This window comes from Leptopilina boulardi, unplaced genomic scaffold (genome assembly GCF_019393585.1).
Source record: "Leptopilina boulardi isolate dan_hultmark-lab unplaced genomic scaffold, ZJU_Lbou_2.1 LbouV2_292, whole genome shotgun sequence".
Classification (NCBI taxonomy): domain Eukaryota; kingdom Metazoa; phylum Arthropoda; class Insecta; order Hymenoptera; family Figitidae; genus Leptopilina; species Leptopilina boulardi.
In genome coordinates this window covers 1738138-1810226 of record NW_026137854.1, presented here as the reverse complement: position 1 = coordinate 1810226, position 72089 = coordinate 1738138, and the positions used below count along the sequence as shown (strand labels likewise).

The 72089-nt window shown below is 28.6% G+C and overlaps 3 protein-coding genes across 3 annotated transcripts; 1 reads left to right on the top strand and 2 right to left on the bottom strand.

Moving 5' to 3' along the window:
- Positions 1-27281: 27281 nt before the first annotated feature.
- Positions 27282-28025, bottom strand: LOC127282286 (tigger transposable element-derived protein 6-like). Its single transcript, XM_051306458.1, has one exon. It carries the CDS (start codon positions 28023-28025, stop codon positions 27282-27284), a length of 744 nt encoding a protein of 247 aa, XP_051162415.1.
- Positions 28026-32863: 4838 nt separating this feature from the next.
- On the bottom strand, positions 32864-33431 carry LOC127282285 (tigger transposable element-derived protein 4-like). The gene is made up of 2 exons (XM_051306457.1): positions 33017-33431; positions 32864-32940 (listed from the first exon to the last, which is right to left on the bottom strand). The coding sequence occupies exons 1-2, from the start codon at positions 33429-33431 to the stop codon at positions 32864-32866; spliced, it is 492 nt and encodes a 163-aa protein (XP_051162414.1).
- Positions 33432-61636: 28205 nt separating this feature from the next.
- LOC127282294 (uncharacterized) lies at positions 61637-65530 on the top strand. Its single transcript, XM_051306465.1, has 6 exons — positions 61637-61910; positions 62452-62694; positions 62900-63093; positions 63965-64219; positions 64375-64510; positions 65321-65530. The coding sequence occupies exons 1-6, from the start codon at positions 61852-61854 to the stop codon at positions 65343-65345; spliced, it is 912 nt and encodes a 303-aa protein (XP_051162422.1). The 5' UTR covers positions 61637-61851; the 3' UTR covers positions 65346-65530.
- The last annotated feature ends 6559 nt before the right edge of the window (positions 65531-72089 follow it).

Sequence of the window (72089 nt, the reverse complement as noted above, 5' to 3'; positions counted from 1 at the left end):
CAGTCCTTTCGAAAGAATATTATTCAAATTTTTTGAAATTATCAGTCGCATCTCGCATCTTATGTCATCCTACTTTGGCTGTTACTCATGTGGATCAAGCTCGACAACTTTTAAGACAATTTTTCTCTAAATTACCTCAATTGTATGAAAACGACTTTCAAGTTATGAATTTTCATAATACCATACACTTGGCGGATGACGTTGAGAAAATGCAGGGCCCGTTGACAGCATACTCGGCTTTTCCTTTTGAAAACATGTTAGGGTTGATAAAAAAATTGATAAGGACACCAAGAAATCCGCTGCAACAAATTGTACGTCGATTGTCTGAAATAGGGACCTCTAATCTTGTAACAAAAATTCCAGAATTTAGTAATAGAGTTGAAAGCGGGAATAGAAGTATTCTTCATGTTGATTATACTAGAATCAATGTAAAATCGTTTCACATAAGTGTACATTTTCCAGACAATCTTGTCCAATTAACATCAGGTGACATCGTAAAAATTGAGAGAATTTTTTGCGATTCTGAGGATGAAAACAATGTTTTTATTGAGGGTCCAACAATTAAAAAGAAAAATTTGTTTGAAAAACCTATACCGTCGTGTGAATTGGGATTGTTTGTTCAAGAATCGGTACGAGATTCTTCAATCATTTACCCTATAAGTTTAATTGCAAGAAAAGCCTTTTGCATCACAATGAATGGAACAACTTATTTACTTAATTTGTTACACGAGTAAGGACTGAAATATTTTGTGGCATTCTGCTTTAATAATTTTTTATTTATTTCATTGATGTAACAATATTTTACATCATTTCTGACAAAACTTGTATAAAAAACATCTCTTGACCTAAATAAAAATCATTTAAATTAAAAAAGTTCAATTATTGAATTTCGACCAAAAAAAGTATTTTTTCAATTTAAAAAATTATTCTTTTTTTCATAAACGAATTTTAAAAAAATATTTCTTTTATTGCAAGAAAATATAGTTTTAAATAAAAAGTATTTTTGTTAAAAAAAGTAGAAAAAGCAAACAAGTTATCTTTAAGTGAACAATTTGTTCATAATTAATTACGATATTTTTTATATTCACTTAATATTTAAAAAATAATTTAAATATTAGATATTTGTATGCATTGAAAGTAAAAATATTTATATTAATTTTAATAATAGTAATAATTATGAACAATAAATTTTTATATAATTTTATTTTAAATAATATTAAAACTAGATATAGATCAATTGCTTAAGTTCAAATTTATTAATTTTACGTTCGGTTTACTAATTGATGATAATTTATAGTTACGAGACAATGTTTACAATATTTGTTATTATTACTCAATTATTATTGATTTATTAATATTTTCAAACTAATACGAAGTTTGATTTAACCGCGCAAATGGTGAACGGAAGCGCAAGATTTCATTGAGATGCGCAAACGCGAACGCCATGTTGTTCATTATTGTGTGCCGGATTGCCAGTTGATACTCGTCGAACTAACAACTTTCGAACCTCGTGTATTCAAGACAGCTCGCCTTCAGTTTCTGCATGTTAGTTCCTCGTTTTAAAGTTCATTAAAACCAAAAGAAGAGAAATATATTTTAATCGTCAGTATCTCCGTTCAAATTTGTGTGAAATTTCAAGTTTGATCGATACGAGAATGAATCCATATCGATCTAACAAGACTGCGTCGGCAGACGAGGTAATGTACATAATTATTTATTATACTAGCATTCGATTATTTTGTTTTTAGTGACTATTGTAATAACATATGATGTAATATTCGTCGTCTTCTATTCATCCTTGTTTTCTTTTACCTCTTCTTTCTTATCTTTACTTGTATCTTACTTATTAGGTTGTATTTATTTCGCCGGTGAAAGAAAAACATGGAAATGTTGATAATGCACAGGGCAAAATAAACACAGCCTATTTATTATTGTATAACTTCTCAAATATGTCTGTTTATTAAGATCGTCAAGAAATACCTTGAGAAAAAATTTGTGGTTATCGAATTTACGGATGAACTGTATGACGATGGAAAAAAATGGTCGAATTAGTACCAAGTACATGGATTAATATTGATACAGAGCCTTATTCTTGCTTTTATCCCAAAAGAATCGGAAAAAAATTGATAGCAATGATTCAAAACTTGAGTGAACCAATTGAGACTTGGCAAACATACCCTGTAAAAATTTTGCAAGGAGCAGATAATTTTTTTTAATTTCCTTCTTTCATTTTGTCACAAGTATAACAAATTTTTTTTAGCATTTCTAGAAATTTTATATTATTTCGGTAATTTTGATAAAATTCCCTGTATTTTATCTAATTTTCCCAATTTTCCAGACCCGCAGCATCCCTGTCATATTAAATTAAAGCTTCCTATAGAATTGCTTTACTTTATACAACAAGATATGAATTTTTTTCTTTTTCATCACTTTTTATTTACTTATAATCGAAAAATTATTCCTAAAACTTTTTTCAGATGATTATGAGCAGGGCAAAAGGCGACTAAGTCGAGCATGTATAACTGCTAACGTAGAAAGCACTGCCGCTGAGGAAAGTGAAGCGGGATCTATTAGCAACAATGATGAAACTGAAAGTGAAGACTCTCAAGGTGAAGTTGACGAAGACTCAGATGAAATACACAACTCTAAAAACGGCGAGACTTCAGATGAAACTGAAAGCTCCTTTGACGGAAATAATAATAATTTAGAAAACCTACAAGGATCACGCAAACGAAATATTGGCGAGTTTTTAAAAGAAGTTTATTAACTTTTATATTTATGATTTACATTACATACAATAATTTATAAACATTTGTTGATTTTTTCAGTAAAATGTATAAAAATTTAAAAATTTTTGTGGAACGTTTATTATTTTTATTTAAAAAATTTCAAAAATGCAAAATTGATAATTATTATTTTTTCAGATTCCGACAAAAATAATTCAGAATTAGCTGCTTCAAAGAAGCAAAAAACCGTGGAACGCGATTCTGGAAATTCAGAAAAATGCGGTTCATCATCAGGACCACGCAAACGAAATATTGGCGAGTTTTTAAAAGAAGTTTATTAACTTTTATATTTATGATTTACATTACATAAAATAATTTATAAACATTTGTTGATTTTTTCAGTAAAATGTATAAAAATTTAAAAATTTTTGTGGAACGTTTATTATTTTTATTTAAAAAATTTCAAAAATGCAAAATTGATAATTATTATTTTTTCAGATTCCGACAAAAATAATTCAGAATTAGCTGCTTCAAAGAAGCAAAAAACCGTGGAACGCGATTCTGGAAATTTAGAAAACTGCGGTTCATCATCAGGATCAAACGACGGTATTGTTATACAAATTAAACTTTTATTTTAATTTAATTCTAATTTCTATTGGAAAAATGTCAACTGATGTTTAATCTGATTTATTTAAATTAAAATTCATTATTACTAATTGAATAAATTTCAAATCTAACCCACTTTAACTTTAATTGATTCAAATTTCACTGCAAAATTCAATATTTATATTGCTTAATTTTTTGAATTCTATATTTCTTTCAGGCATTGCTTCAATTGTAACGGAAGTCAAGTCTTTAAGAGTAGAAATAAACGATTTGAGAGGCAATTTTACCTATTCGATTCAACGAGAGTGCAAAAAAACGAGAGCCAGCATTAAATACGATTTTGAAAAAAAAATTAAAGCCTTAGCATTAGATTTTTCTAATCAAGGGATTGAGACGGCTGCAGGAAATATGGAGAATGCGAAAACAGTTTTAAACACCCCTCTACCGATTTCTGATATCGATACTTTTCTTTCATTCGATACAACTGTAAGAGAAGAAGCAAAAACCGCGGCTTTAGTAAGTATAATTTAAAGTTAAAATCAATACTCTGAGCGGGCACGGATCGTTTAGTTCAAATAAATTATTTAAATTAAATGAGCTGTACTAGGGTGTCTACTAATCCTAGAAATATCCTGAAATCTTAATTTTTTTCCTAGTAATTTTTAAGTTTTCAACTATTTGATGATGTTTTAAATTACTCATATGTTAAGTTAAATAATAAATAAAATAAAATAATAAAGAAACGTTTTTATGTTTTCAGAGAACTGTTATGCAAATTTTAATTCGAGGAACAAAAGATTCGAAGGATGCAATCAGAAGTTGTTTGCCATATTTCATTTCAAAAGCAGTGCAAATTGAGTATACAGGAAGCGGCCGTGTCACGAAAAATGGAGGGAAAAGAAATTTTAGTGAAACATACATATATAAATGTATGGCTGAAATTATTGGTGCCAAATTTGCAACATCTCAAGCCGTGGTGCTTACCGACACGGGTAAATGGCTATCCGGCGCGGGAGATCGAGAAGGTGGAAAAAAAGAGCGGTCAAATAAAACATAGTTAAATTTGTAAAAAATGTAACTTAACTTTAATAAGCTCATTGTAAGCTCCTTATTGTACCTTCAAAAAGATAAAAAAAATAAAACGTATTTTACTTAATTTTTTCGTATTTTTATTATTTTAATTAACTATTAAAAATTAATAATTTATTTCATTGAAAATAATTGAGCCGATATTGTCCCATTATTAGTCGCCAAGATCGAGCCATTAATGTCTGCCAAGATTCGGCTGCCGAATGTCAGCCAACACTTAAAAACTAACATTCGACCTAGAATCGGCACCAATAATTTCTTTCTTTAATAATTTCTTTCAAGTATTATTATCCCTTAATACAGTAATATACTTAAAGAAACGTTTTTCTTAAACCTTTCGTAGAAACTATGCTGTCCCCATTTACCCTAAATTAAAAATTTTTTTTAAATCTTACTGTAAATAAGGACAGTCAGTTTCATGCGTTTAAAGCTTATCTAAATTTATTTCTGCTGCATAAAATTAATCCTGGGAATGTAAATAACAACTTAAAAAAATATAAACCAGCAAACATTACCTTTTAAAGGAAGCAACTTACGTAATTTGTGAAAAATAGGGATTTTGTCCCCATTTACCCCAACTGACCCAAACTTTAAACTGCATACGAATTAATGTTAAAATTCATTTGTACTTGTAAATGCAGCTTATATACAGTTTCAATGTATGCATTCAGTTTGTGGGCACCTCAAACCGCCCCAAAAAAATAACGAAAAAGTTTTTTTCTATATGTAAAGAATAACCAAAAAAATTATGTAAAATATAACTAAAAAAATTATGTAAAAAATAACTAAAAAAATTATGTAAAAAATAACGTTAAGAAAAAACAAAAAAAAATTCAATGTACAAAATAACAAATTGAAAAAAAAAATTTTTTCATTTACAAAAAAGTTAAAATTTACAAAAAATAAAAACAATATTAAAAAAATATAATGTAAAAAATAACAATTTTTATGTTTTGTACAATATAACTTTTTTATGAAAATTCTTGTGTAGTTTTGATACCGACTCATCACATTGTTAATTTGACAACATATTCGTGACTAGTGACCCCAAAAAGCCTTTAGAACGGTGTAGAGTTAATTTGTACGTACTTTAAATTTGTTCGAGTGTTAAAAACTTAGATGGGCCAAACTTGCTACACTCCTTTATTTTTAATCAATAAATATATAATGCTGCATCGTCAAAATTAAAAGAATGGTTATATTCAGTTGTATACAAATCCAAATAGTAGAAAACTTTTAATGAAATAAGTATAATATTCATTTTTTACATGAGAATAAAAACTCACTATAATAAAATAAATATAATTTCCTAATAAATGTTACTCATTCTGAAATTTTTCACAGTGCTTTGAGGAACTTTTTAAATGTCTCGAAGGGTAACAAGAAATCTAGCAGCCATATGCAAAATAGTATCATATTGATTTATAGGAATATTATCCCCGTCATTCTCTGTAATTAAAAATTTATGATTAGAACTAGAAAATAAAATATTAATATACTAAAAGATATTTACCAAAAAAGTCTGGAAGTCTGTTATGTTGTTCTTCATTATTTTGAGGGAGATCACCAAAGTTTTCTCGTAAAAATTATCCAACTATATTTTCATCTCTAATCTCTATTTCTAATTTAAAAATTACGTTTTAATTATGTCACTAAATTTCATTTCTCGAACTATAAGTTGGAGGTAATGATAATATAATATATGTGAAAAATTAAAAAGTAACTCACCAAACACGTCATTTCTCTCATTATTATCCGGAATCTCATCATTGTTAATATTAAATTCATCTACTTGTTCTTGATGATTTCTATACAAATATTTACGGAAAGAATGACAATTTTCTGTGTCATTCCACATCCACTTTTATTACATGTCACAGAAAAATTTGGATTCAGTCGATGACATTGTATGTAATGTTTAGTAAATTGCACTTCTACTTCTGTGCTAAAAAATCACATTGAACAATTTAATTGGCGAATGTTTTCCATTTTATCATGTTCTTGACATTTTGAGGTTATAAAAATATAATTTGATTATATAGAATCTCCAGCTTATATTTTTCTTAAAAAGTGACCTCTTAGAATTTTAATGAATTTATTTAATAAACTTTAAAAAGGTATGTTTTTGTAAACTGATTTTATTCTCCGAAATAATTTGCAAAATATAAATGCTTCGAAGGATTTATCACAAAGTGAAAAAAAATTGTGTTTTTTTTGACGGTTTCTTGAATACAGTTGACATGGAGAATTATGAGTGCTCGAATTTAAAATAAAATATGGATTTAAATACTTTGCAGGATTTTCCTCACGAATCTTAAAATTTACCATCAACATCAACTACAATTCAGCAGGATGAAGTTCCAGAAACAGATTCAACGATTGGAACTCAAAAGCTACTTTCAAGATTCAAACCTAAGCAACTGAAAAATTTATACAAGGTAAATTTTTTTAGTTTTATATACTATCTATAATTTTCATCATTTGATTATCAGAATTAACTAAATAAATTTTAAATGATTATTTAAAATCTTCAATATTCCGTAAATTTATATTAGTTTTTATATTATAATAGTAAAAATGGTCTTTCTTAAAATAAATTGAAATTATAACATCTTTTATAAATAAAGATATTTGACAATTTTAAAATTATTCTATACAAATTAATTCTTTTAAATTAAATTATTGTAAAAAATTCAATTACTTTATAAAAAATTGTTTTCAAAAAAATTCCCTGTTTTCACTAACTTATCCCTGACTTTAAAAAATTGTATTTCGATCAAATAAAATTTATTTTGATACAATTAAATAATTTACTTGTCTATTATCCACTAAATACATATGTATTTAAACCAAATAAATAATGTTTCATAAAAAATAAAATATTTAAATGGAATAAATAAACTAATTTGGGACGCATAAATATTCTCTACATTTAACTTATAAGAATTTTTGCGGTGTTGAATTTTAAATTATTAAATTTTCTATTTAGCAAAAATTTTATAAAACAGATTTTCTAGTATATTGAATTTCAATTTAACTGTATTTATGTAAAGAAAAATTGCACTAGCAAGGAACACTAGGTAGGTGTCCCCCTCCGATTTCGTTCATCTTGATATATGTTGTAGTACTCGAAAAACTAATTGACATGTATATTTTTTTATCGGCAATGGTGAACATTTAACGGGTGAAAGCCACCCCTAAAGTTTTTACGGAAATAACAAAATTTCACAATATAAAGAAAAATTCAATAAAATTAATTAAGTCAAATATGTAATAAACAATAATAATAAAGCAGTTTATTTATTTACCGATATTAAATTGTTAGTTTTAGTTAACAAATGATGATTTTTCGAAATAAACTTTCACGTTCAACGAGTTCGACTTTCTTACGAACACGTGGTCGCGAAAGAAAACCTGTCCCTATCGCAACCATGGTCGCAGATGTACACGAAAGATGTACGCAGAAGCGAATTTAATCTACTCGTTTAATACGCCAGAGCAACTAATTTAATGCTCCTGGCTGGCTCTCGGTGTAACCAGGCTCATAATTTCGTAAGTGTACAAATTTCACACTGACGTATACTCTCGTCAAAAACTACTATTTGCAAATCTTTATTATCCTTCCATAAGCTTTGAAGTTTTCGTAGATAATCGACTGATGCATGACCTATTCTTACATGCCAAAGCATTGCTTTGCTTGTTTTTACAGATTCCGTAAATGATTTAAACAAGATAAAATCATCTTCTAACAAATTAACAAATGGTACTTCATCCATATTTGTTATTTTTCTATTTGTTAAATTTGTCCGTTCACACAGTAAACCGAAACGGAACCCTTATGGTTTCACTCATGTCCGCCCACAAAATCATGTCCCCCCTCTAAAATCTAGCTATTTTAACCGATTGGGCTCAAACTTAGTATACCTTCGTATTTACACATATTTAATTGCACGTGTAGATTTTATGAAAATTATAGCTAACTCTTTTGAAATTGACTTAAATATTGCTTCGCAACAAGAACTCAAAAATCCTAAAAAAAGCTCAAAATTCCTTTTTATCTTAACTTTAACTACTTTAACATCTCAAACTTTGTACATACATATGTATATATTTACAAGCAAATTGAAAGAAAATTATATATAATAATAAACATAAATAATAATAAAAATTTTGGTGCACCGGTTGTACTGGTTAGTTAAAAAATTTTTGTACTTTAAAAACGGACATCAGTTATCCCGGTTTGGTGCAACTTATGTCCCATACAGTGCGTCTGATGTCCCTTACAGCGCTTCTGACGCGCCATATCAGGATAACAGTTGCCCGCAACCCATAGTACAACAGTTCTACCGTAGATTGCGCATCTGATGCACCAAAATTTTTTCCGTGTATAAACATTTAAATAATCGTGAAAGGAACCCTAGGTAAGCGAGTGTAACTCGCACTTGACCAATTGTTTAGATTGTCGTGAGTTATCATCACGAGTTGGTTTCGAATTAAAACTATTTCGTTTATTATTCTCTTTCGACTTAAAAGATCGTTTATTATTTGAAGGGAAACGATTATCGTACTTATTATTATTGTTCTTGTAGCGCTTTTCTCGACCAATATTTTTATTAAAATTTTTTCCTTTTGTAACCAATCGTTGAGGGCAATCCGCAGCCACGTGATTTAAAAACTGTCTACACTCTGTAACAAATTTCAAGTTCATAAAAATAGAAATAAGAAAAGATTTCTCCATAAATTATATATATTCAAAATAATAAGAATTTTATACAATAATTTAATTCAATTCAAAATGACTCGAGTCTATAATTAATAATCAGAGCTTCTCCCACTTCAACATTCACACCTATTCACATACAAAGTCAAAATAAAAATATAATTTAAGGAAGAGATCTGATAACAATTGAAACATTGATTATACACATAAGAAAAATACATAAAAAAGATATAAAATATCAAAATATATGTTACTTATCGCTCTTGGTTATGGGGATAATGGCTGTAGCTCGGCGTAGGCTAGCAGAAGAAAATTACCAGCAGCAATTGAGTTATGTCGACTTTTCGTCCTTTCAATCAGGTTGCTATCAATCTGTGCAGCAAACCTTTAAATATCGGCCTTCTTTCCACCGGAATTGCAAAGGATATCACGAAACTAAACCCTTGGATTCTCTGCCTCGCAACTTAACACGCCATCAGTGATTTTTCGCCCATAAACATCATAAGAATATAGCAAAAGCGCCATACTAAACACAATCAAATCGAATTGTAAATTAAACAAATAAATCAATACATTTATTCTTTTTTTAAAATTAAATGATGATTTACCAAAAAGTCTTCGGCGCGGAATTCCCCTCAATGAGTGAATATGATTCACGAGTGAATAAGCAAAGAGTCAAAAAGGATTCGCAATATATAATTCATAGAAAAAATCCCTCCAATAAACCTCCTCTCCGAGCCCACTCCTTAGCTTTTCGGAATGATCATTCGGTTGCCCGAAATTTGTCAAGTTCTCTATAAACGCAAGACGGGTAATCAGATTCAAGGCTTAGGGAATACTTTGCACATGAATATATGCCATAACTTCCTTACATTACCCCCCTTTCTTTTTGTTTTATTTATCCAAATTCACATGATTATAATCATATATAAAGAAAACGAAGAAAAACAACAATAAGCAATCATTGAATTCCGCAGACTATCCAATCATTTCAATTAACATAAAATATCGATAATTTAGTTATCTTCGTATTTATTTAACAATATAACATTGCAACCATATATGAATCCTTTTATTACAGAAATACTCATGAACGCCTTTACATACGCCATATAATATAACATTTAAAGAAGGATGCTACGATTCAACATTTTATTTTATTTATATATTTAGGGGAGAGTAGTCAGGGTTGGACAGTGGCTAGGGTTGAGCCATCGCGTTTTGATGGTTTATCACACTAGATCCATCTGTCTTTGTATCTAAGTATTTGTTAGCAATGTCAGCGAACTTTTCACATACGTTGTAATGAAGTGTGCGAACAATAAAGACGTATTATGCAAGTCAGTGCTGTACGCTCAACAAAAAACTTTTTTCTTGTTTCAAAAGAAGACAATTAAGTGCAGAAAAAATATGTCAAAGACAAAGTAACTTGACTAAAATTGGTCATTAAGATGTTATATGAAAATGTGGAACGTAATATGGTGTTTGGATAACGCGCTTATTTCTGTGTGTGATGTGACGCTAAACGATGCGTGAGTCAGGGTTGAGCCACCCAAAAATTTTGCAATTATGAAGGGTTCATGCAATGGAAATTCATTTATCGACTAAAAGAGGTGTCAAAAACTTCATTTTCATTGGAAACAAAAAAAACAAATTTTTAATATTTTTTTTTCACTTTTCAGACAAGCTTCGCGATACAAGCGAAAATCTGAAAATTACATAATAAGGGCTTTTTATTTTAATTTCGTGGTTCCTTTACACATTTCCAAGTGTATTTGAGCGCCATTTATTATTTGAAGGTCATTATTAATTATTTATCTGCATATTTCATTAATTTTCTACAGTGGCTCAACCCTGACTACCTAGTTCAACCCTGACTACTATTTTGTCATTTTTTTTAATTGACTATAACTCCAAAACTTTTGCTCAAATATTTTTACAAATGTTTAGCAAAAACATTACATTTAAGTAGATCTTTCGAACCATATGCGAGAAATCTCTAAATTCGGCCTACAGGGAAAGTTATAGAGAAAAGTTAAAACTATGTCCAACTCTGACTACACTCCCCTAATCATTTGGTATTTTATATTTTCTTCATAAACGATTTTCTTAATGAAAGACATTAGAAAATCGTAAATCAAACATTTTTTGGTCTGATTTTTCGAGATAAACTTGACTGACAGAACTTCCAGGATTTGACTCATTATGTATTGCGGACGCAATATTTCTAGGTTAGCAGCTTATACTTTAATTTGCAATCTTCGAAAAAAATATTTCTTTGAAAAAAAATTGCGCGTTTTTCGTCAAAAAAATGTCCACAACTTTTTCAAATTTTATTTTTTTCAATTTAAATGTCGGATTATGAAAGATCGTTGAAAAAAGTCTGTCATTCCGCTTCTTAAGAGGTTAATTAACTGTAAAATATACAAAACTTTTCTTTCTAATTAATAAATAATTTTTAAGACATGATTACTTATTCCGAATGCGATTTATTGAAATCACTATTGACACACATATAACTGACTCTTTTTTAAACCTTCACATATTTTAAATGTGCCCAGTTTTTGCACCTATCCTATGAGTATTTTTCTTTATTTTTTTACAGTAAAAAAAAGTTCTTCGGAAATGTTATATTTTTCTTTCTTATCTTTTTTTAAATATAATCTTCATTTTTGCATATGACATTCTAACAACTGGAAACAAAATCTCATTTAATTAAAAAAGTGAAAAATAACAATGTAGAACAATTACAATATATTCTGGCTTACGAAGATTTATATGACCATAATTATGATTGTCATATGAACAAGGCAGGTTACGGCAGACGATGTAAAATGAAGAAAGTTTTGTATGGTAAATCTGTAAAACGGAAGGTTGGTCATTTGGTTCTATTTTGATACCTAAAATCGGTACGATTTTAGTACTTCCTTTTTACAGTTAAGTAGTTATTCCTCGACCTGTAATTGAAGTATTCTTAAGTTGTTGCAAAACTTGCAACAAAAACAGGTCCTCTAAAAAAATCGTTGTTAAGGGGGAGTGACATCTTAAAAGTCTCTTTTGAACTTGTTTTTCATGAATTTTTTTTAAGTCACAGAAATAAAGTAAACAAAATTTGGTTTCGAGGACTTTATTTGTTAACTTTTTAAGTTTACTAAAATATATTTATTCTTAAAAAAATATCAATTCAACTTCACTTTTACTTTAACTTCACTTTTACTTTAACTTCACTTTTACTTTAACTTCACTTTTACTTTAACTTCACTTCTACTTCACTTTCACTTCACTTTTACTTCACTTTCACTTCACATTCACTTCACATTCACTTTTACTTCACTTTCACTTTCACTTCACTTTCACTTCACTTTCACTTCACTTTCACTTCACTTTCACTTCACTTTCACTTCACTTTCACTTCACTTTTACTTCACTTTTACTTTCACTTCATTCTGGTTTAAATGTGACTGTACTTACCTTTGTATTCTCTTCAAATTAAATTTCCTCATGCTTTTTTTACAAAAAGTAAATATTTTTAAAAATAATTGTAGTAAACATATTTTAGCGATTGGTAATAATATTTCAATGGTCTGCCAAATCAACTTCTGTGCTCTGTGGAAACGTTGCTCGTGTTTAAAGCAAATAAAGAACTTAAACATATTTTTATTTATTTACACTTTTGGGAAAATTTCAAAATAATATAAAGGTAAGTACAGTCACATTTAAACCAGAATGAAGTGAAAGTGAAGTGAAAGTAAAGTGAAGTTACAGAATAGCACCCCTGCAGGGCAAATCGGTGGGCAAGATTCCGGTTAGACCGTTCAATATAAAAGAAAAATTTAAATTTTTTCTGAATCTGTGATAGACTTAGTTTTAAAGTACGTAGGATATTTTAAAACTATTAATTTTTGTGGATTTGGCAGCTATTTGAAGGAAAAAGTCGAATTTTAGGGCAAGATTTTTTCAAAAAATCTATTCCAAAAAAAAAACCAATAAAATATCCGTTACGTAATCTAAAGCATTAGTAAATGAAGATCAAAAAAACCTTGACCCAAGTCAATCCGATCAAAACTGTTCGATCTAAACTGACCACCGTTTTGAAAAATGTCATTTCGAAAAAAACGCATTTAAAGTTTTGACATGAAAACTTATAAAAAAAATGAAATCAATGTTAATGTGCGATGCTTGCACCGTATAATTGGCCTTCTACATTAATATTGGCTTTATCTTCAGCCTTTCGAGCGGCTGTGAGCGTTAAAGAAAGCAATTGTTATCACGGTAAAAGACAAAATTGCCGATAGCGCTATCAAGCACTCGAAGTGCTCTTGGACTCTTTCTGCAGATTTCGATTGAGGCCAAATTGATTTGATTGATTTTCAATCATCTCCAATATTACTGCTAAAATTTTGAATGTCCAACGTAAATGACAATAAAAAATTAACTGTTTTGTTGATTAAGTTGACCAAAAAGAAAAAAGAAAACTCGACTTGCCTTTTTTTGTGATATGGTTTTTAGATGTAATATAGATCCCGGCGAAGCTGACTCTGAATATTTAAGAATTTTATTTAATCTTTTAAGACCAGGATACGAGCCATCAAAATCAAAAAAAAAATCTTCAGTCCTTTTAGATAAAGCTTTTGAAGAAACCCAGAATCAAAAACTCAACTTTAAGAAATAAATCTAGATTTTATTTGTCAATTTTGTACAGCACAATGATTCGTAAGCTGTCTTAGGCATTTTAAGACTTTAATTTAAATAGATTAATAAAAATACATTCGTTAGGGCAAAAATGAGAAAAGACCATGGTATTAATATATTATAGATAAGATAATATAGATGTCCAAATGTAAAAACTTCCGCCTTGATAGTAAGGTTACATGTAAAGGTTGTAGTATGTTTAAATTTAATGGCTCTTGTAAACTTACATGTAAAGGTTTCCAATGCGCACAAAAACTTGCAGGAATACTTGCCGTGCAAGTTGTGAAGAGATTGCATCCTTTGCAAGATTGCATTGCAAACATGCAGCAAAATGTCCGATAACGGCAAGGTAATTATGAAAGCTTGACACGGTGCGCCTGAACTATATTTGAATCAAAAGTCTTTGTACAAGAAAATTTCTTCTTGATTTTGAATCAGTAGTGTTCCCTGATTAAAGAAATATAAAAAATAAAAAAATCCGCGGAGGGCTTTTCGAGAAAAATGACTTTAAATATTTCCACTCTCTAAATTTAAATTAGCGAAAATTTCACTGTTTGAATCAGCGAATAAAGTTTTCACTGCAAATCAGCGGTTACAGCTAATAAAATAGCGAATCACGAATCGGCGAACGTCGGTCATTTTCGTCGGAAGATAAATTTATTTTAAAATGGAGTATTCCGCTGATTGAAATAGTTGTTAGTCGCTGATTCGCAGCTGCATACTTATAGCTTTTTCAATCAGCGACTATTCGCTGCCAATCAGCGGATTTTAGCTGATTCAAATTTAGAGAGCATATACGTAATGTATAGAGAAATTCAAATAAATATTATTGATATATCGAATCTTCCCATTCTCACTGCGCAAAAAATAATCTAAAATGTAAGAAAATAAGATTTTATTTTTTGAAATAATTATAATTATTTCGATTAATTGAATTGATTTAATTAATTGAATTAATGAATTCAAACATGTAAGCTATTATATCTATTAACAGAACTCAAAAGGTTTTCAGAGTAATCTGGATGATTTTTAGAAACTTTGTTTTTTTCTCAGGTAGTCTAGAAATCAAAATGTTTTAGTTTTTATATTTTTTTAATCAGGGAACACTACACTGAGAAAAAAGCACTATTGATTCAATAGTGCCGATGCTATTGAAATCAATTTTTTTGAAACAATAACATATTTTTTGAATCAAATTAAAATATATTAAAATAGAACAATTCATGATTTTAAACTAAAAGCCTAATGTTTTCTATAGAAACATTTTTAGTAGTTGGGATGAAAGTAGAATTTATTTTATCATAGAAACATTATTTAATTTCAAATAAATGTACTCATTTATTAAATAAAAAAGTTATTGTATTAAAAAATAGTGTTTTTAATTTGTATAAAAGTATATTTGAAACAATACAAGTTGCTTTCGATTCAATAGCACATGCTGTTGTTATAATAAACGACATATTCACATACAATCAAATGCAGATGCTATAAAATTGACAGTATACGTAGTTGAATCATAGAACCATTTATTCAATTATGTGGAATTAGAAATTTTTGTACTAAAATGCATTCTTTAACTAGAAATCACATTCCTACGATTTATTTTAATATAAATTAGATTTTTTAAAAATTAATTTTTAATTAGTAAATAATATTTAAGAATTCAATATTTTAATAATAACCTTTTTTGAGCTTTTACTTCTTCAATAATATGTTACAATATTATTTTGATGATTTTTTTTAAGTATTAGGTATGTTCATTTAGAAAACTATAATTCAAAAATTTCAAACAAGGAGCTGTAAATTCCCCACTTTTGTTTAATATTTATATTAGTGACATTTTAAAAAGATATGGAATAAATATAGAAGAACATAAAAAAGGGATTGGTTTTGCAGACGACATTGTCATTTACGTCATAAAAAAAATCCGGCAGCCCCCTACGGGGGCGGCCACATTCTCATCACGCGCTTCGCGCGTAGGAGCTCGCTTCGCTCGCATAATTGAGCGCGCCTCGGGGCGCGCGTAGAACGATCGTCCCGCTTCGCGGTCCGATATTGATGCGCGCTTCGCGCGCATTTTCTTACGTTGCGCTACACGCTCCGTTTGTCTTTTACAATTAAATAACCTATTATCATTAATTACTTTTTATCTAAATTGTATAGTTCCAAGATTCATGAATTTCATTTAAAACTTGTATTAATTATTCTATCAGAAAGTACTTGAATGACCCAAGAATCAGTTTGGTAGAATGAGATTTTGTAGTAGTTTCAGATTTTTTAGTTCATTTAACTAAATATTGAAGTGATACCTGTAATAGAAAGAAATTTTTTTTATTAATTTTATTAAAAAGAGTAAATTTAATTACACGCTGAGTTTAAATAAGTACAAAAGTAGTTACTTTAAGGTGGAAGCTTTATGTAAATGACCTGTTTTGTATAATTTATTAGGAAGAACTAGTATTTTATATTAAAATGCGCTGAATTAAATTATACAAATAGGTAAGGTTTAAAGGTATTAGAATAAATTTTTTATCGAGAAAAAAAAGGGCGGCACTGCAGCTGTTCAGACTTAGTTCGTTAATTTTGCGCCGTTGATTGGCCAGTTCTTTGTAATTAACGAAATCAACAAACGCAGATTATTTATTAAAATAAGTTATTCCTCTTCAAATTAATTTCTATTGAGTAAACGAATAAATTAATTGAAAATTTTAAAAAAATAACTTTATAGTAAATCAATTTTTAAAGCAACAACAAAATTTAATTTTATAGGAGGTATCGCCCTTTTTTTTAATTCCTAAAAAATTTGTGTACAATGGATGTAAGTGAAATTTTTTAAACATTTAATTTTCTTAAAGTACTTTGACTTTAAGGATAACATTCTCATCACGGCACTCGCGTTTCACGCTCGAAAATTAGAAAAAAGCGATAGCAAAACTTGCAGATTTAGAGGAATTATTAAAGAAAATTCAAAATAGCATAAATCTAATCTTAAAGAGAAAAAAAATTCTTGATAATGCTGTTATCATGTCGAAATTTTTGGGGTGCATGAGGCCAATGGTGTTTGCCAATATTGCACCATTATAATAACATTAATCTAAATTTTCTTCATTAAAATACCAATCTTTTATTTACGACGTGCACAATATTAAACAAAAAAGGTTCAAAAAAATAGTTATATCGATATACACCTTCACTTTACATACAATATAACTGAGCTAGCTATGATAGTTAAAATGTTGTACATAGAATTTTAATCCGAAAATTTTGATATATTTTAACGAAATTTGGATAATTTTATTGTTTTTTTGACGAAATCACCTGGCCATCGAACTCAGGCGACATTTTGGTACACTTAAGGTGTATACCAAATTTGAAGTCGATTCATTAAAATTTGTTCGAGTTATCGTCGGACCAAATTTTATCTACAGACATACATACAGACAGACATTTTTTTAAGACCCATTTTTTCGGCATCAGAAAGTCTCAAAACGTCGAGATTTACTAAAATTAGAGAATGCTCAAAATCGCCCAAATGTAATACCTTCTCATTATGATGAGAATGTAAAAATAAATTTTTATTAAAAATTTAAAAAAAAACAAAAAATTCGGTTTTTTATGAGTAAGTTACTTTAATTTATGTTAATTTAAGGTGGTTTAAAGAGAAATAATACATAGTTGCTCATATTTTCTCAAAATAAAGTAATTTTGCCCTGCATTTTACCCATTTTTCATCCGTTTTTGTCATTTTTTGTCTTTTTTTAAAAAAGTGGTATAACTTTTTTGTTTTAATCGCTATTAAAAATTGTCAAAAGAAAAAAGTGTTTATTTTTAGTCGTAATTTTCGAAAAAAAAATTGAAAAAATTTTTTTTTTGAAAAATGCGAATTTTAGAACTTTTTAAAAACTAAAAATTTGAATTATTTTGTTGTTTTTCAACAAAATCATTTGGCCAACGAACTCAGGCGAGATTTTGGTACACTTAAGGTGTATACCAAATTTGAAGTCGATTCATTAAAATTTGTTCGAGTTATCGTCGGACCAAATTTTGTCTACAGACATACATACAGACAGACATTTTTTTAAGACCCATTTTTTCGGCATCAGAAAGTCTCAAAACGTCGAGATTTACTAAAATTAGAGAATGCTCAAAATCGCCCAAATGTAATACCTTCTCATTATGATGAGAATGTAAAAACATTAATAGAAGCACAAGATGAACTGGAAAAAACCTTTAAAAATATTAGTAACTTTTTTTGTACATGGAAACTAAAATGTAATAATGATTAATGTGAGACAATCCTTTGTAGACCATTGTTATCAAAATTAAGTAAAAAATTCAGAAGAGTTTGGAAAAATTTTTAAATAAAGGCAAACGAGGAACAGAATGGCGAAATTATACACAAAAGGTGCGTCAACCCTGTTGAAAATTCCTATGTGAGAACACATATGGGATCCCATCCAGGATCTCTTGTGAGTTCTTATGTGGGTTCCCATACAGGTTCACACATAAGATCCTGTATGAAAAGGTTCCTGGGATGAACTTGCGTGAGATCAAGCGCACGATCTTATGTCTCTGTAAAAGCAATAACACAGGATCCCATGAGGTTTCCTGTGTAGGTTCCTATATGAACAACACGATAAATAGAAACACACATGGGATCTTATCCGAGATCTTGTATGAGTTCTTACATAGGTTCTCACATATAAGAAGATTAATAGCAGCTTAATAAGATTTTATATAATGCTTTTATATATATGCTATTAATCTTCTTATATGTGAGAACCTATGTAAGAACTCATACAAGATCTCGGATAAGATCCCATGTGTGTTCCTATTTATCGTGTTGTTCATATAGGAACCTACACAGGAAACCTCATGGGATCCTGTGTTATTGCTTTTACAGAGACATAAGATCGTGCGCTTGATCTCACGCAAGTTCATCCCAGGAACCTTTTCATACAGGATCTTATGTGTGAACCTGTATGGAAACCCACATAAGAACTCACAAGAGATCCTGGATGTGATCCCATATGTGTTCTCACATAGGAATTTTCAACAGGGAAGTACCTAGGAGTATATATAGACGATCGGCTAAAATTTAATACACACATAAAAATAACATTGGAAAAAGCAAAAAACGCGTTTTTTAATTATAAACATCTATTCTATTCCTCGAAATTAAATTCAAGGGTTAAAATCATATGTTACTTAGTATTAATAAGGCCCATACTAACGTATGGTTGCCAAATTTGGTTTGGCATTTCGCCATCTGTCATGGAAAAAATAAGAATATTTGAGAGAAATTGTTTAAGGGCATGTCTAGGGTTATACAGGGATCCTGAAACAGGCTTCGAGAAACACATATCCAACAGGAAACTTTATGATATTGCAAAAATCCCCAGAATTGACGATTTTGTTGTGGGCCTTATAAGAAACCATATTATAAGATCCACAAAAAATGTCAATAACCCCATAATATCAGAACCTTTCATGAAGGATGATGAGGAACTAAAGAGGCTGATTGATTCGGGAAACCTGGCACCTGAGACATTTGTCTATTTGGACAAAAAAAAATATATCTTAGATAATAATAACGTCCCTATCATATACCATATATATAGACATTCACAAAACAGAAATATACAATATAATGCAGTAGACATTCAAAATAATCAAAATATAAAAATTAAATATTCAATGGCTGCCTCGACAAGGGAGAGAGACAAAAAAAAAGTATTTTGCTCATCATTGTTGGTGGCTGCGTGAGCCAGATTAAATAGAAGAAAGATCGATAAAGGGAAAAGAAGGTTTGTCAGAAAATATAATCTAAGGTCAGATGATAACAATCTGTGAAGACATGCATGGGTGTATGTTAGTATCTATTTGACTCGTCTTTATAGAAAAAGAGGAGGGAATGATAAACTTGCACGGTAGTCGACATGTACATGTGATTCGCAAGAATGTAAAAATGTGATTATTTGAGATTCAAATATAAATTGTACAAATGATGGAAAACCTATTCATTTTCTTTTTCTTTTTTATACCACGACAAATGTATATGACTAGTTTTTTAATATCCGACCTCGGTATTTTTCTAGACAAAAATGTAAAAAAAATTGAATAAAGTAAAAAATCAAATGATTATATGATTATATTAAATAGTATGGATGTGTATATTAAATAAATAAAACAAAGATATGCGGAGTCGACGAGTACAGGCCAAAGCGGCCCGATCGATAACATATTATAAGAAAAAGTACACAACGTTGTTATTTCATTTATTCACGTTAGAATTATCAAATGTATATTATTGTTAAAAAAAAAATAAATGAAAATAAAAAAAAAAAAGCAAACCCGGGTTCGATTCCCCGTCCGTACAAAATTTTTTTCTAAAATGTACTGTGTTAGGTTTTCGAAATATGTGACAAGTGTTATAAAGTTCGACTCTAACAAGTAACACTACCCAAGTGCCAATCGCCGATTGACTTGAGTCTTTGCGCATTTTTTAGAAGAGCTAAAAATATTTGATACGTACATTTTTATATCGGCAATGAAGATGTTTTAAGGGTTGAAAACAGGGGTTGAAAAGTCATATTTTGAGTGGCAAAATATACATATCATGATCATTAAAGAAAGTTTAATTAAAATCATTATTTCATTATTTAAAAAATGTTTCACACTTCTTTCTTGATTTCCTAAAAGATACTGCTCGGTAGAAATTACCGTTATAAACCTTTTTGAATGGGGTGAGTGAAACCTTTAACCCTTTAAGAACCAAATATACAAAATTTTTGCATGATTTCACAACCAATTTTTCAAAGTGATTTTAATCGCTTGAAACTTGTTACTCGGGGGTTTTCGGAGACGCTGATTACGAATTCGATGTCAGTTTTTCAACATTCAAAATGTCGGATCCAATATGGCGGAAGACATTTTGAAAATCAACTGCAATTTGATTGAAACTTGTTACTCGGGGGTTTTCGGGGTCGCTGATTACGAATTCGATGTCAGTTTTTCAAAATTCAAAATGGCGGATCCAATATGGCGGAAGACATTTTGAAAATCAACTGCAATTTAATTGAAACTTGTTACTCGGGGGTTTTCGGGGTCGCTAATTACAAATCCGATGCCAGTTTTCCAAAATTTTGAAAATTCAAAATGGCGGATTGTTTTTTACTGTCTTGATTCACGTTTGTCATAATCTGTTCAGTACTGTCACTGTCTTTGTCGTTGAAGGCGATTGACTGTCAATTGTTTTCAACATTGCGTTGTTTCTGTGTCGTCTGCCATATTGGATCCGCCATTTTGAATTTTGAAAAACAGACATCGAATTCGTAATCAGCGACCCCGAAAACCCCCGAGTAACAAGTTTCAAGCGATTAAAATCACTTTGAAAAATTGGTTGTGAAATCATGCAAAAATTTTGTATATTTGGTTCTTAAAGGGTTAAAGGTTCCACTCACCCCATTCAAAAAGGTTTATAACGGTAATTTCTACCGAGCAGTATCTTTTAGGAAATCAAGAAAGAAGTGTCAAACATTTTTTAAATAATGAAATAATTATTTTAATTAAACTTTCTTTAATGATCATGATATGTATATTTTGCCACTCAAAATATGACTTTTCAACCCCTGTTTTCAACCCTTAAAACATCTTCATTGCCGATATAAAAATGTACGTATCAAATATTTTTAGCTCCTCTAAAAAATGCGCAAAGACTCAAGTCAATCGGCGATTGGCACTTGGGTAGTGTTACTTGTAAGTTAAGAATTCGAAGTGTGTGTGATTTGTGAAAATGTATAGAAAAGAGTAAATTTAAAGATATGTTCTTGATATGAACATTAGGAAACATGAATTGTTTGGTAAATAATTTTTTCAAAAACATTAATTATTATTAGCATAATACTATTGACTTAAAGTAAAATAGAAATTAATTCAATAAAATCTGTAATATCACACTGAGAAAAATGTTTAGTATCATCTACCAAAGTTTGGTTCTCTCTACCAAATTTTTTATTTGATATATGTGCAACTAATCCGTTTGGTTCGGGCTACTAAATTTTTTCGTTGAATCATTTTGTTCGGTCTACCAAATTTTTTGTTTTGCACAACTAACTTATTGTTTTTAAGCAAACAAAAAATTTAGTTAAATGAAAATTTTTTTTGTTTTCTCAACCAACTTATTTGTTTGTTTCACCCTTTTCTCTTTATATAACCTACCTATGCCTACTTAAATTAATTTCTATCGCGGAAAAAACCTAACACTGCTGGGGCTCGAACCCTCAGACTACGCAACGCTAGTCGAGAACGCTGACCACTACTCTACGAATCCTACTAACAATTTGAGATTAAATCATTTTCACAATGTATAAAAGCTGGAAAAAAATTTTCGTTCTTGTAACAAGTTTTATTTATTTATTTTCACTACACAAACTTTTTTTTTTAAAAAAAGTCTGAAAAACATAAAAACTTCAACACTGAAACTTCACGACGCGAACGACATATGGTTAATGTTAACATCCCGTGAATGGGAAGCGACGCCATATTTACGAGAAGAGCGCGTGCGCAATACAGCATGTCAGCTATTTAGTACTGGGAACCAAACTATTTAGTTCGTAAACATGAAAGCTTCAAATATATTTTTTGGTAGAGCCAACTAAACTTCCCGATTTATTGCCACTTTCTATTCTGTTGTGACAACCATATTTTAGTAACGCCAACTAAAAAAGCTCAACTAAATTATTTTCTTATTATTACGAAATTATTTTTCTCAGTGCATTTATTGTGTATACTTTGAATTGAATAGCATGGCATCTTCACTTCAAATATTCTTCAAATCAAACACACAAAATATGCTATGTTAACAAGAGTGCATGCTATTAAATCTATGGCGTAAGAATTTATAGCATATGCTATTGAATTAATAGCGAATGTCTTCGAACGATATTGAATATGCCGTTTGATGCGACAAACTAATATTTCATTGATTCAATAGCATTTTTTTCTCAGTGTACTGATTCAAAATCAAGAAGAAATTTTCCTGTGCAAAGACTTTTGATTCAAATCCAATTCAGGCGCACCGTATTGCCGCAAACTTGCAAAAAGCTTGCTGCAACCTTGCATAATATTTAAAAAAAATTTAGATACTATATATTTCTAAGTATACCTAGAAGTAAATCTTCTTTAGAGGTTAAAAAAAATTTATTGCGCAGCCGTAGGAGCTTCCGCAAGCTTGCGACTTTACCATACAAACCTGTTGTGATCGGACTTATTGTTATTTGCACCAAACTTGCATTATGTTTGCACGACTAGTTTGTTGCAAGCTTTTGTACAGATGGGTTATAGTAAGCTTACTCTGCAAGGTTGTGATAAGTTTACATTGTGTCAAGTAATTTTAACCTGAGTCCCCAGTTGGCAGTACCTTATAGGTTGAGTAGTGTTGTGTAAGACTTCCTCTGACGACAACTGTTCAATGTTTTCAGTAACTGAAAACTGGCATATTAGTTTGATATTATGCGCAATATAGCCATACACTGTTAAAAATCGGACTTCAGCTTTACACTAGAAAGATTGAATTTATATACTTCAATCTCGAAATATATTATTTCAATCTTTTTAGTATATAGTCAGAGTCCTATTTCTAACAGTAAAATTGGTCAATTAGTTTGTGAATAAAGACAGATATCCCGTCTTGCACGCTATCCCATCTTGCCCCCTTTTCCCAACATGTATATTAAAAGCTTAAAATTTTGACTCCCTAAGAGTTTATATTTATTTGTTGAAATCACTTAATAATGATTTGCATATCATGTATCTAATAAGACTATAGTTTAACACTTCTTACAAATAGAAAAATTCAATTTTTTTCAATTGCAGAATTAAAATATTTATAGGATTATATAAGTTTATGTTAGATTTTATTTAGTTGTTCTGTTAAAGAATAATTACAATTACTCATAAAGTTTAAAAAAAACTTATGTATAATTCGGTTAACTTTAGAAATTCATTGGTGCCGTGTGATTTGCGTGGGAACTCCCAAAATATAAACTTCGTATATGCTATAGATATTATGCTTAACATTGGTCGAAAGTCACATATCAGATTAAAAACTTTTGTACGTAATTTTACAGCTAAATATCGGTCAATGTTTGATAACTTAAATATATTTAAAACTTCTTTTATTACTTTCGAACAGGGATTATTTCTACTATTCTTTATTATTGAATGACATTCAATTCGTTCCTAGTAGTAATTTCTAAGTAATTCGTTTTCAATGTCAATATTCCGTCGTCTTAGTGGAAAAACATACCATTTCAGAAAATCGTTTTAAAACATACTAACTCGTGAAAGCCATATAAAACATACCATTTTGACGAAGTTTTTTTTTGATTCGATTTTAAATTAGTAAAACTAACTAGAAATAAATTAAATGCATTTTTTAAAAGCGATATTTATATTAATGCTGCTATTTTTCTTGTAAAAAAATGTATTATTTAAAAATGTTAAATTTTGAGAGTAATTTCCTCCCAACTGGTCAGATACATTTTTATCAGTCTTCACTGGATTATAATTAACTTTTTATGAATTAAAATTTATTTAAAAAATTATTCAAAAATTTTTTTTAAATAAATCAAAATTGAACTTTAGTAAAGTTCAAAATTCTCATTATTATTATTATTATTATTATATTACTCTCATAAAACTTGAATTTCGTTCCTGTTTTCATTAATTTCATGAAAATAGGTTAAATAATATAGATATGGACATGTATTTCTCTATTTTCCTCAATATTTAACACCAACTCCGTGGCAATTTATATTTAAAGAATAAAAAAATTTCACAAAATGTTTGCAAGTTTTATGTGAGTATAATAATAATAATAATAATAATAATAATAATAATAATAATGAACACTTTCGACGTTAATAAAGGTCAAGATCGATTTCTATTTAAATAAGTTTGTAAATAAATTTTTATTTAAAAAAGTTCATTATAAACCAGTAAGACTGATAAAAATACATCTGACCAATTGGAAGGAAATTACTTTCAAAATTTAACATTTTTTATTATATACTACTCATTTTTTTACAAGAAAAATAAATAATAAATAAATAATAAATAATTATTATAATAATATAATAATAATAATAATAATAATAATAAATAATAATTTAATTAATATTTATAGTGATATTTATTAAATATCTCTTTTAAAAATGCATTTTATTATTTCTAGTTAGTATTACCAACTTAAAATCGAAGTCTGTTTCAACAACAATATGAATTTCATTAACTTTTCAGTCAACTTATTTACGTAATTTGATAAGTATAGGCACGTAGTTTATTTCACTAGTAAGAGAATTCCTCAGTCATATTTAAAATTCGCATCTTTTTTTAATAAAAAACTATTTTGAAAATATTAAGGGGTTAGTGCCACATCTCAGTGACTTTTCTTAAACATTTTTTTAATTACAAAATTTATTTTATTTAATTCAAACACTTTATACATACCTAAAAGAAGGAGTTTTAAACTATTAAAAAAATTTTTTTATTCCTCATTTATTATAGATTATCTTGCTGTCATGGCCGCCTAAAAATACCCCTACTTGTGATTGGTGGACACGATATCTCCAATTCAAGTCATCGAAAAATAAATTTTTTTATATTTTCTTGAAAAGTAAGCTTGTTGTTATCGTCCATACTAAAAATTCCTATGTAAGATCTTACACGGGATCCTATATGGAATCCTATTATAAAACCCATATGAAATCCCAGGTTGATTATAGGAATCCATATGGAAATTCATAAAAAACCGTATGTAAAATTGGGACACGATTTTGAGTATGAATTCATGTAGGAATTTGGATTTGTGTTTCTACATAGGAATTTGTGTAGATTCTTATGTAATTTCTTACATTTTTTTAAATGAATTTCCCATGTCAGTTTCTTTCATAATTACCCACATTAAATCTTACAAAAAATGTCATATGAAATCCTAAATATTTCCTTATATAAAATTTTACATAAATGTATTAATGTAGGAAAACATATGGGATTTCATGTGGATTCTTACATATGATTTCACATGGAATTAGACATGGGAAATCATATGGGATTTCATGTAGATTCTGAAATATCAACATAAGATTTCAGATGGATTTATATAAGGGAAACAATATAGGATTTCATATGGGAATTTTCAGTTGGTTACTTTATGCAGATGGAAGTTTTCAAAAAATAAAAATTATTTAATTAAAATCTCAGCTTTTATAGTTTTCAAGACTGACCTCAACTGTGAGAGAAAAAATCACACCATCTGGCGGCGCATAGTGGTGCAAATCTGCAATTTACTATTCAAAACAGGCTACAGCTTTTATTTATTGACAGATTTTCAAATTTATTTTTTTAAATTACTCAAAATAAAATTATTAACAACTCTGTCTTCGTGGATTTTTTATTTAATTTGTTAATAATTAAATATTTAAACAAACTTATAAAAAAACAAAATTACTAAGAATGAATGGGGCGGTTGAAGTTGCCCACAATTGAACTGCATACGGGAAAACTGCACACACTAAACTGCATACAATAAAAGTGCATACGAGTTATTAAAAAAAATTTTTTTTTAATTAAAATAAAAAACTAAATACAACTAAAATTCGCACCATTAAACTGCATACGGCAAAAATGCATAAGGATTAAATTAATATTTTTTAAATTAAAATATTATTTCCGACTGAACTGCACACCGTTAAACAGCATACAGCAAAAATGCTTACAAATTTATTAATGTAGATAAATTTGTAAAATTAAATTAAAAACAGTATACGGTTAAAACGCATACTGTTAAACTGCTTACAAAAAAGCTGCAGACGAATTAAAATATTAATATTTTATTTAAAAAATTATTACCGATTAAACTGCATACCATAAAACTGCATACAGCAAAAGATTCCACAAAGTAAATTAATTAAATTTTAGTAAAAAATTATACGATTAAATTGCATTTAATTTGTGGGATCTTTTGCTGTATGCAGTTTTACGGTATGCAGTTAAACTGTTTTTAATTTAATTTTACAAATTTATCTACTTTAATAAATTTGTAAGCATTTTTCTGTATTCAGTTTAACGGTGTGCAGTTCAGTCGTAAATAATATTTTAATTCAAAAAATATTAATTTAATTCTTATACAGTTTTGACTTATGCAGTTTAACGGTGCGCATTTTAGTTTTACAGTCGAAACTGGATAAGCGAGAGTTCAAGGGACCGACAATTTTCTCTCGCTTATAGAGGTTTCTCACTTACCCAGTTTCTCACTTACAGAGGTCTCGAAGCAAATTTTCTCACTTACACAGGTTAATGAAAAAATGGTATTCAAATTAATGTTTTATTGTACATAAGTATGTAATTTTTAGTTATTTTCTTCTAAAACTCATTATCATTATTATTTATTTAAAAGGATTAAATAAGTCCGTTATTTTCGTCTGTTTTTTTATATTAATATTTTCGACTTCTTTCTCTAGCGCATAAATTTTATCGAAAAGAGATTTATCAACACTTGAAGAAAATTCCAAAAAACGATGAACAGTCTCTAACGCTTTTAAAGTCTCTTGCTTATTTGGAACGGGTTTTTCTGTTACAGTCAAATTTTCGTTTTCTTCATCATCCTCTTCAGCACTATTGTTAGCCATGGTTAAATTAGCTATTATATCATCTTCCGTGAGTTCTCCTGCAACTATCACGTTGTCATCTACTCTTACAAAATCTTCGAAAGTTGGATTTTCAACGCTATTTTCACAAAACAAGAGTGTACTCCACTCCTCGATGCTAGGGACATCAACATCGTCTTCTTCTGCAGAGTTTCCTGCGTCAGTACAAAATCCGGCTTTCTTAAAGCAATTCTTGATAGTAATGTCACTTATTGCGTACCATGCTTTGCTGGCGAATTTTATAGCCAGAAGTACGTTTATTTCAGGCTTAGTATTTTTTTGTAAACATGTCAAAACATGTTTCACTACTTCTTTGCGATAATATCTCTTGAAAGAATGAATTACTCCCTGATCCAATGGCTGCAAATGGCTGGTAGTATTGGCAGGTAAAAAAATTACGTTCACGTTTTCGAGCGTAGGTAAATCCGTATGAGCAGTACAATTGTCAATTACCAGAACAATTTTTCTTTTTTTGGTCTTCATTTTTAAATATTTCTCTTGTCATCCAAGCTAGTGATGGATGACGATACAAGAAACTCATTTGTCTTTCTCATTCTCATTTAATCATGAAGTTGTCTCATTTTCGAGAAGCTCAGTTAATTTTTGTTTTGATCATCTCATCTTTTCTCATTTCTCATCATTACTCGTACGCAAAATGTCACTAGACCAACCAAACAATTCAAATAACAGGAATGCTATGAAAAGACGAATAGAACCAGATGAAAATGTCCAACCATCAGGATCTGGAACTGGATCTATTTCGAAGTTCGTTTTTTCTTATTATAAATATGATAAATATTATTAAAAATAATATACAGTTATAAAAAATTTTAACCTAAACTACAAAGTTTCTTTATTTAATGTAATGTTAAAAAATTTTGATTTAGAAATAGGTGCATAATAACAATAATAATTTAATAATAAATAAAAAAAATTTAGAATTCCATGTGAAACTAATTTGAAAGCAAATCGAACTTTTACCGTCATTAAATATTATAAAATATTGATAAAATAAATATTTTATTTACCTATACAATTATTTTTTAAGTTTTTATAAATAAAATTGTAATTATAGTGTCCGTCAGGCAATGACAAAGCGCAAGAAAGGAGGAAAACCTTTAAAAGAATACTTTGATTTTAAATATGAAGATAATAAGTCAAAAGTTGCATTTTGCAAGTTATGTTTTGCGAAAAACGGTACAGAAGAACAAATTAAAATGACTGGTGGTAATACCAGTGGCGTTAAGCGACATCTAGAAAAATTTCACGAAACGGAATATTCGCAAATTTGGGAATCTAATTCTATTGAACGAAATGAAGTATAAATTTGAAATTTAATCTATTAATTTAATTTTTAAGGAGAAGGACCAGTAAAATTTCAAATTGTAAATTCTCAAAAAATTAAAAATTTGAACTTCTCTCATTTTATAAATAATTTCTATTATTTTTCATTGATAATTTTTTATACCTTCTTTTTTAATTTTAAACAAAAAATCCTACGTATTTTGAAAAATTTCAATTTTTTCAAAAAATAAAATTTCTAAAAAATTAAAAAATTTCAAATAGTCAAAAATTATATTTTAAATTCTTCTTAGTAAAATATGATTTCAAATGCTGAAACAATGTAAAAAATTTTCACTCTTAAATAAGTATAAAATTAGTTCCAATTTTACTGATGAATCTTCAAAAACTTTTTTCTTCCACAATTTTAATTTTCCTTTGTCAATTTTTTATATGCTTTTATGAATCGGAACAATTAATCTTATAAATTTAAAGAATTCAAATTTTTTCAAAAAATAAAATTGTTTAAATATCAAAAATAATTGTTTTAAATTTAATAATAATGAATAATTTTAGAAAATTATTTCATTTTAACAACATACATTTAAAATTTAAATTTTACTGGCTCATCCTCTTAAATTGTTTTTATTAACACTAATATTCAAAATCATTTTGTTAAGAATTAAATCTCTACCTCATAACAATTTAAATAAAAAAAGTTATACCAAGTAAAAATTACTTGATTGTTATAAAAGGTGTATGAAAATCTTAGTAAATTTAAAAATAATATTTTACTTAATGAAACGAGTTAGTTTCTTATTTTGTTTATAATAAATAAATAAATTTAACAAAATTTTTTAAATAGGCATTTTCACAAGAACGTTTTGAGAAAATGACAGTGGATTTTGTAGTAAGGAAATATCTGCCATACAGTTTTTATGATGATGAGGAAACACAAAATTATTTTCATTTTTTGAACCCATCAGCTAAAGTTCCAAAGCGAAAAGCACTAAAAAATTTAGTAAATACTCGATTTACATCTATGCGGGACTCTGTTATGCGCATATTACAGGAAAATAAGTCAAAGTATTCGTTTACGATTGACAGTTGGACGTCAATTGCTGGACGTTCATATCATGGAATCACAATTCATTTTATCGATGATGACTGGAGCCTACAATCGTTTCTAATTGACTTTGTTCCTACAAAAGGACAGCATGCAGGACGCGATATCGCTGCTGCTTTTCACCAAGTAATTGGAGCTGCAAATCTATTGAACAAGGTGCAAGGTATCACAACAGACAATGCTGCATCTAATACGACATTCGTGAAGGAATTATCCTATCTTATGGAATTTGACTTTGAAAATCAACGTTTTCTCTGCTGGGCTCACGTTTTTAATTTAGCTGCCCAAGATATGCTCAAGCAGCTCAAAATTGATTTTGAAAATGATGATCTCGATTCAGATGAAACTTCTTTGGGTTCCTATAGTGAAGAAGAGTCGGATGATGTTAACAACGATGATTTTCGTAATTTAGAATTAGAAATAGAAGCTGTAATGATAGACCGCGGTACTCAAAGTCCAATCAATAAACTTCACAAACTTTTCAGTATTTTAAAAAAATCAGAGCAGTGGAGGAACAAACTAAAAAGCTGCTGCGATTCATGTAATGTCAAAATGTTATCTCCAAATCTTGATTGTAAGACCAGATGGCATTCTAGTTACGAGATGATTCAAACGGCTTTAAAAATGGAAAGTGCTCTACACTTAATTTGCAGAAACAACGATTCTCTAAGTCATTTATGTTTAACGGAGCAGGAGTGGTTAGTTTTGCACGAAATTTGTAAATATTTGATGTATTTTAAAACTGTTTCGGATCTTTTGAACGGAGAAAAATACACTACTTTACCGTATGTTATCGTCGCGTATAATATGCTTCTTGATAAATTGGAAAGTGAAATAACATCTTTGGAAAAGGAAACATCTACTACAGTTGAACGGCAAATAATCGAAGCAATTAGTGCTGCCAAAGACAAATTAACCAAACATTACAAAAACAGTAACTGGATCTACTGTGTAGTTTTAATGGTCGACCCCAGACATAAAAAAGAACAATTTAACAAAACACCTTGGGGAAGAGAAATGCTTCGCTATTCGTTGTCTATGTTTGAAAATATTTACAAAACCAACTATTACCGTCCTTCTCCTCAGGTAAATAATTGAAAAGATTCAATGCGTAATATTTATTCTACCATCCCATGTTGAATTGCTTCCGGAAGTTTTTCAGAACGCTTCCGAAAATTTTCCAACAGTCGTTTCTGCAATTTTTCGGGAAACCTTTTCGTGTGGGATGCTAATTAACTCACATTTAAAAATTTATTTATTTTTCAACTTCGAAAAATTTAATTTGAAAAAATTGCATTTTTTGACTAATCTTTCAATAACTTTTTACTAATATTTTCAAAAGTAAAATAAAATTTAATTATTATTTTTATATAATTTATTTATTTATTTAATTTATATATTTTTACTAATCGATTAATTCATCGATAGATTGCATTAAATGAATCCCAAGATGAAAATCGAAATTTTGAAGAAAAAGACCAAGATAATATTGACATACTTTCATTTTATGACAGTGATTCTGAAAATTCAATTCCAGCAGTTCAAAAACAGAGAAGAAAAGTATCTCAAAATAAAGAGTGGCGTTATGAAATCGATCTTTATTTTTCTCAAAACAGAGCACACAAAAGTGTGAATATCTTATAATGGTGGAAGGAGAATGAAAATTTATTTCCAAATCTTTCGCGAATGGCTCGAGACTTTCTCGCCATTCAAGCAACATCTGTCCCATCCGAAAGGGTTTTTTCCAGAAGTGCTCTAATAATTCGAAAACATAGGAACAGATTAAACGATGAATCGATCAGAGAACTTAATGTTTTGAACTCACTCGTTTCATGTTCCTTAGCTTCAAAAATACAAGCAGGAGTTAAAGACTAATTAATAATCAAATTTTTTGAATGCTTTCAAATTTAAGTATCTACAGCAATAGTAACTGTCTGATTAATATTATTATTAGAGTCACTTTTAAATTAGTTCTAATTTGAAATTTGTTTTTATTCTATGATTATTTCTGTACATCTTCTGACTTAACACAAATAAAAATACAACTTTCAATATTAATTATTGATTATCAATTGTACCTACTTGCTGTTTATGAAATATGAATTTACATTTTATAAAGGAATCGTATTTTTTAAAATTTCATTTTCTATTATTTTCTATTTGTGATATAAATTGATAAATTGTCCTGAATGATAATTTATATGTAATAAATAAATATTTATGGTATTTTGTTACATAAAAAATTTTATGATTATTATTTTAATCAACTTATTTTTCCAATAAAAAATTCAATAATTTTTATACAATTCTATCTATAAATATTTTTTTAATTAAAGCAAATATTCAAATATATATTTTAAATAGTCATAAAAATAAAATATTTTAGTATTTATAATATTTAACCAATTATTGTCAAAAATTAATTTTTATATATTAAAAACTGGTATACAAAATATAGAGAATTAAAAAAAGTCAAATTATAAAATGAAAAAAGGCATATTATTATTATATTTTTTTATTTATTATAATTATAAAGAAATACCGATGTCTAGATAAAATTTTTATTTTTTAAGTTCATTTTTTAACTACAAATAAAAAGGTAAATAAAATTATTATTGGTCTAGAAGTAACACATTTGGTGGTTACTTATTACATTAAATTCAGCGAATTTAAAAAAGGTACAAAAATGTCGTGTGTATGAATATTAAAAATTACAAACAATTTAACAGTTATCCTGAATTATAACTGACAAAATTTTTAACCAACAATATTTGTCATTGTCATAATAATAATGAAGTATGTAATTATTTGTTTATTGAGTTTTGAGAAATTCGAGAAGCTCATTCAAATGAGACAAGATGAGATGAGAATTTAAACAAAAAAGCACCGAAATTTTCTCGTAATTGATCATTCTCTACATTTCTCGCTCACGTCCATCACTAATCCAAGCCTTTGAGTTGTTTTCATAATCGGCAGGTAGAGTTTTTACACCTGCAAATAAAAATTATGTACTGATTTTCAAGTTAATGAAAATGAGTTTTTAAAGTAGTGTTTATAAGAAACAAACCTTTAAAACATCGAGGTCGTTTTGATTTTCCGATGACAAGTAAAGGCAATTTATCCGTTCCAGTCATATTTGCGCAGTGAAGAACAGTAATACGTTTCTTACTTTGTTTTCCTCCGTGGCATTTTTCTTCTTTAAAGGCAAAAGTTTTGTCTGGTAGACACTTAAAAAATAAACCAGTCTCGTCTGCATTGTAAATGTCTTCTGGATCATATTCCCTTAAAAGATTCGGCAGATCTTTGGTCCACTGATTGCATACACTTACATCCACAGATTTACTTTCTCCGGATAATTTCTTAAAAACTATATCATGTCGTCTTTTAAAACCCTGAAACCAGCCGTTACTAGCTGAGAAGTCTTTTATTCCTAGTTTGGTCGCAAAATCATTGGCTTTTCCTTTTAATAATGGGCCATCCATGGGAATATTTTTGTCGCGGATTTCTTTTATCCATTCTAACAAATCTCTATTGACTTTTTGTTTTTTAGGATGTTATAAAAAGTAGATTCCGGCAAATTAAATTCACTCATTATTTCACTTCGTGTTTTCCCACGCTCGAATTCATTTATTATTTTAAGTTTATCACTAACAGAAATTACGTTAATTTTTCGTTTAGACATTATAAATTTAGAAGAGACTTGATACAACTAAGTAAACTTTCCAAAATTCATTTATTGACTGAAAAGAAAATTGTATTCGTTATATACACTGGCCATAAGTCTACGGTGTCATGAAAGTAATGACTAATTATCTTCATTTTCATTTGTGAAAAATAAACGAATATCATTCGAGCCAAAAGAAAATTTTGATAACATTTTAGAAATATGTATTTAGGTAAGTCTCTCTCGTTTATAGAGGTCCGAGAACGACTTCTCTCACTTATAGAGGTCCGGGCGAGAAAAATGACTCTCGCTTACAGAATCTCACTTACAGAGGTTTTTACACTTAAAATTAAAGGGACCGACAATTAATTATTTATATTTTTGTGGAAATATTCTAAAATAACCTAAAAATGAACAAACCTATTATCAAAAACCATGAAAAATATAAAAAATTGTTACTTAAATTTAATTGTTGTAAATTTTTGAAAGTTATAAACAAATGAATATTTAATTACAAAATACAAAAATAATAAATAAAAATTCAATAAACTAAATTTTTAATTACTACTAGTAGTTAATATATACATACTATATATGTCGCTAATTACGAATTTAAAATCCATTTTCGAAAATTAAAAATGGCGTATCCAATGTGGCAAACAGATGTTTAAAAATTAATTGTATTCGTTTGAAACTTGTTACTCGGGCGTTTTTAGGGTCGCTGATTACAAAAAAAACAATTTTTGGCGCTGAGCGTCGACGCCGTCTTGAAGGATCCGTATATTACTTTCTGTAAAGAAGTATTGTTTCAGGGGTTGACTTGCTTCGCAATTTTTTTGGAACATGTTTTTGCAATTTTAACCCGAAAAGAGGGTTATTTTGCATTTTTAACCAAAAAAAGAAGGTTCTTTGCAATTTAAAGCAATTTTTTACGAATTTTTGGATATATACCTGGGGTAAAATTCCTGTAGCGAACTAAGTGAAAAAAAGTTGATCGTATCGGGTTGTAACTTGCACATAGTTTAGCCTTTGGGGGTGAGTAATTTAACCACGAAGTATTGTTAGGTTTTTTCAAAAACTGTCGAAGAGGGAGAGGTTTGAATTTTTTTGAAAAAACAGTGAATATTTGAAGACTTGTAACTTTTAAACAGGAAGAAGAAGAAAAATTTGTCCTGTATGTTTTCGACAGGTTTTTTCCTGCTCTTTCGAATGGTGCAAAAAAATTTCAAAAATTCAAATTTTGACCCTTTTTTTGAAAATTAAACATTTTTTCAAATTTTTTTTAAGTTCGTTTTTTTTTATTTTTTTTAATAATTTTTTTTTGAAAGCTAAAAATGTGTATTTTCACCACAAAAAGTATTGAGATGTCCTTTTTTGTTATTTTCGAGATATTAATTAATTAATTAATGTGAATAAAAATTTATATATTTCATAAACGAATAAAGGTATCGTAATTCTGACGTTACTAAATGAAAGTTGACATAATTCCGCATCCAACGAGCCCTATATGAAGTACTTAGGGTTAGTGGTTTGTTAATAAACAATTGGCTAACATGGCAATTGTTTATAAAAAATCCACTAATCCAAAATAGTCCATATAGGGCTCGTTGGATGCGGAATTATGTTAGCTTTCAATTGGTTTCTTCTGGATTGCAATAACTTTATTTATTTGTGAAATATTTCATTTTTTATTAACATTAATTAATTAATTAATATCTCGAAAATAACAAAAAAGGACATCTTAATATTTTTTGTGGTGAAAATACACATTTTTAGCTTTCAAAAAAAATTATTAAAAAAAATAAAAAAAACGAACTTAAAAAAAATTTGAAAAAATGTTTAATTTTCAAAAAAAGGGTCAAAATTTAAATTTTTTACACCATTCGAAAGAGCAGGAAAAAACCTGTCGAAAACATATAGGACAAATTTTTCTTCTTCTTCCTGTTTAAAAGTTACAAGTCTTCAAATATTCAATGTATAAATTTTTCAAAATAATTCAGTCCTCTCCCTCTTCGACAGTTTTTGAAAAAACCTAACAATACTTCGTGGTTAAATTACTCACCCCTAGGGCTAAACTATGTGCAAGTTACAGCCCGATCCGATCAACTTTTTTTCACTTAGTTTGCTTCAGGAATTTTACCCCACCTATAAAATTACTCTGTTTTTAAAAATTTACTTAAAAACAATATTTTTCAATCTTTTATGCTTTTTTTTATTATTTATTGTTGTTTTTAAAATTTTCGGTTACGAACCTTCGCCTCGTGCTGCAAACGTCACACTCGTATAATCACTCACTTTACGCACTTGTATCATAAATAACTATTTTTAGAGCACGCCATTTGATAAAGCAGTTCTTCAGACATAAGGGATTTGTATTGCCTAATTTTTCACATGATGTTTAAATGATAATAAATGACCTTAAACTTTATGTAAAAATTTTGTACATTTCGTCCTTAAATGATTAAAACATTAGTAAATAGTGAATTGACTATATTTTCTTATTACTTTTATTATAATTTATAACTATAATTATTTTTAAATAAACATTAATATAAATAATCATTTTTAAAAATATCTTTATGTACATAATAATTGTTTTTAGGTTTTAAGAAAAATTAGATAAAAAAAGAAAAATAAAATAATAAAAATGGTCATCTAAACAGAATAAATTATCGTGTAGAATGGAAAGTCTTTTTTATGCATTTGACAAAATTGCAGATTTGCACCACTGTGCGGAGTAAGTGTGGAATTATGATAATCTACTTCTATATTGAAATTTCCCATATAATTTTCTACTTGATATCTTATGTAGACAACTAAAACAGTGATGTCCACACATGACATCCCATATGTATTCCTATATGGTAAATTCTTACATGAGATCCTATGTAGGAATCCATTTGAGAACATATGTAGGATCTTATGTAGTAATATATATAAGAACCTACACGGATTCCTTCATGTATGTAGGAATCCATATGAAAGTCCATGTAGAATCTTATGTAGCTTCCTATATACATATGTTTACGTCCGCATGAAAAGGGACCACTTTGTCGTTTACAATAAGAGCGATATTTGCATTAATGTTCACACAAAAATAATCCTTATTGTAATCGACAAAGTGGTCCATTTTCATGCTGACGTACACATATGTTCTCATATGGATCCCTACATAGGATCTCATGTAAGAATTTACCATATAGGAATACATATGGGATTTCATATGTGGGACTCTAACCAAGAAGGTGTATAGCAAAGCACAAATTTTTGTTCTTTTCAGATGAATTGCAGTAATATTATTTGATTTTTAATTAAATAATTTTTAAAAACTTCCGTCTGCATAAAGAAACCAAATGAAAATTCCCATATTAAGCTCTTTTTGATCATAAAATGTTGACCTATCGATTAGTGCAGTTTCACGCCACCCTCTCACATAATCATCGTGAATTATATCGACTCTTCTTTTCAATTTTTCCACGTTATCAGATGAACCAAATTCTAAACGGTATCGTATGATTGTTAATCTATATTTTTATAACAAATTAAGTTATGTTATCTCTACTTTTTAAAAGATTAATAGCGATCTCTTCCTCACGTTGCTTCAAATAGTGGAAGGTGAAAGCTCCACCAGCACTTTTACCTTGGCCCAAACGAATGTAAATTGTTTCTTTTCAATATCCGGAAAAGAGATCAACTGAAATTACTGATAATTTTTCAAAACGATCTGCTGTTATGCTATTAGATTTGTAACAATTAATATTTTAAATTTTATTAGTATAATATTTATTAGTAAACAACAATAAGTACAACTATAACCGAGCTAGCGTTAGCGAGCGAGGAATACATCGCTAGTTTTGTATTAATGTATAATAAATATAACTGTCAAGTCTCTTGTTCCGAGCTGTGTATAAATTGTGAGGTTTTAAAAAAATAAAATATTTTAATTTTAAATCCGACTTCTCCAAGCCATTCATAGAAGTTATTGGCCCCACCGCTTCGACGAAATTCCATTACTGTTATTCTCCCCCCCTCTTTCTCTCTATTATTTCATTACTAAAATCTATACTTCAAATTACTTTACTTCATTAAGTTAATCAAAGCGACGCAAACTGAAATGACTAATTAAACAAGCAAAACTTTATAAATATAACTTAACCGAATATTGTTGGGTGCCATGTTTAAAAAGAACCGTCGTGACAACCAACGTAATAAAACTTTAGAAGGAGAGAGAATTTTCTACTATTTATTGAATTCGCTGCTAGTCAAATAGCATAATAGAAGAGTGGGAGGGGTTCATGTAAGTGTTAGTCAGGTAAAAATATTTAATTTTTAGTCATCGCAGACAAAAAAAGAAAATTTCATTACAACATCACTACACGACTATAATTTTTCAATAATGATTATAAATTTAATTTTTGTTTTGTTGACTTACACTTAATTTTTGTAAAAGAAAATGAAGCATTAATCACGCTCATTTTGGTAAATTTTTAGTTAACCAAGAATTTACACATATTTTACTGAAGTTGAAAAAATTTATAGAAAAACATTATTCGGAAAAGATCACAAGAAAATACTTTAAAAAAATTATACAATCTCATCATTAATTTTGATAATTACTATATGATTTTATTATTTAAATCATTTTTCGGTCAATTGATACGTAAACTATTTTCGGCAAATTAAAGAAAAATCACTTACTCTCGAGAATTTAAGTAATTAATCGCATTTTTTAACTTAATAATTTCGCGAATCACTGTGATTCGCGTACATGAAAAAAGAATATTAAAACAATTATACGGGAGCCGGATAATGTGCTCCCGCCATTTTGAACAAAAAATTATATTTTATATTTCACATTTTATCTCATAAAATTAATAAAGAAATCGAATCAAATACATAAAGAAAAATGATCACTTGATAAATATTCAACTTTTATAATTTCATTAATTTTTATAATTCTGTTAAATTTGAATTTCCACAAAATTTCTATTTATTTCCTCACAATAAAGTGGGAAGACAATTGCCTCGATAACGAAATGTACAAGAGTGTCTGATCTAACACCAAAAAAAATCAGAGTAATTTCTGATTGACCTATGTTTATTGGCAAAGTTGGTTTTCCTGAATTTGTTGTAAAAATGTATTCATAGTATGGTTGGCAGATGTCTCTGTCACTCCCATTGGAAATACAAAATGTCTGAAATTTCTCTGTTTTTTCTCGAAGTGACGCACAGTGGTCTAACACTATAATCTAGTTGGAGAAAACTTCAAAAATAGTTTAAAAATGTAAGTTATATTTGAAAATTAGTTAATTAGGGACTTTATGCTTTCTGAAGTGAAATGATAGTTACTTTCGTTGGTACAGAACATCAAATTGGACATATCAGAATAGCAAGCCAAAAGTTAAAAGCAAAGAAAAATTGACTTCTGTTCAAGGGCCCATAAGTTTTGTCTGAAATTTATTTGGCATTTGTGTAATATGAAGGTTGTTCCTAGAAGTATATACTTTAGAAATTATTATAAGTCCATTAAATTGAATAGAATAATTATTTTTAATACTTTCAAGAATTCAGATAAGATCGATACAAGCGATAAATTATTTTATCGTAATATTTCAATAAGTTTTTTGTTCCATGGTTCTCCGTTTTCTACCCATGATAAAAATGAAGGTGAATACTTACACATTCATATTAAAACAAGTTTAGCTGGTACCATTTGCAACTTTGGTTTGAAACTTCAATTGAGTGACACAAGATGCATGAAAACGCAGAAAAAAGTAAAAGTGCGTACAAGCATTGTATAATGCATTTGAAGACTCATATTAATTACTGTGTAAGTGTTATTGGAGCCAATAATTACGAATCTGAAGTTAGTTTTAAAAAATTCAAAATGTGGGATCCAACATAGCGGACATTAAGGGGAGAAACTCGTGTAAAAAAAATTTTTTACAATTTTTTTTGCTTAAAAATTAGTTTACTATCTGTAGAATATGATCCTACAATACTAATCTATAATTAGATGTATAAATGTCTATAGTAAACATAAGTTTAGCACTTCAGATGCTACCAAATGCAGTTAACTATGAGCAAGTGATAGTAAATCTTAATTTTAGTGCAATAGTTATTTTCGAATACATAATGTCTTCAAGGCAATAGTTGAAACACTACTTTTATGTATCGAAAACTTTATATACGTTTTTCTCGAAACGTGTTTTTTCGCGCGTCGTGCAATGTAGCTCAACCAATTTTTAACCGATTTTAATCAAACTTACCATAAATCTTCTTTATCTTACTGGCTGTTGCATGACGATTACCTTTTTTAAAAAAAATTTAACAATTGTTTTTGAACATTCTTATAAAAAAAATTGACTTTTTTCAAAATGCTCCCAAATTAAAAAAAAAAATTTTTTAGTTTTCTCTTTGTCATGCAAAGCGTATTTGCGTATTTTAACGGTAAAAATTTTGAATTTCAATTTTATTTCAGATTTGTGACCTGTAGACTGCACGGCGCCATTTTGTAATATTTTTTAGTAAAAAAAATTTTTTTATAAAGCTTATATTGTGAACTTTAAGGTATACTTTGCTTTAATTCAATGAACTTTACCAGTTTTTTTAAAAAAATTCCTGAAAAACGTGCACTTACACGAGTTTTCCCCCTTAAAATAAAAAAATTATTGCATTTTAATAAAACATTGTATTTAGAGGTTTTTGCAAGCCAAAAAACCTCTGAATACCATGTTTTATTAAAATCCATCAATTTTTTAACTTTCTGTCCGCCACACAGTGGCCGATTTCCCGAAAAACCTGGCCAAAAGTCAAAAAATTTTTTTTAGAAATTTATACTTTTTATTGTTGAATATTATAAAGGAGGGTTCACTGCATAATTTTGCGAAAAAAAATTACACTTTTTTTATCACCAATTTATTATGTGAACAAGTAAAAGTGATCTTTGCCAGAGATTTACTCAGAACGTTTCATAACTATAAATTTTCGTCACAGTTAAAATAGTGAAAATATACTAATATACAGCAGATTTTTGAATATCTTTTTTTGGGAATTATTAACAAAGGTGTATGAAATATGTTGAATGTATTTATAATCACATTTAAAACGTACAGTTTTTAAAAAATGACATTAAACATCGCTATTCATGGCGACGATTTTTGTATTGTTTTATCAACGTAAATCATGAAAATAGTTGTGAAATCCACCGATATCCGCGATCTACCTGGTATTATCATAAACTAGAATATATTTTTAATTCATTTTAATTGAAATCAGTTGCCCCAAGCTGCCCCTGCAGTTTTGGTATCACTTTTTATTTCACTAAGCGCGGTTTACCGACAGCGCGTTGCACCGGCCGGCGGTGCAACTGAACGTGAAAAACTGACTTTTTCTTCATTCGCATTCGCTTTAAACTAAAATTTAAGCACTGTCTGTAATTTAAAAAAAATAAGCTCTAACACATTTACGCAATTTTATAATACCAGCAAATATTTTGGATCCGCCATATTGAATTTGATAAAACAAATGTAAAATTTGATTTCAGAAACCCAGTAAACGTAAGTATACCAATTTTGATTGAAATCGTATCATTTTTCGATTTTCAGCAAAGTTTTTTAAAATCTAAACGGCCATTTTGGATCCGCCATTTTGAATTTGACACAACCAATGTAAAATTTGAATTCAGAAGCCCAAAAAACATGGGTATACCAATTTGGTTGAAATCGTATCATTTTTCGATTTTCAGCAAAGTTTTTTAAAATCTAAACGGCCATTTTGGATCCGCCATTTTGAATTTGACACAACCAATGTAAAATTTGAATTCAGAAACCCAAAAAACATGGATATACCAATTTTGATTGAAATCGTATCATTTTTCGATTTTCAGCAAAGTTTTTTAAAATCTAAACGGCCATTTTGGATCCGCCATTTTGAATTTGACACAACCAATGTAAAATTTGAATTCAGAAACCCAAAAAACATGGATATACCAATTTTGATTAAAATCGTATCATTTTTCGATTTTCAGCAAAGTTTTTTAAAATCTAAACGGCCATTTTGGATCCGCCATTTTGAATTTGACACAACCAATGTAAAATTTGAATTCAGAAACCCAAAAAACATGGATATACCAATTTTGATTGAAATCGTATCATTTTTCGATTTTCAGCAAAGTTTTTTAAAATCTAAACGGCCATTTTGGATCCGCCATTTTGAATTTGACACAACCAATGTAAAATTTGAATTCAGAAACCCAAAAAACATGGATATACCAATTTTGATTGAAATCGTATCATTTTTCGATTTTCAGCAAAGTTTTTTAAAATCTAAACGGCCATTTTGGATCCGCCATTTTGAATTTGACACAACCAATGTAAAATTTAAATTCAGAAGCCCAAAAAACATGGATATACCAATTTTGATTGAAATCGTATCATTTTTCGATTTTCAGCAAAGTTTTTTAAAATCTAAACGGCCATTTTGGATCCGCCATTTTGAATTTGACACAACCAATGTAAAATTTGAATTCAGAAACCCAAAAAACATGGATATACCAATTTTGATTGAAATCGTATCATTTTTCGATTTTCAGCAAAGTTTTTTAAAATCTAAACGGCCATTTTGGATCCGCCATTTTGAATTTGACACAACCAATGTAAAATTTAAATTCAGAAGCCCAAAAAACATGGGTATACCAATTTGGTTGAAATCGTATCATTTTTCGATTTTCAGCAAAGTTTTTTAAAATCTAAACGGCCATTTTGGATCCGCCATTTTGAATTTGACACAACCAATGTAAAATTTAAATTCAGAAGCCCAAAAAACATGGGTATACCAATTTGGTTGAAATCGTATCATTTTTCGATTTTCAGCAAAGTTTTTTAAAATCTAAACGGCCATTTTAGATCCGCCATTTTGAATTTGACACAACCAATGTAAAATTTGAATTCAGAAACCCAAAAAACATGGATATACCAATTTTGATTGAAATCGTATCATTTTTCGATTTTCAGCAAAGTTTTTTAAAATCTAAACGGCCATTTTGGATCCGCCATTTTGAATTTGACACAACCAATGTAAAATTTGAATTCAGAAACCCAAAAAACATGGATATACCAATTTTGATTGAAATCGTATCATTTTTCGATTTTCAGCAAAGTTTTTTAAAATCTAAACGGCCATTTTGGATCCGCCATTTTGAATTTGACATAACCAATGTAAAATTTGAATTCAGAAGCCCAAAAAACATGGGTATACCAATTTGGTTGAAATCGTATCATTTTTCGATTTTCAGCAAAGTTTTTTAAAATCTAAACGGCCATTTTGGATCCGCCATTTTGAATTTGACACAACCAATGTAAAATTTGAATTCAGAAACCCAAAAAACATGGATATACCAATTTTTAATGAAATCGTATCATTTTTCGATTTTCAGCAAAGTTTTTTAAAATCTAAACGGCCATTTTGGATCCGCCATTTTGAATTTGACACAACCAATGTAAAATTTGAATTCAGAAACCCAAAAAACATGGATATACCAATTTTGATTGAAATCGTATCATTTTTCGATTTTCAGCAAAGTTTTTTAAAATCTAAACGGCCATTTTGGATCCGCCATTTTGAATTTGACACAACCAATGTAAAATTTAAATTCAGAAGCCCAAAAAACATGGGTATACCAATTTGGTTGAAATCGTATCATTTTTCGATTTTCAGCAAAGTTTTTTAAAATCTAAACGGCCATTTTGGATCCGCCATTTTGAATTTGACACAACCAATGTAAAATTTGAATTCAGAAACCCAAAAAACATGGATATACCAATTTTGATTGAAATCGTATCATTTTTCGATTTTCAGCAAAGTTTTTTAAAATCTAAACGGCCATTTTGGATCCGCCATTTTGAATTTGACACAACCAATGTAAAATTTGAATTCAGAAGCCCAAAAAACATGGGTATACCAATTTGGTTGAAATCGTATCATTTTTCGATTTTCAGCAAAGTTTTTTAAAATCTAAACGGCCATTTTGGATCCGCCATTTTGAATTTGACACAACCAATGTAAAATTTGAATTCAGAAACCCAAAAAACATGGATATACCAATTTTGATTGAAATCGTATCATTTTTCGATTTTCAGCAAAGTTTTTTAAAATCTAAACGGCCATTTTGGATCCGCCATTTTGAATTTGACACAACCAATGTAAAATTTGAATTCAGAAACCCAAAAAACATGGATATACCAATTTTGATTGAAATCGTATCATTTTTCGATTTTCAGCAAAGTTTTTTAAAATCTAAACGGCCATTTTGGATCCGCCATTTTGAATTTGACACAACCAATGTAAAATTTAAATTCAGAAGCCCAAAAAACATGGGTATACCAATTTGGTTGAAATCGTATCATTTTTCGATTTTCAGCAAAGTTTTTTAAAATCTAAACGGCCATTTTGGATCCGCCATTTTGAATTTGACACAACCAATGTAAAATTTGAATTCAGAAACCCAAAAAACATGGATATACCAATTTTGATTGAAATCGTATCATTTTTCGATTTTCAGCAAAGTTTTTTAAAATCTAAACGGCCATTTTGGATCCGCCATTTTGAATTTGACACAACCAATGTAAAATTTGAATTCAGAAACCCAAAAAACATGGATATACCAATTTTGATTGAAATCGTATCATTTTTCGATTTTCAGCAAAGTTTTTTAAAATCTAAACGGCCATTTTGGATCCGCCATTTTGAATTTGACACAACCAATGTAAAATTTAAATTCAGAAGCCCAAAAAACATGGATATACCAATTTTGATTGAAATCGTATCATTTTTCGATTTTCAGCAAAGTTTTTTAAAATCTAAACGGCCATTTTGGATCCGCCATTTTGAATTTGACACAACCAATGTAAAATTTGAATTCAGAAACCCAAAAAACATGGATATACCAATTTTGATTGAAATCGTATCATTTTTCGATTTTCAGCAAAGTTTTTTAAAATCTAAACGGCCATTTTGGATCCGCCATTTTGAATTTGACACAACCAATGTAAAATTTAAATTCAGAAGCCCAAAAAACATGGGTATACCAATTTGGTTGAAATCGTATCATTTTTCGATTTTCAGCAAAGTTTTTTAAAATCTAAACGGCCATTTTGGATCCGCCATTTTGAATTTGACACAACCAATGTAAAATTTGAATTCAGAAGCCCAAAAAACATGGGTATACCAATTTGGTTGAAATCGTATCATTTTTCGATTTTCAGCAAAGTTTTTTAAAATCTAAACGGCCATTTTGGATCCGCCATTTTGAATTTGACACAACCAATGTAAAATTTGAATTCAGAAACCCAAAAAACATGGATATACCAATTTTGATTGAAATCGTATCATTTTTCGATTTTCAGCAAAGTTTTTTAAAATCTAAACGGCCATTTTGGATCCGCCATTTTGAATTTGACACAACCAATGTAAAATTTGAATTCAGAAACCCAAAAAACATGGATATACCAATTTTGATTGAAATCGTATCATTTTTCGATTTTCAGCAAAGTTTTTTAAAATCTAAACGGCCATTTTGGATCCGCCATTTTGAATTTGACACAACCAATGTAAAATTTGAATTCAGAAACCCAAAAAACATGGATATACCAATTTTGATTGAAATCGTATCATTTTTCGATTTTCAGCAAAGTTTTTTAAAATCTAAACGGCCATTTTGGATCCGCCATTTTGAATTTGACACAACCAATGTAAAATTTAAATTCAGAAGCCCAAAAAACATGGGTATACCAATTTGGTTGAAATCGTATCATTTTTCGATTTTCAGCAAAGTTTTTTAAAATCTAAACGGCCATTTTGGATCCGCCATTTTGAATTTGACACAACCAATGTAAAATTTGAATTCAGAAACCCAAAAAACATGGATATACCAATTTTGATTGAAATCGTATCATTTTTCGATTTTCAGCAAAGTTTTTTAAAATCTAAACGGCCATTTTGGATCCGCCATTTTGAATTTGACACAACCAATGTAAAATTTGAATTCAGGAACCCAAAAAACATGGATATACCAATTTTGATTGAAATCGTATCATTTTTCGATTTTCAGCAAAGTTTTTTAAAATCTAAACGGCCATTTTGGATCCGCCATTTTGAATTTGACACAACCAATGTAAAATTTAAATTCAGAAGCCCAAAAAACATGGATATACCAATTTTGATTGAAATCGTATCATTTTTCGATTTTCAGCAAAGTTTTTTAAAATCTAAACGGCCATTTTGGATCCGCCATTTTGAATTTGACACAACCAATGTAAAATTTGAATTCAGAAACCCAAAAAACATGGATATACCAATTTTGATTGAAATCGTATCATTTTTCGATTTTCAGCAAAGTTTTTTAAAATCTAAACGGCCATTTTGGATCCGCCATTTTGAATTTGACACAACCAATGTAAAATTTAAATTCAGAAGCCCAAAAAACATGGGTATACCAATTTGGTTGAAATCGTATCATTTTTCGATTTTCAGCAAAGTTTTTTAAAATCTAAACGGCCATTTTGGATCCGCCATTTTGAATTTGACACAACCAATGTAAAATTTAAATTCAGAAGCCCAAAAAACATGGGTATACCAATTTGGTTGAAATCGTATCATTTTTCGATTTTCAGCAAAGTTTTTTAAAATCTAAACGGCCATTTTAGATCCGCCATTTTGAATTTGACACAACCAATGTAAAATTTGAATTCAGAAACCCAAAAAACATGGATATACCAATTTTGATTGAAATCGTATCATTTTTCGATTTTCAGCAAAGTTTTTTAAAATCTAAACGGCCATTTTGGATTCGCCATTTTGAATTTGACACAACCAATGTAAAATTTGAATTCAGAAACCCAAAAAACATGGATATACCAATTTTGATTGAAATCGTATCATTTTTCGATTTTCAGCAAAGTTTTTTAAAATCTAAACGGCCATTTTGGATCCGCCATTTTGAATTTGACACAACCAATGTAAAATTTGAATTCAGAAGCCCAAAAAACATGGATATACCAATTTTGATTGAAATCGTATCATTTTTTGATTTTCAGCAAAGTTTTTTAAAATCTAAACGGCCATTTTGGATCCGCCATTTTGAATTTGACACAACCAATGTAAAATTTGAATTCAGAAGCCCAAAAAACATGGGTATACCAATTTTGGTTGAAATCGTATCATTTTTCGATTTTCAGCAAAGTTTTTTAAAATCTAAACGGCCATTTTGGATCCGCCATTTTGAATTTGACACAACCAATGTAAAATTTGAATTCAGAAACCCAAAAAACATGGGTATACCAATTTTGGTTGAAATCATATCATTTTTCGATTTTTGGCCAGGTTTTTCGAGAAATCGGCCACTGTGCGCCATTTTAAATTTTTAAAAACTGATCTCAGATTCGTAATCAGCGACCCCAAAAACCCTCGAGTAACAAATTTCATAAAATTCTATTTAATCAATTTGGAGGAAACAGTTTTGTCCAGCTACATTCGAGTTTGAGACGACTGTGTGATGGAGAAGTCAAGACGTGATATGATAATTATTATTATTGTTGTCTGATTGTGAAATAATTAGCAAAATTTCACAACATTACGTAACAACGTAAATAAAGTAGTCTTGACGTGATTTCTATGATGTTCAGTCCTTTTGCTGGTTGACAGCTGAACAACTATAACAATTACATAACTTAAAATGATGGTTGCTCTACGAAGTCTTTTTAATGTAAAATGGTGTGATACATTAAATATTTGGTTTGAGTTTTCCTAATGTGTACCAAGTGCTATACACCAATAGTTAACCTCAATTCTTTATTATTTCAGAAATCATCGGTGTAGGAAAACAGGTGTTGTTTTCGATTGTTGTCATCATAGTTTTAAAATTGTCAGCCACGAAGTAATCGATTTTCGGAAATTTCTGTTATGTCATCTTGAGTTGATCGGTGAATCTTATAACAAAGCATCCAGGGGTGCGTTCACGTCACTCTCACTCAATAATTTTTCACTCTCACCCTCACTCTCAATCAAAAATTTTTCTCTCTCACTCTCACCCTCACTCTCATTCAAAAATTTTTCTCTCACTCTCGCCCTCATCTCACTTAAAAATTTTTCTCTCTCACTCTCACCCTCACTCAAAAATTTTTCTCTCTCACTCTCACCCTCACTCAAAAATTTTTCTCTCATTCTCACTCTAACCCTCACTCAATATTTTTTCTCTCTCACTCTCACTCAAAAATTTTTCTCTCTCACTCTCACTTCTACTCAGAAATTTTTCACTCTCACTCTGACTCAGAAATTTTCCTCTCTCATTTTCACTCATTTTCACTCAAAAATTTTTAACTCTTAATCTTACTCTCACTCTCGCTCAAAAATTTTTCTCTCACTCTCACACTCACTCAAAAGTTTTTCACTATCATTCTTACTCTCATTCAAAAATTCTTCACTTTCACTTCCCACTGCCACTCAAAAATTTTTCATTATCTCTTTCACTCTCACTCAAAAATTTTTCAATCTCACTTTCACTCTCACTCAAATATTTTTCACTCTCACCCTCACTCACTCAAAAATTTTTCTCTAAAACTTTCACTTTCACTCAAAAATTATTCTCTCTTACTCTCACTTAAAAATATTATTGTTATAATAATTTATAATTTATTTATAATTTATATTGTTAGATATATATATGTGTGTGTGTGTATTACTTATAAGTTTTCAATTTAGTTCTTATTGTTTAACTTTCAAATAAAGGTTCTTCAACTGAACTTTTTTACTTTTCTTTTACCCTACTACCGTAGGCCCTCTGATCAATTTCTACTTTCAGGCCCCAACCTTCTTTTACACTCTCACTGACGTGAACGTACGGGGAGTCTCTCTTAACGAGCGTTCATGTTATGTGCAGAGTCTGTGGTCTACCTATCCGATACGGGAAGTCACTCTTTACGAGTCGGATTACGGTACGAGCCCAGAGAACGCGCATACCCGCCTAAGGATACGGGGAGTCACTCTTAGCGAGTCGTTAGGCTACGGATTGACCCTCCAGCAACATTCGCCAGGCAATCCGTAAATACGGAAAGCTACGCTTCTCATCGTCGTCATCACGTGACGTGACCACCTGGTGTCGCCTCACTAACGTAAACGTACGGGGAGTCACTCTTATCGAGCGTTTACGTTACGTGAAGAGCCGCAAAGCGTTTACGGCCCACCTAAACCGATACCGGGAGTCAAGTCGGGTCTACAATAGGCACGTTCGACGTGGTCGTGCCGACGCGACGTGGTCTTGGTGACGTCACAAAGTAACTGCTACCAGTTAAAATTATGCGTGAAATATGTAATGACACTGAAATGCCAAAAATAAATATTTTAGTTTAATTAATTAGTTAATGAAGGACAAATTTTTTTAATATAGAATTTCACTGGTGAAATTAACTGCAATAGTGCATTGAATTTTTAATGTAATTTAATTTTATCTAGTGAAAAATAAGGTTATATGGTTTATATTATTTCACCTGTTTCACCTTTTTTTTATTACATATGTATAATAAAGTAAGTATAAAATATGTGATTGTAATTTATGTAATTTTGAAATTTTTTCTCAAATTCTTAAAATTCTTTTACATAACTTTAAATTTACACCTAACATCGAAAAAATTTATTTTTCTGAAATGCACTAACTCGATTGTTTGTCTATAATTATGGATTAATACCTTTTTTACCTTTCTCGATTAATTATAATTAATCGAAATGGTTTTTGACAAAATATGTAAAATGGTACTTAATTAGTTATTCATAACGTGAATTCACCTTCTATCGCAATTTTACAGTATGAATGCTTATTTTCATTTTTTGACCGTTTGTTTAGATTTGATTGAAGTCGAAGAGAGAGGAAAGTTTTGTTGGGAACATTTCAATTTTATCATGATTACCATTGCTATGCATCTACTTATTATTATTGGCGAGTGGTTGAACATTTTTAACTTATATTTGCGATTGATCAATACAGGATCTCGAATTCGGCGGTGGTGGGTAAAACCGCACATAACTGTCACAATGCGTGAGTTGTTTGGTGCTTACCAAACTTAATTTTTTTTATTATATAAGAAGTGATCATGAAGAATTTTATAAAATGGTAAGGATGTCTCCACAACAATTTGATCTTTTATATAATATGGATGCTCCTAGACTTCAAAAACGAAGCAGAAGACGGCCGCTATCAAAAAAACTTCGTTTGATAGTAACATTGAAGTAAGTAAAATGCACAATAATTCATTTATAATATGTAAAAATTTAATTTCCTTCTTTTGTTATGGGTTGGTAGCCTTCTTTTAATCAAATTTATTATTTATTTACTTTCTTTAATTTTACTTCCAAGACCTCACTTTCAAATTCTAGTTTGGTTTTTTGACGTCTTTTCTTTATTTGTTAATAATTTTTGTTATAACTCATATCATTAAGAAGCAAAATTTAGATTAATATAAAATTTTCAGTAAATTCAAATCAATATTTGATAATTCCAGAATAATATTGTAATATTTCCTTTTACAAAGAAGAAGGTTTTCTGTTGTAAAAATGTTTATTTATTATCAATAAATAAATTATAAAAAAGTACATTCTATTTTAAACTTATAGATTTAAAAAAATTTTAATTTAAATAAATTTTTAATTACAAAATACAAAACTTTTTTATTTGTGTGTCAATAATTTACCAATTGTAGTGAATTAAAATAATTATCAGGAAAGTGTTTAAATTATAGCATTTATTCAAGTTGTAGCAATCGTAAAAAATGGACGATTTTAGAATCGATTAAAATATTAGTGAAAGTAATTTATTATTGTCCTGAAAATTTTAAAATACAAATATAAATTTGAAATTTTTTATTTTACATCTAAAAATTGTAAATTTTGTTTAAATGGGTTTATTGGTTTATTAAATATTGTTTATGTGTTAAATTTTTCTAATTAGAAAACGAAATTGAATTAAAATTCTAAATTTGAACATAGAAATTAAATTTTGAATTGAATAATTCGAATCAGATTTTATTTTAATTCAAATTTTCCATACCTGTACTTTCCTGCTTTTTTATATTAACAGAACAAATTGTTGAATACATACTAATATCAGTTTATAAGCGCGCTTATTAATTTAATTTTGAGTATCTTATTATAATTATCTTTAATTATCGTATTATCGATATTTCTAAAAAATTTAACAGGATTAAAATATGCAGTATAAATTAATTTGTTTTTAGTTACTTGGCAAATGGTGACAGCAACCGCAAAACAGCAAATTTTTTTCGTATTGGGCGTTCCACTACATACAAAATAATTTCGGATTGGCAAATTGTTGCTCGCGGCTTTTTGGAAAAATGGGATTTCCCTAATTGTCTTGGCGCTATCGACGGTAAAGAGATACGAATCAAAAAACCAGCTCATTTGGGGTCTATGTATTTTAATTACAAGAAATTTTTTAGTGTCAAACTCTTGGTTGCGTGCGATGCTCATTATCGGTTTACCTGGGTAGACATTGGAGACTATGGTAATTTAATTTATGAAAATGTTATTAATTGTTCTTTGTCGTGTAAACATTAATGACTTATAATTGCAGGATCAGTTAGTGATTATTCGTCCTTTACCTATACTGACTTTAGCATTTCATTGGAAAACAATGAAGTCGATTTGCCACCTCCTGCTGAACTACCCAGGACAAATATTAGATTACCATATTGCTTTATTGGTGATGCAATATTTCCCTATCGAAGCTATTTAATAAAACCTTATGATAGGAATCGTATAATAAATAACTTGCAGAATAATTTCAACTACAGGTAAATGAGTATAAAAAATATAAATTCTATATTTAAACAGTTAGACAAATAAGGGAAATTTAAAAGTAAACTATTTTTTGTATGATATAGAAAATAAATAATTTATTTTTAATGAAAAGTGAAAAATTTAGTATGTAGTATTTTTGATTATCGAAATTAAGATTATAACTAAATTTCGAAAAATATTTATTACATGAATTACATTTCTATTTTAAAAATATTTTTGTACAATATTAAACTTCGTAAAACTATATTATTTAAACAAATTTTAACAATCAAAAATAATTTTAAATTAATTTATTAAAGCGCGCTCACGTGTCAATACACTTTATTTTTGAAGATAATTTTTAATTAAAAAGTTATACACCAACTGGTTAAAAAATTCAAGTTTATCACAACAACTGAGTAATAAAATTTTTAATTTTGTAATTGCTACTTTGCCATCAGGTAAAGCTTTAAAAAAATTTGCAAGAGATGTAAAAGGTCTTTCGAAATTAGGTTTTTTTCTCTTTGTTTGTTGAATTACTCAATTATAAGTTTGGAATTTAATATGTACCAATTAAGAAAAACGGATAGTAATTAACTCACGAATCTATTTTAAGTAAAATTCTTTAAAAATTTTAGTCTAGCAAGGGCTAGAAACTGCATCGAAGATACTTTTGGACTGTTGACAAATAAATGGTCAATTTTGAATAAAAGAATGGATTTCAAAGTAGAAAATAGTATTACAGTTGTGCAAGCTTTGGTGTGTCTACACAATTTCCTTATCACTCAAGAATTATTGGTAGATGAAAAAGAGAGGATGTATACACAGGGAAATCAATGCAGACAAAATGTAAATAATGAAAATAACCATAACGAAGAGGATAACTTTGAAATTCCATATGATGTTCAGGAACAAAGAAATATTCTTGCTAAATATTTTAGCTCTGAGGAGGGAGCTTTGCGTTAAAAATTGACATTTTACATTAACTTTAGCCATTTTTTGGGATTATAGTAAAACGAAAATTATTATCTTATTATTTTTTGACATGGTTACATTTTTCGATAATGAAACAGAATTTAAATTGGAAAAGTTACTAGATTTTGAAAAAAGGATGTTCCTAACATCGATTATATTTACTTCTTTAATTTCTTAAGTTTGCAGCGTTAAGTAAAAACTATGGATGAAGTTTGTTTTTTAAAAATTATTTTGTATTTCAGTACTTTAAAAAAATACTTTCATTACAACAGTTTTTATAGTAATAAGATTTATCGATATGTGACATAGATATTTAACAAGTGCGAGTACTTGCGAGACATAAGAATACACACATAATAATATATAAGTAGCGTAAAATGAAAAATTTCATACAAGTAACTTTCAATTTCTTATAAATTAAGACTATAATATCATATCTTTAATATGTATACAACTTTTTAATACTTAAATTATACGTCACAATTTTTTATTACAAGACACGATAAAAATAATGTAGATTTTTATATTGCCTCTGATAAACAAAACTTAGTATATTTAACTTACAAATTCAAGTTATAAAAATAAAAAAAATTAAATTATTCAAACAAAATTAAAAAAATAAGAAAATAAAAAAAACACTTCATTAAAAAAACGTATTAAAATCTTTTACACTATAAGAAACCGATTTGAATTTTTTTCATTGTTGAGTTATTTTAAAGGCTAGAGTATTATGCGCACATTTAAATGAAGTTATGTTTACAAACAATAATACTTTTATAAAGTTTTACTTCGATTTGTTTTTTCTTTCTTTAGCTTTTTTTAATAGTCTTAACTTAAGCCTGATATTTTTACGTGTTTTCTGATTAATTTTATATTCAAAAACTTAAAAACAATTTAATTGGTCTTCCTACTTAAACATTGCAGGAAATGAAATATTTCTTCTCAGACTTCTTTGGCGTTTTATTTTTGAAAACTTTAAAACACTTAAAGAATTAATAACCCTTATTAAATTATCACAGGAAATGAAATACTTGTTTATAGACTTTTTAGGTCAGTTTTACTTAAAGTAACCTTAATCATTTAAAAAAATTTGTTTGCCTTATAACAAAATCTAAGAAAATCAGACATTTATTATGATTCTCTTTTGTCTTGAAACAATTCAATTTTATCTAAAATTCTTGGTAGAATTTCTTTTTGAATATTAAGAGGTAAACTCTGAAATCTCCTTCGAATTATATTGAAATATCCGTCATCAGTGGGGAGAACAGAATTATTATTATTGCCTCTTGATTGCTTCCAGTTTATATATCCTGTCAATTGATTTGCAGCTTCTATCAGAATTGGTGATCTTTTTATAACTGAATTAGAAGCTTGTTCTATTAGCGAATTCTTTTTTTTTATTTTTCTGTGCAAAACCGTCCCAACGAGGGACAATTTTATGTGCGGTTTTTTCGTTCATTTTCACTGTAGAAGTGTAAGTTGATGGCTTTTTAGATGATGTCATTAGGCGTGGTTTTTTTGAATTTTCATGAAGCAGATTCGAAAACATGGACACTGGTACGGGTGGTGATCTCTTTCCCATTAGAAATTGAGATGATCTTGAAGAGTCATTTAATAATGATGATGTTGAACTTCGTGATTGTATTGTTGACGATGAAGTCAATTGCTTTTTCAAAATGCCAAGTGGAGAAGTACAGGAACCAGAGTGCGAAGATAATAAAGGCATTGATATCATTTCTTGATTATCTGACGACGGAAATGTTATAGTTGATGAAGAAAGTGATGGAGCTGAGAAAATTGTTGTTGAAGATGTTGTTAAAGATATTGTTGGAGATACATATAATTGCTTTGAAACCTTGGGCAATAGAGTGGTAGAATCTGCAATAGAACATGAAGAATGTGAAACTACTGAAGGTAAACATTTTGAAGGCATTGATGACATTTGATTTAATGTTGGTGACGAAATTGTATTAACTGACAACAATGGATTTGTCAATAAAATGTTTGAATCTTCAAAATGAGTTTCATTTACAGTAAGTTGATCATGTTCGTTAATTTCAATAAGTTGATTGCTCCCATCTACTTCATCAGTGCTTAAATCAACTTCCATATCAATCAATTCACTAGAACCTTTGTTCAAATCATTTACGGAAGAATATGGTATAATATATACGAATGATCCACTTGATGAACAATTTTCTGTTATAATAAAATAACATTTGAATACCCGGATCAAATAACTCGACCGACGCTCGGACGCACGCTCTAATGGTAGTCGGGTAGCAGTGAGCCGCCCACAGGCTGTCACTGCTACTTGACTGGTAATAGAGCGTTCGTCCGAACGTCGGTCGAGTTATTTGATCCGGGTATTCATTTAATATTATAACAAAATAACTAAGTACAAAAAAAATTATAATTGTTTTGACTTAAAAGTTTTATTTTCTAACCAAGGTTGCCACAAAAATTTAACTTTTTTTCTTAACTTTTCCCTGATTTCCAAACACAATTTAATATTTTTCGGACACTCTTGAAAAACTTCAAAAAGGTAAAATAAAAAGTAAAATAATTGTAAAACATTTCATAAACATCATTTCTTCAGATTTTTTTTGTATTTCACAAATATTTTACGTATTTTACTTTAAACAATTGAATTTCGTACTTTTAACTAAATTAAATATTACAAAAGACTTCATATCTCTTCTGAATGTTAAATATTTTTCAAATTATAAACTTCAATTTTTCAGCTTCTTTGTTCCAAGTTTTTTATACATTCCCTTATTTTCAAAACTTCCCATTGAAAATCTTAAAAAATTTTATTATTATAAAAAAGATTGTAACTGTTGATTTTCCAAAAGTTCAATTAATTTTTTAAATTTTTACTAAAGTTTTCGTTAAATTAATTAGTTTCATAAAGTTCTCTAAAAATTAAAGTATTGTAAAACAGTTGCAATCAAAAAGCCTTTAAAACTCAATTTTAAGAAATTCACAAATATTCTGCAGCAGTTAAAAATTTTCAAAAAATGTTATTTAAAAACCTTTGGAATTAAATTATTTTTAAAAATTTAAACTATAACTCTTGTAAAATTTAATTATTTTTAACATCTTCAATTAAAATTCTTCGTTTAATTTTAATTAATCATTTTCAAAAACCTTAATGAAGTTTTTTGAAAATTCAGTTACTTAAAACATTTGTTTAATAAAAATCTCAAAAATTCAATTATTGTCTAAAATTTGTTATATGTATACAATTTAAATTTTTAAAAATTTTTGTTTAAAACCATCTGAAATAAATTTACTTCTAAAAATCAAAATTGTAACTCGACAAAAATAATAATACTTTTGACAAAATCCACTGTCTTTTCCCTGGTTTTCTTGATCAATTTCACTTAACAGGACTATTCCCAATTTTCCCTGACTTGCGGCAACCCTGTATATGTTTATTGAAAAAATTAATAAACAAACCAGAATTTTCTGGATCCACTTCCTTTAATTAAAAACTATCAATCGGATTCTTCTTGATCTTTTTAACTGATGGAGTACTGAAATCAAAAAAGTAACAAATATATGAATATTAATGTGAAATAATTTTTACGTGTAACGTTATGAAACCAGGATATTAAGGATATCCCTGTGACATCTTATGGATATTTATTTTTAAGATTTAAACTTACCTCTTACTACATATCCATTGTTTACTAACGCTTTTTGTACAGCATCCCACAAACCAATTTTTTTTTCATCATTCACTTTTTTTTGGGATCGTATATCCAATCATTAACTTTAACAATTTCTATTAAGGCTTCTAAATTGAGATCTTTTTCTACAAATTTATTCATTTTTTAAATGAAACTAAAATGCAATCGCAGCTTTCACATAAGACAAACATATAATAGAAAGAATGTAGAATGGATGATGAGCATGATTCTATACATGATTCCAGATGGCGCATTTTCCGAAATACTCAAACCTGATTATCTGTTTACAATCAAATTATGGACCACCAATCAGATTTGTGGATTTCGGAATCATTGTGAACTTGACGTAACATTTTCCTTTAAAATTTCTTTCATTTAGAATTTGGGATGTACAAAACTGTGTAGTTTTTTTCGACGCGTTTTTCCTTTCATTTGTTTTTTTAAGCGTTCTTAATATATTATAAAAATGGGCGAAGTAGATGAAAATTTATTAATTATAAAATTAGTTGAGCAAAAGATATGTCTTTATAACAAATCTGTACACTGTTATAAGGACAATGTTCAAAAAAAGAAAGCCTGTGAATTTATTACTGCAGAATTGTTCAAAATAACTGGAATCAAAGTGGACGGTATGTATTCTCAAAATTTTAATTAGAATAAACAATGCATATATATTAAAAAAAATTTAACAAAATTTTGGGTCAATATATTTTGTATTATTGAGAATTCGGTTAAAAACTATATTTCTTGGTCACATGTGGTTGATAAATTGCTTAATAGAACATAACTGCAAAAAAGTAATATAAAAATAGTATATTTTATTTAGTATAACATTTTTTTAATACAATTTAAACAAAAAACAAACGAACATCCATGCAGCAAATTTGTATATACTACAATTAATAATAATCTAAATTTCATCAATTTAAAACCGGTTTTTTTTCTATACGTCTCAGAAAGATACAGGCTATCGAAAAGCAATTCTATTGCTCTTTTAAAAATTGTAATATTGTAATTTTGTTTACTGTTAATAGCAATTAAACAATGAAGAAATTTTTGTAAAATTTTTAATTGCAGTATTATGAAAGTAGGAACTCTTAGCTTGAAAATGTCACTTTGAACACTTTTTTAATTTTACTAAAAATAAAAATGAAAAGTTCTTTGCGAAGTCTTAAATTGCAGTAGGGTGGGCAAATCCTACTGATCTAAAAATTCTACACTGGCAGTGTATTTAATATATAAATATATTATGTATTTACATTATATATATTTATATATATATAAATAATAAATTATATTGAATTATTTATTTGATTAAGCACTAGAAGTTCTTTCAAAAGATCTGTCGAGAATAATAAAATTTTAGATGACAAATCAACGGACGAAAACCAATCAATGGTATCAAATGATCCTAGGACTGGCGATTATTTGTTAATGATAAAGGAATCATTTAAACGATTGACACCCAGTGTCAATCAAAAGAGAAAGTGCTTCGAACAGATCGAAGTGATTTTTATTGAGGCGGACAAAAATGTAGCATAAATTTTTCATAAAAATAATTTTAAATGACGCATTTTTTGTAAAATTAAATAATAAAAACAAAAATTTGAGTTTGCTTATTCTTAAATTATTTTCAACAGTTAACACAAACTTCCTATTTTTACATCTGAGTTAGATACTTTAACTGCTTTGAATGTATCAATTTGTTCAGTAGGAAAAATAAGAAATAAATAAATATAAAATAAATAAAAATAAAAAACCGCTGCGAAGTTGTAGTATGAATCTTCTGTGTTCATTGGTTGAACATTTTACTTCCTCATGGTGATATTTTTTATATTCAATCAACTTGTTTTTAATGTGTGAATTTTAATAAATAATATTAACTTTGAATAAAATTTCACGCATAAAAAGCGACAAGTTTCACTTGAACAGGTTTACCAGGGTTGTTACGCTTTTTGAAAAACTGGGAAAAAGGGAAAACTCAGGAAATTTTATTTGGTAGGGAAAAGTGAGAGAAAAAGCATAAAATACCCGCAAAAAATAAAATTCATTAGAAACTGTGACAGCATAAAATTTGGTTTTTTTAAATATTATATTTATAAACTATCAAGTATTCCTAGTACAAGTAAATTGAATAACATCCTAGAAATTATAAAAAAAATGATATCTTATATTTCTAAAAGTTTTAGAGATATAATTTTTTAAACTCAAATTTTAGAGATTAAACTGTTGAAGAAAAAAAATAAAATAGTTAATGAATAGAAATATTTAAAAATAATATATAAAAAATCACATAAATCAAAAAATTTCTCATTAGGGTGAAAATTTAAAAACATATCCTAAATAAAATTAATTATATATTCTTGTCAAAAATATAATATAAATATAATTAACTTTATTATATTTCGATGAATTCTGTATATTTAATAACTGTTTTTTACATAAACCATAGTTTTATGAAGTATGGAAAAATATCATTTTAAGTCCTGGAAAACCTGGAAAATTCATGGAATTTTGTTCCAGAAAAATAATGGCAACCCTGAATCACTATAATAGAGAAATTTTCGCAAACTTTAAATAATTTTTAATGAAATTCTATTTCTTATATCAAAAAAAAATTTATAAATTTAATTCTTTTTAACTTTAAAAATACTAAAACTTTTCAATTAAAATTTTTTTCATTCAAAATTATTAACTAATTAATTAAACTAAAATATTTATTTTTGGCATTTCAGTGTCATTACATATTTCACGCATAATTTTAACGGTTGGTAGCAGTTACTTTGTGACGTCACCAATACCACGTCGCGTCGGCACGACCACGTCGAACGTGACTATTGTAGACTCGACTTCAAGCGCGTTCCACACTTAAACTTTTCGGGCGTCCGACACGACACACGTGCCCCCTCTTCAATACTAACTTCTCCTACGTCAGGAGGGGAATGCATTTGGTAGATGGAGAAGAGGGGGCACGTGTGTCGTGTCGGACGCCCGAAAAGTTTAAGTGTGGAACGCGCTTCAAGCAGCGTCTACAATAAGCGCGTCGGACGTGGACGCGGACGTGTACCTAATGAGAGAGAGGGGTACGGAGATATACATCTTTACCCCTCTCTCTCATTAGGTACACGTCCGCGTCCACGTCCGACGCGCTTATTGTAGACGCTGCTTCATGCTGACTCTACATTGGCTGCGTAAACGTGTACGTGAACGTGAACGTGCTGACGTCACCCATTTGAATAACATTGTAACGTCAGCACGTTCACGATCACGTACACGTTTGCGCAGCCAATGTAGAGTCAGCATCACTCTCAGCGAGTCGGCTATGGTACGGATGCCGGAACCACCAGGTGACGTCATCTCACAGGCTCTCGTTTCACTCCATGCGACAGAGAGAGAGAGAGAGAGACAGAGAGAGCACTTTACGTGACGTCACTCTCTCTTACTCTAATACAACACAAACTCTTTCGCGCCTGCACAAACGTAATTTTGGTAATTTGTTTACGTTTTTACCCTCCTTTGAGCCTTTTACCCTTGTGACTGGTATCATATTAATCGTAATTAATAATAATATTAATTTTAATAATACAATAAAAAATTAAATAAAAAAATACTTAAATAATAATAAATAAAATAATAAACTTGTGATTACTGAAGCTTATACTTTTTAAAAAATTTTCTATTGACAGATGTCAAAAATTAAATTTCAAACAATAGAAATGTCATAATTTTTAAACACTTTTATTAAAATTTAAAATACAAGAAATTTGTAATAAAACTATTCGTAGAACAAAAGATAAATATACTAAATAAAATATAATTAAACTAAAGATAAATTAAAGAATTTGGATCAATTAAATAAATTTAAGATGAACGGAGTATGTAAATTATTTTGGGTTTCTAGAGCAGCAGCAATTCGGATTAAACAAGCGTTTTGTTTTTCCGCCCTTTCACCCTCTAACTTAATTTGCTTTTCCTTCAACTCCAAATCTTTCCGTTTTAATTCTACTTTTTCTCCAAGTAATTCTAATGAAGTTTTGTCTGACAAAAATAATAACTTTTAAAAACTTTCTACAGTTTCTTTATGATAGAATAATTATAGAAAATAAGGACATATGTAGGACATCCATAGAATATTTGCAGATATCGAATAACATTATTAATAGGGAAAGGTAGAGTAATTCTGACCCACTTTAGCCAACTCCATTTTTAAAATATAATAATTGTATTCATTTATAATTATGATGCGTATTTTGAAAGTGCATTTTATAATTTACTTTGTAGCAAGCTTATTAATTTAACGTTATTGGTTTGAAATTAGAGGATGATTAGTAAAAAAATTGTCGATTTTCAGGATTCTGAAAAATTGCGAGTAATTCCGACCTCCGTAAAGGGTAATTCCGATACCCTTGTAAAATAATAATTATGACTGACTACTTTTAAAGGTTTGTATTTATTTAATAAAAAGGGAACAGTTTTTATCTATAAACTGATTGTATATGTTAAGCAATATAACAAATATTTCTCCCAGTGGGCAAAAAACCATCAATGTTTGACTTATCCCCACTCTAGAGATAAAGAATGTAATTCTCATAGTCCCCACCAGGCATCCGAATTGTCGCTTTTTGTCGATAACGGTCATTTGGACAGGCAGGGAGATATCTATTTTTAAGTGTAAAAATTAATTAATTTATATAAATGCGATATCTCTTTTAAAAGTTCATATTATAAGCTTAATTTTGGTGGCATTTTTAATATTTTAACTTTATTAGTTTAAAATTTTCTTTTGGAGGTCGGAAATACCTGACTGGTTATTATTTGCAAAATGTTGTGCAATAAAAAACGCTAATAAATTTTTACTAGAAACAAATTTGTTTTATATAATATGTAGAAACTTGAGACTTACTGAAATGCATGCATTCGATTAATTTCCACTTTAATTTCCAAATGAATTCACTGATTTAATAACACTATAATTTTTATAAGGGACAAGACCAAACAGAAAATTGTCTGCTACATTGTTCATTAGAAAATAAACAATAATATTAATATTTTGTCATATATCTTGTCATAGTCAAGATGTAGTAGGTGGGTCAGAATTATCCCACCTTCCCCTTGTTTTTTCTAAGAACATTATTGAGGTATCCAAAAAGCCAAAATGATAGTGAAAATTTTTTGAGTGAGAGTGAGTGCGAGAGAGAAAAATTTTTGAATGAGAGTGAGAATGATTGTGAAAAATTTATGAGTGAGAGTAAAAGAGAAAAACTTTTGAGTAAGAGTGAGAATGATAGTGACGAATTTTTGAATGAGAGTAAGAATGATAGTGAAGAATTTTTCAATGAGAGTTAGAATAATAGTGAAAATTTTTTGAGTGACAGTGCGAGAGAAAAATTTTTGAGCGAGAGTGAGAGTAAGATTGAGAGTTAAAAATTTTTGAGTGAGAGTGAGAGTGAGGGTGAGAGTTACACTGATCTCTATATAACTGGATGGGCGACTCCTATAGAAAAGTCGCTTCCGGTACTGTGTCGAATTGAAAGGGTGGCCGCCATATTGCATATTCCTGGACGTGGATTGTCATTGTGGTTGTGCGTGTGTGACACGTGTGCGTGTGATTCGTGATTTAGTATTGGTTTTCAGTGATTGTTGACATTGTGACGCGAAATTGAAATATTTTTTTTTATATTTTAAATTAATATTAACATAATTTGAACTTAAGAACTTAAAAAAATGGTTTTAGTATGTGCATATTGTGGGCAAAAAGATGCGGAAGGTGTTTCTTTTCACATGTGAGTACATATTTGCATATATTATTAAACTGTAATATTGTTAGGTTATGTTGTGATCTGTGTTTTTTTTGTTTTTGCTATTTTATATTGCAAATAATTTTCATATAACTTTATCACTTTGAGGAATTATGTAAATTTTATTTATTTAATTATTTTATTCTTTTTTTTATTTACCTCGTCATTTAAATTATAAACTATTAAGCTTATTTTAGCGTATGGGGATATGAGTTTTTACACAATATGTGACTAATTAGTATTCTTTTAATAAATAATATTTTAAACGAAAATACATATTTTATTAATTTTACCGCATATAAAATTAATTAAATTCTTAGTTCTTAATTCTTAATTCATAAATTAACATGATAATAAGAACGTGTAAGTCAAAACGAGTGACATATAGCAAAAAATTCATTCTATGCAGAAAGATGAAATAATAATATATTATAGATTTAAGAAATCTAAAATGTGATTCAATTTTTTTGTTAAAGAAAGTAAACAATTTTCTATCGTACATATGTTAAACATTTTCAATTTTCAGATTTCCAAAACGTTTGGAATTACGTCAGTTGTGGATTAAAAACATGGGCTTTGATGATAATTTCGAAATAACTTCGAATTCAAGATTATGTAGCGATCACTTTGACGAAAAATGTTTTACAAAGACAAATGACCGAGAAAGAATCCATTCAGAAAGTGTACCAACAATATTTAGTAGATATTATTTGAAATGCATTTGCTGCGATAACGTTAAAAAGACAGGATGCATCTTACCTTTTCGCAAGTAAGTATGAATAAAAATAAATTTTTGTAGTTTATTTTTTTGTAGTAATACTTTTAAACATATTATAATAAATGTTTATCTAAATTTTTCAATATATTTAGTTTAAATTAATATTGAGTTAATGATTGGCAAGCTTGCATGTATCGTTATAAAATTCTTTTTTTTTCTAAACTTTTGTTCTTATATTTATGTTAAATATTCGCAGATTCCCATTCAAAAATCAATATCTCTTAAAAGTATGGATAAAAAATATAGGATTAAAAGATTTTTGTCCTGATGAAAGAAGTCTCATTTGCGATGATCATTTTGAGGAACACTGTTTCTATAAACGAAAATCAGGTGGACTTATTTTGAAGTCAAATGCTTTTCCAAATTTATTTCACACGAACATTTCGAATGGTATGATTAATATTTTGATTTTAAATTTATTATAAATGTTGCAGAATGGGTCACAAATTTTCAAACAGATCACCTAAAATTTTTACAAAATGATTATTTTTCAACCTTAAATATTTTCTTTTATTTCTAGATTAATAGAAATAATTTTCTGAATAATTTAAAGTCCACAAATTTTTTTAAAATTATTAACAATTTAATTTTTTAACAGTATAAAATAAAAAAAAATTTCTCGAATAATTCAGTTGACCAATTTAGAAATCAAAGAAAGGATATTTTTTATCTTAAAATGTATGTATTTTACAAAAATAATTTTTTTTTAAATTTTATTTTTAATAATTTTTGCATTGTTTACTAATAAAATGTTAATGGAAAATTATGTTCTTCATGTCTCATAAAAAAATGTTAAGAAAAACTTTCTAAAAATTGAAAAATAAGTTAATCAACAATAATTTTATTTATAAAATATTTAAATAATAATAAAAAAATTTCTTTTTGGTTTAAAACTTTATGAAACTTATTGTAATCATAATTGAAATAAAACAAAAATTTACTGTTGAAAATTTTTTTTAGGTTATCCGTTTGAGAAATTTTGACACAAATATAAAATATCTATATGCAATTACATTAACATTTCATTTAATTATACAAATGCAAATTTTTCATATTAGGTACATTAATATCGATTAATTTTTTGATAAATTACAAATAAAAAGAAGTTTGTAAAATTCTTAAGTATTTTGTCAATAGCTGGATAAGAAGTTATAAAATAATCCTGGAGCTCTTTTCAATACAATATAAAAAGATATAATACTTTAAATTGGACTTCATGTATTCTGTTATGTGGATTTCATAATATAATGATCATTTTTAGATTATATTTGCGTTAATGAAGTTACTCAACCAGATGCTGCAGACACTTCAGTAGAAGAAAATTCCATAAGTGAGACTATAATGACCGGAGTTTTAAATAATAAACGTTCTTCTTCGTTAGAGAATTTACAAAATTCGAAACGTTTAAAATTAGACGTGAATGAAGAAAATTCTCCAGTAGAAGCAACACGAATTTTAACTGAAAAACGTTCGTGTTCAGTGGAAAACTTGCAAAATACGAAATATGTTATATCAGGTAACAATGAGATAATTCTGTAAGTATTAAATTAATTTGTAGATAACAAGAGGGTTAAACTAGGAAACATTTTAATGGTAATTTTTAAATATATAACTAAAGAGTAAGTTACTTTATATAAGCTATGTATTATTTATGTGAATACTTTTTTTTAGATTTGCAATCGTCACTTGAGTCTACACCAATTCCAAACAATGAAAAAACTCCTCAAATACCAACAACTCCACAAAAAAGAAATATCTTGAACCATGATCATCACTATCACTCTAGTCCCAGAAGCTTGACGAGAAGGTATATTGGGATCCGACAGAAGCTATTTTTTTTCATTATTTCGTATATTTGTTTCTAATTTCAGAAATATATTGTGAGAATCGTTTATTTATTTTTGAGGTGGTGTTTGTATTTTTTATAATTTAATACTTTAATAATTATTACTGTACGAGGTATTGTGCACATACTTTTTCATTAAGCTTCATGAGACTGAAGATTTTGTAATGTTTTTTTTTTAATTTCAACTTTGATTGTTACACATATTTAATATGTTTATTTATATGTTTTTTTTAAATTTGTACTGTAGAAAACGATTGGAAACATTTATTTTTATTCATAATAACGATGTTCAGGATTGTTCTATTTTTCTTAATATTAAAAGTTAAAGTTTTTAATTTTTATATTTTTTCTGTCAAGATGTTTTTCAAACTTCATTTTCATATTTTTGTAAAAGCGAAAAATATTCTTGAGGTATATTTTTGTTGTTGCAGTATGGGTTAATTTATTTAAAAGTTTATTTGTATGCATATTTTTTATATTTTCCTACTGCAAAAACTCATTGTAAATACTCATTTCTTTCATGGTGAATGATATATGCTTGACTTCTTTTTATTTTTCCTTCATATTATTATTATTACTTTATTTGTATGTGTTTGGTTTGAGTTTTATATTTCGTACTGTAAAAAATTTTCTGTATTCGTTATTTAAAACTACTCTTGATATAAATATTCTATTAATTTGATTTATTAATTCTATTTCATTTATTTCTATTATATTGACATTAACTATGTACTAATTTAATTCTAAACCCTTTCTGTTTAACTTTCACAGCTATTTCAGGTCTCTCCTTACATAAAAGAGATTGATAACTAACTTGCTTGGAATTTGCAAGAATAATTTGTACATTGATAATAATAATAATAATAATATTGTACAGAATTGTACGTCAATCAATTGTGAGTATCCTATATTTGGGCCCCAAATTTATAAAATAGAAAAACATCGATTCAACAACCAAAAAATGATCCTGTGTCTTATAAGTCGCCTCATCTTATACAATGTATTTTTATATATTTACATTTAATAAATTTAAATACATATATACAATTCAAATATACATATATGTTTATTTTATATTTACAGGTCAAGAAATTTTACTTTCATTTTCACAGAGATTTCTCTAAAATTGAGAAAAAAAATTTAATATATTAATTTTATTTAGAAGAAAAATTTTAATATTTCAGTTCTTTAATATTTACATTATTTTATCCATATTTATATTATCATTAATTGATTAATTTCCAAAATTAAATTAATAGCTCTATTTATATCATTAAAATTATTAATTATTATTATTTATCATTAATTAAATAACACTAACATCAAAATTATTAATTTATTGCTTAATTTTAACGCAACTAGATGTTTGTAATATTAATCAATTATTTACTTACATTAACAATAATTTTTTAAAATTAAATTATTGATCATTAATTAATTTTTTTTATTAAGTGTATATAAATCTCATTATATTATTTGAATTTACGCGCCATTTTTGAACAAAAGGGAATTTAAAAAATGGCCTTTCCGGTCTTCTAGTCGGCTCATGTGTCGACACCCGATCGCCCATCCAGTTATATAGAGATCAGTGGAGAGTTACGAGAACCTGTTTTTCAATTATACTTTTTTTAAATTTTAGTTATTTTAGCAAATTTTGCAATAATTTTTCTTTTTATTTCTTTAATTTTTTAGTTATTTTATTCACTTTCTCAATAATTTCTTAACTGTTCCATAATTTTTTCTTTTTGTAGTAATTGTCTTAGTTAGTCAAAATTAAATTTTTAAATAATTTTTGGCTTTTTTCATATATTTTTCAATAGTTTCTCAATTTTTTAGTAACTTTCTCATAGTGTCTGACAATGAAGTTTTATAAAGTTATAAATACTTACTTTTACTTTATAATTTCAGTCCTTTTTTTAAAAAAAATTTTAGAAAATTTGTTATTTTTTGAAATTTTTGAACTGACTTTTAATATTACTTTTTTTAAAAGAGTAATATTGTTTATTGTTCTAATTTTTACAAAACCATACAAAGAGTTTCGAAATTAGGCCCAAATACAATGTACATAAATAATTGACAATTCACAAAATTCTAAAATCGCAATTCAATTATAAAAATATAATATACAGTAATTATAGTCTATTGCGCCACATAATGAGACTGCAGTTCAAGGACTTCCCGGTTCTAATGCTATGTGTGAATAGATCTGCAGGTAACTGGATTTGGATAAGTCCTATCTATCTCTCTTTCTTAACATTTTATCTCATATAAACAAAGGATTTCTTTTTTATTAAACATAATACTTTCAGCACTCAAACTCTCCCATTACTGTTCTCCGTTGCATTCTAAAAAGAATTGTTTCACTTGAGCTACCCAGTTATACTCGAGACAGTGGTACTTTTCCCGTCTCGATTCTAACATCATATCCCGGGGTTGTGGTTGGAAGACCCAACACTCTTTTATAAAACTGTACCTGAACTTTTTCTAGCTCATCACAATATGTCAATCCCCAAATACCTATCCCATAAAATAACACTTCAAGATTAGTGCTTGAAAATAGTGTGTCTTTTGCAAACCAAGAATCTGATCTAGCTGCTGACAGTGTATCAAAAACAGTACTTGCGACCATGTTACATGCCTTTAAAATTTCCTCTGAATTCTCCCGACAAATCCCCAAATTTGAAAAATAACATCCTAAATATTTGAACTTTTTAATAACTTCAATATTTATATTCTCGTAGTTAGATATCGTAGATCTCGTAGATATTTTTAATTATTATTATTTTTGCGCCCATTCCCATGTGAAATAATTTATGCTTTAATTTATTGTGGTTGACTAAAGGGAATGCTCTCCGAAAATCGACGAAGGCCTCGTATAATTTGCCACCGGGTCTACGCAACTTAATCTGAATTATTGAATTTATAATAAAAATATTATCTAAACATCCTCTAAATCCTGAATAAGATTCCGGTATTATATTGGTAATATTCGCCCACTTCTTTAAACGATCATTTAAAATTTCTGTCAAAATCTTGGACACAGAATTCATAAGCGCAATACATATGTAGTTATCAGGTACAGTTTTGTCACCCTTTTTATAAATCATGAAAGCTATCACTTGTCTCCATGAAGTGAGTACTTTTTTTGATTTTAAAATTTTGTTAAATAATTGCTCTATATACAAACACCAGTTTTGAGGTAATATTTTAAAAAATTCATAAGAAACTGTATCTGCTCCCGGGGCTTTTCTTTTTTTACATTTTTCCAAACATTCCATGTAAGTCCATTTTTACCGAATTATCCGCGTGTTTACATTAAATTATTATTTCAGTTAATAAATCATTAAAGTTTTAATTATATTAAAATTTGGAATCCAAACAGTGCGCGTGCCCATCACTTGAACGAGAGACGCGCAAAAAGAACGTGTTCCATGTGTGTCCACCGGTTCGCAGTGTGTATCACACGTGTTTAGATATCACCATTACCACAGCTTTATTATTTTCATTCCAATTGAAAAAAGTAAGTAAAATTTAAGTTTAAAACATTGAAAAGTGTTTAAGATTTTATTGGATTTGAAATGTTTCATTATGTAGTTTCATTTAAACTTACTAACTACTATGAACATACGTTTTATTATTTATTTAGTTCATTTAGATATTAAGGGTGGAAGATATTTTGAGGCAGTGGAACTTCGATGACACTGTTATACAATCATTTGAAGGTAAGAGATGTCGTTTCTTTATTGTGCATAATAAATTAATATTTTATTTGATTTTATTCTGTATCATAACTGCAAATTCTCAATTTAATAAATATTTGTATTTATTTATTTTTTGTGTTGCAAAATTTTGTATTTTTTTTATTTTTAAACACTTTTTATTTTTGCAAATTAAATACCTAAAATTTTTATTTTCTCAATTTAATGTAATATTTTTCTAATTGTATAACATTTAGATAATGCTTTATTTATTAAATTCAAGTGTAGAATTTAATAGATCCTATAATTAATACATGAAAATAAAATCAAGTTTTAAAAACCGTCTTAAAACAGTTTTAACTGGCTTAAATAATAAAATTTCAGATAGCAAAATAGATTTCGAATCTTTTCTGCTGTTACATGATCAGGCAATTGAAAAGCTAATAAAAAACTTGAGACCTCAACTTAAATTTAAGAAAAAGTTTCAAGATTTAATGCAAGGGGTATTTAATATTATTTATACGATTACAAATTTTTTTTTTATGTTTGTGTTTAGTAAAACAATTTCTTTTATAGAAAATAAGTAAGGGAGAGTTGGTAGTGGCGAGACACGTTTTGTTTTTTTGTTATAGCACTCACATTTTCAAGAACATCAAGTCTGTATATATATCCATGGACAGGTGTGACTCTATACTGCAAATTTAACTTATATAGTTACAGAACAGATATTGGAAAAAAAGTTATTGCCGATTTACGATAATGTCTCGCGACTACTGACATAAAAAATCGTCCGTAGTGGCGAGACACTATCTTAAAATCAGAGTCTTCATCGTTCAAACGTAACAAAAACAAAGGAATTAAAGAGAAAGAGTATAATAATTGATGCCTTTAAATCATAATATTGTTTTATTCAATCATAAAAATACAGGCAAATATTTTTCTGATTGTGATCCGCTAATCCATGTCACAGTTATTAACAACAAATAAGCTTTTCTTCCTGTTCATCTTTTTTAATTTTAACTATAGTTATAAAAAATATTGTCGACAAAACGTACAAAAATTATATCAAATTTATTAGGACCCAAATAACATTCATGCGTCTCACGTTAGTCGCATGTCAGGCGTCGCATTTTGTGTTTGAATTAATGCACCTTAATTGCGTGCATTGAATTGGCATATTGGTGTCACAAAATGCGTCACATTTGAGAGTTCACATGTGTACATGTAATGCCGGCAGTTACGTGCTCTTAAGTCGCCTGTATCTCGCATAACGTGTGTCGCATTTTCGTGCACGCATAAAAGTACCTTTATTACATTCATGTGAGTGCTGCTTTATAGATGCATTTCGTGCGTGCTGTAATATATGTAGAGTGAGCGTTAGTCTGTCAATTGTCAGCGTCAGTATTGATTGTGCAGTCAGTGGATCAACACTTGAATTTGTTGTGAAACAATAAGTGCGCTACCCGGCTACCGGCAATCAACAATTTGGCGTTATTGTTTTTAGTGGATGTCTATAGTGCACTCTACCCTACTGCGCATGTGAAAAGTTCAATTGACCTTACTGCGCATGTCCAAAGTGCACTCTACCCTACTGCGCATGTGAAAAGTTCAATTGACCCTACTACCCATGTCTAAAGTGCATTTAACCCCACTGCGCAAGTTTAAAGATAACAGATTCTACGTCGCATGTGAAAACTTTAATTGACCTTACTGCGCATGTGAAAAGTTCAATTGACACTACTACGCATGTCTAAAGTGCATTTAACCCCACTGCGCATGTATTAAGTGCACTTAACCCCAATGCGCAACTCCAAAAATCAACGGAGTCTACTGCGCATGTGAAAACTTTAATTGATCTTACTGTGCATGTCTAAAGTGCATTCTACTTTACAATATTATTAGATATAAAAAAGCCACTGCCGACAACAAGTGTCTCGACAAGGCGGAAACAGCATTTTTCGATAATGACGATGTACAATCCTATCCATCGAACAATCATTCATAATGCTCTGGAAATTTTGAAGGAAACTTAAATACTAAAGACTCAAAACATTTAACCCTTCAGAAAATTCCGGAAATTTTTATATATTATCACTTATACCGATGGGAAATAAAACTTTTAAAATATCTTCAAACTGTTATTAGCAGTATAGCGATATTTCGTACATCAAAAACGTATGTATCATATTGAAAAGTTAAAGCACAATAAAACTTAACTTTCAGACCAGAAGTGCCAGCACAGTCAGTTCAGCTGTCTGAAATATCCTAATGTCTCGCCACTGCGGACAACGCCCTATTATTCCTGAAAAAACTGTACAAAGTGGTATACATTAGATCTTGAAAATGGAAAGAACTCGACTTGATCAGAATTCGAAAATGAGCAATTTACAAATTCAACAGAAAGTGGAGATTCGTTATTACTTGGTAACAACGAATGTGGTCAAATTTCTGTAGTAGTTTATCCAAGTAATTCTGATAATATGACGGAGACACAAAAATCATTTACACTGCCGTCTACATCTGACACAAGTCAAAGAGACTTTCACCTCAAAAAATTTTTATTTATCAAAATAGTAGAGGAAATTTTCAAAACCAAAATAATCTAAAGTTTAACCCTTTAACGCCTGCGGGACGTATATGTTTATGTTTTCGAGGTCACTGATTACACAGGCACACAAAAGAAACACAATTTCAATATCCAGGACTGCCATATGGTAGATTTTCTTCCTTAAGGTGTATCTAAAGAGATAAACGTATTTCGACCTAAGTTCGTGTTTTCTTTTTACAGGCATTGTGGGGGATTACTTTTTGAGAAATTGATTTCTATGGGAACTTACTCAATTTCTATATCTATAACTGAATTTTTGATGCTTCTTAATGTTGATTTGGATTCAGGGACTTTAATAACATAAAAATTGGAGGTTTAAAACAAATTAAAAATGTCGGATCTAAAATGGTGAATTTTTAAAAAAAAATTGCTCGGATTTCTTTGAAACTTGCTACTCGGGGGTTTTTGGGGTCGTTGATTACAAATATCATTTTAATTTATAAAAATTCAAAATGGCGTATCCAATATGGCGGCCAAAATAATTTTGAAATGAATGAAATTGATTGAAACTTGTTACTCGGTGGGGGTTTTCGATGTCGCTGAAAACGAATCTAATGTTAGATTTAAAAAATTCAAAAAAGCGTATCCAATACGGCTTACGATAAAATTGTTTTCAGATTTTTTTGGTTCTTGTTATTTAGTTATTTCCTGGAGCCACTAATTTAACTAGAACCAAAAAAATCTGGAAACAATTTCATCGTAAGCCGTTTTGGATACGCCATTTTGAATTTTTTAAATCTAACATCAGGTTCGTCTTCAGCGACCTCGAAAACCCCCACCGAGTAACAAGTTTCAATCGATTTCATTCATTTCAAAATTATTTTGGCTGTTATATTGGATCTGTCATTTTGAATTTTTATAAATTAACATGATATTTGTAATTAACGACTCCTAAAATCCCCGAGTAGCAAGTTTCAAAGAAATCCGAGAAATTTTTTTAAAAAATTCAAAATTTTAGATCCGAAGTTTTTAATTTTTTTTACATCCAATTTTTATGTTATTAAAGTCACTGAATCCAAATTAACATTTAAAAGAAGCAAAAATTCAGTAAAAAGAAAACACGAACTAACTTTTAGGTCGGAATACGTTTTTCTCTTTAGATACACCTTAAGGAAAAAAATTTACCACATGGTAGTCCTGGCAATTGAAATTCTGTTTCTTTTGTGTGCTTGTGTTACCAATATGATGTCAGATTTACATTTTGACAATTGACAGCTGTCAAAACAACTGTCAA

Coding starts and splice junctions, on each gene's coding strand:
- LOC127282286 (XM_051306458.1), bottom strand. CDS start 28,025: ATGAAGACCAAAAAAAGAAAAATTGTTCTGGTAATTGACAATTGTACT.
- LOC127282285 (XM_051306457.1), bottom strand. CDS start 33,431: ATGGATGGCCCATTATTAAAAGGAAAAGCCAATGATTTTGCGACCAAA. Junction 32,941..33,016: donor ACGACCTCGATGTTTTAAAG/GTTTGTTTCTTA, acceptor TTTTATTTGCAG/GTGTAAAAACTCTACCTGCC.
- LOC127282294 (XM_051306465.1), top strand. CDS start 61,852: ATGGTTTTAGTATGTGCATATTGTGGGCAAAAAGATGCGGAAGGTGTT. Junction 64,220..64,374: donor TACGAAATATGTTATATCAG/GTAACAATGAGA, acceptor ACTTTTTTTTAG/ATTTGCAATCGTCACTTGAG. Junction 64,511..65,320: donor CCCAGAAGCTTGACGAGAAG/GTATATTGGGAT, acceptor TAACTTTCACAG/CTATTTCAGGTCTCTCCTTA.